The sequence below is a fragment of the Strongylocentrotus purpuratus genome, unplaced genomic scaffold (genome assembly GCF_000002235.5).
Source record: "Strongylocentrotus purpuratus isolate Spur 01 unplaced genomic scaffold, Spur_5.0 spur5_scaffold_6, whole genome shotgun sequence".
NCBI lineage: Eukaryota > Metazoa > Echinodermata > Echinoidea > Camarodonta > Strongylocentrotidae > Strongylocentrotus > Strongylocentrotus purpuratus.
Genome location: NW_022145612.1, coordinates 52,877,385 through 52,949,473, shown reverse-complemented (window position 1 = coordinate 52,949,473; position 72,089 = coordinate 52,877,385). Strand labels below are relative to the sequence as shown.

At 36.9% G+C, this 72,089-nt stretch overlaps 5 protein-coding genes across 8 annotated transcripts in view; 1 reads left to right on the top strand and 4 right to left on the bottom strand.

Annotated features, from left to right (window-relative positions):
* LOC115929925 (homeobox protein HMX1-like) overlaps positions 1 to 17,858 on the bottom strand; it is a 24,015-nt gene extending 6,157 nt beyond the window's left edge. Inside the window, exons 1-2 of the mRNA XM_031000064.1 lie at positions 16,719 to 17,858; positions 5,952 to 6,150 (exon numbers count right to left, since the gene is read on the bottom strand). Of these exons, the coding sequence (XP_030855924.1) occupies positions 5,952 to 6,150; positions 16,719 to 17,505 (986 nt within the window). The 5' untranslated portion in view covers positions 17,506 to 17,858. The remainder of the gene's footprint in view (positions 1 to 5,951; positions 6,151 to 16,718) is intronic.
* A 15,303-nt stretch (positions 17,859 to 33,161) lies between these two features.
* On the bottom strand, positions 33,162 to 45,432 carry LOC588644 (protein canopy homolog 2). 2 transcript variants are annotated; one of them, XM_788318.5, is made up of 6 exons: positions 45,349 to 45,432; positions 41,980 to 42,103; positions 41,408 to 41,523; positions 40,452 to 40,649; positions 36,865 to 36,961; positions 33,162 to 35,601 (listed from the first exon to the last, which is right to left on the bottom strand). In XM_788318.5, the coding sequence occupies exons 2-6, from the start codon at positions 42,086 to 42,088 to the stop codon at positions 35,561 to 35,563; spliced, it is 561 nt and encodes a 186-aa protein (XP_793411.4). In that variant the 5' UTR covers positions 42,089 to 42,103; positions 45,349 to 45,432; the 3' UTR covers positions 33,162 to 35,560. The 2 variants fall into 2 exon arrangements, with proteins under 2 accessions (XP_793411.4, XP_011676536.2); XM_011678234.2 differs by having other exon boundaries at positions 45,353 to 45,416.
* Positions 45,433 to 46,755: 1,323 nt separating this feature from the next.
* On the bottom strand, positions 46,756 to 56,523 carry LOC588664 (thiosulfate sulfurtransferase/rhodanese-like domain-containing protein 2). Its single transcript, XM_788337.5, has 8 exons — positions 56,417 to 56,523; positions 54,874 to 55,395; positions 54,317 to 54,439; positions 53,446 to 53,554; positions 52,320 to 52,441; positions 49,516 to 49,674; positions 48,969 to 49,107; positions 46,756 to 48,488 (listed from the first exon to the last, which is right to left on the bottom strand). Exons 1-8 carry the CDS (start codon positions 56,474 to 56,476, stop codon positions 48,163 to 48,165), a joined length of 1,560 nt encoding a protein of 519 aa, XP_793430.2. The 5' UTR covers positions 56,477 to 56,523; the 3' UTR covers positions 46,756 to 48,162.
* Positions 56,524 to 56,784: 261 nt separating this feature from the next.
* Positions 56,785 to 60,936, top strand: LOC115919468 (uncharacterized protein C12orf45 homolog). The gene is made up of 4 exons (XM_030973357.1): positions 56,785 to 56,946; positions 58,387 to 58,437; positions 59,067 to 59,203; positions 60,250 to 60,936. Exons 1-4 carry the CDS (start codon positions 56,898 to 56,900, stop codon positions 60,502 to 60,504), a joined length of 492 nt encoding a protein of 163 aa, XP_030829217.1. The 5' UTR covers positions 56,785 to 56,897; the 3' UTR covers positions 60,505 to 60,936.
* Positions 60,937 to 63,142: 2,206 nt separating this feature from the next.
* On the bottom strand, positions 63,143 to 70,899 carry LOC754211 (mitochondrial tRNA-specific 2-thiouridylase 1-like). 3 transcript variants are annotated; one of them, XM_030973126.1, is made up of 11 exons: positions 70,856 to 70,899; positions 70,501 to 70,649; positions 69,232 to 69,397; positions 68,109 to 68,299; positions 67,413 to 67,585; positions 66,892 to 66,945; positions 65,827 to 65,893; positions 65,413 to 65,513; positions 64,587 to 64,728; positions 64,149 to 64,231; positions 63,143 to 63,821 (listed from the first exon to the last, which is right to left on the bottom strand). In XM_030973126.1, the coding sequence occupies exons 2-11, from the start codon at positions 70,580 to 70,582 to the stop codon at positions 63,690 to 63,692; spliced, it is 1,191 nt and encodes a 396-aa protein (XP_030828986.1). In that variant the 5' UTR covers positions 70,583 to 70,649; positions 70,856 to 70,899; the 3' UTR covers positions 63,143 to 63,689. The 3 variants fall into 3 exon arrangements, with proteins under 3 accessions (XP_030828986.1, XP_030828987.1, XP_030828988.1); XM_030973127.1 differs by having other exon boundaries at positions 70,501 to 70,687; positions 70,856 to 70,874; XM_030973128.1 differs by having other exon boundaries at positions 69,232 to 69,390; positions 70,501 to 70,888.
* Positions 70,900 to 72,089: the final 1,190 nt, after the last annotated feature.

The following is a 72,089-nucleotide window of genomic DNA, read 5'->3' as shown; positions in this document are numbered from 1 at the left end:
AAAACGTTTGTTTGATAAAACCTAAGCATTCATAGTAACAATTCTTGTTTTTGTCTCGTCCTATCACCAAGAAGAACCCTTGATGTGTCAGCACTGTAGCGCTTCTCCATCTCGACCACGGCCTTACGCCTTAAAGTATACCCAAACGAGCCGATAAAATCCGCGCGAGGTAGGTTAAAAGCCACGATCGATGTCAAACCATTTCATAAAGATGTTTGCAAGATGGAGAATATTTTGGAAAGGAATGGGGATGGGGTGTGCTGAATTACCCCAGGCACAGCATCGAATGGAAGACAACTACGAAGAAGAAGCCATGCTTGCATTGTTCCATCTCTCGTCTTAGCCCTAGGGCTTTTATTTGCATTTCAATTTTTAGCGGATGGATAATGGCGCTAAACGAGGCATCTTCAGGCGGATGTTTTAAAGAGGAAGTTCGTGAAATCAATGTATCTGCGGCGGCACGCGTTCCATCGCAAAACATTCACAGCCGGAGTGCAAAATTATTCGAGCGCCTTTAATCATAACCAATGGTTGTGAATATTGATATTCATTCAAGATTAAAGAATTGAATCTAGAGAATTTTTATTAGAGCTAAACGAGTAATCAAAGAAACAAATGTAAAACTGTTTTCTTATATTTCTTTATGAACGCAAACTCAGGCGTATACAAACTTATCTGTATATTAATGTAATTGGTAGAAACTATATGCTAAAAACTTAAACTGAGATGCAAGATACTCAGAAGAAATCAACACTGGTATAAGATGTGTTTTTTTCTCATAATGATTACATTGAATAAAATGGCTAATCGGTTTCGGTAAGAGAATTGACCAGCAAAATGATTCATTAAGTTCATTCATATATCTTAAGCTGGGTATATAATTATTTATATTTTCTAGCTTAAAAAGTTAAGAATATAGAAAGTGTTATCATAAGACTTCAAATAGTGATTCAAAATTCTAATTCGTTTTCTGACACAAGTATAATTATGTGACTTTTAAAAGTAAGACACCTTGTTTTAACTAAAGGTCTATCTTCAGTAGATGACGACGTATTAGACCAATGTTCTAATCATGACGATATAAACATCAGTTCAGGTAAAAACCGGCAAACAGAAAAGCGTCTCAAGGACATTATCACGTGTTATTATTTTCATTGCTTTCTGAAAATATGAGAGCTGGGAGATGTGTCAGTTGTTATTGCTGGGGCTAGAATGTTGACGAGGTATAACATGTCAAGTCAAAATGTTCGCCCCGTATCGCTGTTAGTTCTCGGGCTATGCGATAGGAAATTGATGAGGTGTTGGGTGAAAGGCCACCATTTAGAGAGGCTATGAGAATTCAATAACGGCTGTATGCATGTATAATGTGTCTGAGACGGCCTTTTGCGGGATCGTATCACCCAATCGGCTATGAAGAGTCCCCCAAAACACTGCATCAATCCAGGAAGGGAAAAACATGCCCCGTTTTCCTTCGTCATCCAATTTCTTTTCAATTTCGCTGCGCCCAGAGGGAATATCGCCCTGCGTCAAATCAATGCAATCACCGATATTTTCCTCGTCAGTATCGGTCGAGCGAAACCAGGCTGAAACCCGCGGCGCTTTTCGCTTGTCCGACAGAGCGCGGGCAAAGTTTGTTTAGTGGTAATGACTTGATTAATAAGGCATTAGTTTCATTGTAAGCTGGTTTGATGGAGCACTGAATATTGAAAGTTCAAAGCGAAACAACCCACCCTCAAGCCAACGATTAAACCTCCACTTGGCGCTTAACGGGTTTACCAAAACACCATCTACACAGACAGGTAAAAATAGCCTTTCTCTATCAACAGCATCTCCGGCTGTATGCGGTCAATAATTCGCCAATCGAAATAGTAATAGCAGAGTGAAAAATTACCATTTGCGAGCAAATAGTGACTATTAAGCCCTGGAGATATTTGAAATAATTGCAATAATTATCTTGTAAAATGCATTAAGTATTGATTTTCATGGGGAAGTGCGGACGGGTATGCATTGATTCTTGAAAATGCGTTCCATACAAGCTTGCCGCCAAAATTGGTGTCTCATAAAACAATTTGCGCCAGGAACAAGAGAGACATGAGGAAACCACTTGTAGGATTTTTAAAGCTACTGAGATTATCGAATGAGGTGGGGAGGGGGGGGGGGTATGGGAAATGAAAACTTATATAGAAGATTCTTAAAAGGAAGAATATTAGGCTGTCGGGCATACAAGACATGCAAGATTATATTCACTCTCTGAACGCCAATTTTGAGTGAGACATTATTTTGAAGAGAGAACCTCTGTCAGTCTGTCTGATCAAATAATGCTAAAAACAAGATGAAGGTTCAAGGTGGGATGGTTGAATGAGGGTCACTCATGCAAACCAAGGAGTGCCATCCCCCAAAGAACCAAATTCACCGCAGACGACTACTTAATGATTCCCACTGAAACTCATTTCGTCCAATTTGTCGAATAAGTCTTCCAAAAATAAGGTTTTAAGATGGATCTAATCGGTTACACCGTTCTTTCGCGGTTACCTAGGTGCACAGTAATTGATTTAATTTGCCAATTCAACATTCACTAGTGCAGAAAGATTGTCATGCGGTTATGTGTCATAAAGTCAGTCAGATTTTGGAGGACGAATAATCAGTTTATTGTTAGTCTTAGTTGAAACTCTCTGACACGAATTTTACTGATTCGAATTTTGCGTTCATCCATACTTACAACAAAAGTGCCCGAATTGATATTTAATGAAGTAGTCAAACAAATCAGAATTCTAAATCACCAAAAATATAATCATATTTGATAAAAATATACATGATCATGATTGTATTTTCAATAATATTGATGTATGTTGTGCCTTAAACTATGATGATATTCTACCGGGAGAGAGACTAATTGCCAATTTGACGGATTTTGTGCGCGCGAATAACGTTTTAGTGGTGCACGGAGGCGCGTGACAGCTGCGCAGTGCATTCACGCTGGTCTTATCGCTCCAGAATCGATCGCAGTACAAAGTTTGGTTTTCGTGTCAGATGCACGTAGCTACGGTTTAGTCTCAAAACATCGGATCAAAACTAATGAAAAACGTTGAACTAAATGCCAATTTCCTCAACTGATGTAAATTCAAAGACGACAGAATTAGTACTTCTGAACTATGACGAAAAAGAAAAACTAATTCCGCATACGAGGGCCCTAGCAAGCTTGTTTATTTAACCGTGTTTATGTAGACTTTGCCAGAGGAAAGCATAACCCAATTTCACTTTCTCCTTTTCGCACTCTAATTGTGATTAACGAATCGATTGTACCGAGGGCTTAGTTTGAACTATTAATAATAATTGCTCTATGTGCTTTAAAGAAGAAATAGTTTAGCTTTGAACTAGACCTATTTTGTTTTAAACGACTGGAAAGAAAATAGCGTGTTGCCACAATCTAAACATAGAATTAAATCCTAAAGCTGATTACTGACACATTCAATGGAAATAAAAAATTCTACGAAATAAATATAATACAAATTTGGCAAATTTTAGTATAAAGCAGAGATAAGAAATAATAGAGGTTAGGGAGGTCTGAAAGTGTACCTACCACAGCTTGTCACTTTTACTTTACTGTGGCACATTTAGGCCAAACAGATCACAGAATACACCTACCACATACTGTGGTGATATACTGTGGGTAATTAGATGCTGTGTGTATCTACAATATTTTGACGGTCACAGAGTATACCTACCACATTGTGATACACTGTAGTCGCAGATTGTGTACAAAAGATTTCCACACTGTGGTACAGAAATCACGTACGACAGTGTTACACGCAATGGCCAAACAACAGTCTCAGATTGCATCTACTAGAAAGTGTGGCAACGCAGAGGTTCGATGGCAAGAACCTACCACAGTGTCACTCATCTGGACCAGAAGAAGTCACAGAGTATCATCTACCGTAGAATGACTACGGAATGGATTTGGAGCATTTTCACAGTATTGGCAACGCAGACACGCCGTTTTTTTTAATTGTGGGTTATTATTTGCTAAGGCAGGGAATACTAAATAAGCTATGTTCTTTTAGGACTTAGACAAAGTGCATCAATAGTACCAAAAAAGTGAAAAGGAAAAGAGAGAGAGAGAGAAAGAAAGAGAAAGAAAGAGGAGGGTAAAGAGAGAGAGAGAGGGGGGGGGGAGTCTGATGGGAACTGAGACTGACGTGGGTTACGAAAGGAGTGTAACCAAAGAAAGTCTCATCTCTCGTATTTTTAGCCATTGGGCTTTCATGATCACATAACAGCTGAAAACACGCACATCTGCGGGTCAAGTGCGCATTTTCGATACGAAAACATCTCTGAAAATAACGAAACTTCCTAATAAAGTGCTGCCAGCGCGTGGTCTCACTGCCTCGAGTGACCAGGTATGGAGATGGTTCCCCGAAAATTGTCAAGAAAACATTTAAACAAAAGTACTAAAGCCACAAGGAATGAGAGGAGGCTGCTGAAGTTTGGAGTTAGATCACAGGAACCGACACGAGACACGTGATCGTGTCATTATGCTGGCCTAGGCGTAGGCTCTACATTGGCCAGTGGTTATGTAAGGTAAAACAATACAAAACTGAGCGGGGCAAAAAGGAGGGAAATGAGGAAAAAGACGCTTTAGAGATACCTTCGCGGCGATTCTAAACTAGATAGTTTTTGGCGAGCGGATGTTCCGTCCGTAGGCTGTAGAGTATGGAGCAATTCGATAGTTTTCTGCGTCATTTGAAACCATTCTCGCTCTTGTTTTGTTTTCTTGAAGGAAGACAGATTTATCTATATTGCTCCTTTCTCCCGAGAAAGAAATTTCGATTGCAAAGGAAGGGGTTTTTACTTGCGGGTCATCTCATTTTGAAGAGAAAATTGAGGAGGAGGGAAAAGAAATCCTTGAAATTGGCACTCTCACGTGACATGTGCTTGTCATGTTTGTTTTGGAAGACATTTGAAACCCTTCTTGTGTTTGTTTCTCTCTTTCTATCTTTTCTTTATTGTGTATTTTCCTCTCGTCATTGATTGATGAAACTCAATCGTTTATTCCCCTTGCTTCGTAAATGAAATAATTTCTTCAAAACAAATCCTATTCATTTAATGTAGCAATAATTGACAAAAAAAAGACCGACAACAAAAAAACCTTTATAGCCATTACCAGAGGACGTTTAGGAACCACACTATCCTTGGAATTTTTAATTTAATGACAAGAATTTAAAAATATCAGATTCAGAATTTACAAATTTGCTCACCAGAATAATGGATTCAATAATTGTGTTGCTAAAGGGGTTTCAGTAACCCCTACGTCCATAACGTCCATCTTCGTTTTCTTCTTTCTTTAATATTGCATTTTTTGTTAAGTCTTGGAATAACATATTTCTGCCAGGACTGCTTTTTTTTACATATATTATTTTATGCATGGACAAATTGTTGTATGCATAAGAAATATAATGCATATTCAGATCTTAATAGCTTTGAATATTTTTTTTTGCCCCGTTCTATAAATAAGGTACAGCTTAAGTTAGTTGTTTACCATCTACGTTAGATTTGATGCAGTATTTTCCTTAGCCGATCTCCGTATAAAATGCTTCTAAATAATTGCGACAAAAGCTATTAATTATTTATTTAATAGGTCATGAAAAGAATATTTTATTGTAAATTACTAAATTCAAATAAGTTAGTGAATTATCACTCTTAAATTATTTGGGACACATTTTGCTCAATTTTATAAATGATGACGTGCATCGCGCTTCTGAGTAATCTTATACGTGATGTTCTTCTACATTATTTCGGATAAAATGTATTGGTAGGTCTATCTAGTCTACATGTATATACTGATAACAGTTAAGCGAAAAATTTGTTCCCAGGGATCGATATTAAAACCTGTTATGTTTTGTATTTAGATCAAGTTTCTATTTCAACACGCTTTAACTTAAGTTGGATCTTACCGTCTGTTCTGAAACCATGTCTTGATCTGTGTCTCGGTAAGATTGAGTGACATGCTCAATTCCAGCCTCTTGCTCACACTCAGATATTTGTCTGCTTTGAATTCTTCTTCCAGCCGTTCTAGTTGCTTGGACGAGTAGGCCTGTCTTGGCTTCCGATCAACACCTGGCTTCCTCGGTCTTCGTCCGACGGGTTTAGGGCCTAAGATGAAAATTCGGTACAATAATTATTCAAGGCGTTGAATTTATGACGTTAGTCCTTTTGTTGTTGGTGGTGTTCTGAACAATTGCGCGTGTATCAAATTTACCCGCCCCTCCACAAAATAATAAAGAACACAATTCATGACAGAAGTTTGTTAATACAGTGTGTTTTATGTATAATTCTTAGGATACAGTCCAACCTCACATCGTTTCTTTTTGCAAATATACCTTTTCAAAACATGCGAGTCGAAAATGAAGTTTATCCACGTAATCCTTCTCATTTTACGAAATAAAAGAATAGACCTTATTGAATGTCAGACATTTTTAAAAAGAAATCGAAGTAGACATCAATAGCTATTAACTTGGGTAGCATAATTTACAGCAGAGGTATGGACATGAATAACTCATTATTTGCATTGTTGTGTCTGTTGCGCCAATGACTCGGTTTCCTTTATCGAGTTGAGTTAGTCCGAAGAACTAATCTAAAATGGTATTCGGTATTTTGGGACCAAATTATTGATAATTAAAAAAAAAAGCTCTGATGATCATTGGCTATCCAAATTGATTAGTGGTATCCTCTGATCATTTAATGATTTGTGATATAGATTAAGATCTTTTCATGTAAGGATGGTCGAAGAGATACGGGTTGAGGAGAGGAATAGTACGATATCAACTCATATTCTTATTAAACTTACTTTTTATAAAAGATGTTTAAAATTAGAATATTAAAAAGAATTATGCATAAAAGGTGGTTCTTTTTTTATTGGAAGTAAAATTCTTATTCCAAAAGCATCGAATCAAACAGTAAATCAAGTAATTTAACTTCTGATTCGATCGTATTCTCGAACTCATACACTTTTTTTTTCTTGAAATCACAAATTTTGTGGGCATCTCAGAAAAAAGAAACCGAAATATGTTTTGTAAATGGTATGCTTTCGTTTGAAAAATTCCTTGCGAATGTGACTTAAGGAAACAAATCTCACGCATCATGGCAGCGATTTCTGTTCTTTGAAGTGAGAAAAAAGCAACAAGTCTCGAGCATGACTGACTAAAGAATAGGAAACCCATCTATCATACGTCAACTGTGAGTAGACCAGTAAGTGCTACAAAATCTATCCATCTCGCTTGGCTGACCATCTCTCCTTCAAAATACAAGATCTAAAACACCATTATTGTTCGGCGCTTTGTACGCGCTATTTGCCAATACGATTAGTGTGAATTGAACACGTTTAAACGCGGTAAGTGACTTCTTTTCAAACGATTGAAGAGGAGGTCCTCCTCTTATCAACCAATATGCTCGATTGCGTTCGATTAACTCTTTAAGACTTACGTTTAGCTGGAGAGCTATTTATAAAGTCGATGGGGCGTGCAAAATGCGTTGCGACATAATGGCCCCCAAGGTCGATCAAATACATTTATATCGCTTTTCTTTATCGGTAACTTTATTTGGGGCCACACAATAATGTTAAATAGACATGGAAAGCACTTTGTCTACCCAAGAAATGTGGCTCTGCTGGGGCTTATCCCATGGATCAATAGTTAAATCTGCATTATCTGACGAATGTTTTACAAAATGGATACAACTATCGTTGTTTAATGTTTTCACTTCGGATTATACCAGTGATGACTTTATATCTAAAAGCAGAATTTGACCTATTGTTGGTATTCTTTGTGATTCCAGTACAAACCCAATTCAGATTATCATTCTGGAGTAATGGAGTCTTGTTAGAATATAATTGTTTGGTAAATGAATGGAAGCCAGTCATTTGGGATGTATAGTCTCTCGAATGTTGAAAATGACAAAAGCTGACACGCCATGTTGAAATTGAACAAAAGATATTTAAGTCGATTTTATGTCATAGAGGCGCCAGGTAATTATACACAGTTCACACGTGGAGACAGATTTATATTAAAGACATTTTTAATCTGTCATTTAGATTCCATTTGTACTTTTTCTACTCCATAATCTGCCCTGTTATGTTATGTGTTTTCTTTTCTTGCTATTTATAGCGACCGTAGCTTAACATGCTTCAACCAAGGTCCACTTCGAGAAAGTAATCAAGACCTCTCTTGAACAAACTTTGTTTTAAAAAGCATTTTAAATAAATCTATCATGACACATCATTCTTAGGCTTTCATTTTGTCCTTCTTTAATGATCTCATTTTTCGTGGCTATTGTATCCTTCTTCATTTTGTTCTTTATTTCGTGTTCCCTTCCTTTTATCTGATACACATCTATACGCTTCTTTCCCATCTCACTGCCCCTCAGATCTCTTGCTCACCCCCTCTCTCTTTCTCTCTCTCTCTCTCTCTCTTTCTCTCTCCCTCTCTATACAATGAGGGTTAATCAATAATACGTGCTTGATGACAATTATGAAATATTCATACTTAGCCTTAGGAGGATCAAATTGACATTATTTCGTTCTGTTACGTTCTTTTTATCAGCATAATATTAGTAATTCCCTTTTTTGTTTATTGAGATGGGATCGGAAAACCATAAACTATGTATTATTGTCTTTCTCGCAAATTGTTGAATAAGTGTAAAAGTGGGAGAGGAATTCACCCGTTAAAGTGATTTTGTAATATCTTTTCAGCCGCCTTTTTTTAAACTTCATTTTTTGTAACATTTTCTGTCATGCATAAGTCAGTGGCAATAGAAAACATATATCATTCATTTCAAAATGTTTCAATTTACAGTTTTTATTTTTTCTTAATCTACCTTTTCTATTTCTCATTAAATGAGGGTCTTTATCTCTCTCCTAATCATGATCACTGATTGGCTTTCCACAATCATTGCCATTAGTCTCACGTAAAGACGTTTTCTACCTGTAGGGTATCTTGACACGGAGCCGTATCAAAAGCTTGGTGTAATTGTAAGTAATAGCGTTGTAAGCCAACCGTACGATATCGGAGCTGTATAGCAACACGATTCATTGATCGGAACCAAAATGTCGTCTGCAATACGCAGACGATGGCGCGAGGCCGGTAGAAAGATGCCGATTCCGTCTTAGCGGGAAGTTTTACACAGCAATAAGTTCTCAGAGATAAGTTCTCAGAGAAAGGTTTCAATAACGTGTCTTGAGAAATACATCTCACTCTAAATTATTGGCATGATGATCGTAAGATTGTTAGAGAAAGTGCAATGTATCTTCATATTCGTTGTAGCTATTCTACCGTCAAAGGCATCCTTCAGAAATTGTAATCCATGTCATTCATTTGGTCAGAAAATGGTGCATATTTATTTATATACGATAAGGTCTATGGAAATGACTAATGGATGTGATGTCATTATTAAGATATAGGCCTACATCTATTTCTATATTAAAGACATGACAGTTTTTCGAGAAAACATTTCAAGGAGCTGTCCACAGATAATCATTTCCAGACATTTGTCTACTTTCTTTTGCATGGTTAGCCGTTTAATAAACTTGAATAATTGTTAAACTTCCAAACCTAACATTTATTCACTAAATAAACCAAGTGTATATATATAAATAATAAATATATATACATGTATATAAACACACATAATGTATATATATATATATATATATATATATATGTATACATAATTATGTTGTCACAGCAATCGTATCGTTATCATCCGTGTCCTCCGCATTTTTAAAAAAAAAGTTTACAACTATAATGTTTTAAAAGACATCATATACGATTACATACGACGAGATACATGTTAATGTTATTACATCCTCTGTCACAAACATGCAGATTTTTTTAATTTAAGATTTTTTAAATGTACCGTTTGAAACAAATTTTTAAACTTTCATTTTGTATATATACAGACAATACTAAACATTGTCCTGTTGTTATTCTCTTTTTCCATTTTTACGGGATTGCATCTGTATTATCTAAACTGATAATGCGATCCAAACAAAAAATGTCTACATATTCAAGTTTTAAAATGTACATGCAATACATGTAGGAGAAGAATAAATGTACATTTTTTTCTTAAACATTTTCTTTTTCTTTTTCAAGATTTTGTTATTTCTCAACTCAAATATTACATAGTAGCACATGCATAAACAATACATAAAATCAAAATGCATTCAAAACAGTTTTAAAACACTCTATAAAATACATGTATATCAATCTCCTTATAGTTCTTGACACAAAACGTTCCATTTTGTCCTATGTAATTTTTATCAAATTACGTTTAAAAGCAATTATTCTCTCAGTTTTTTTCAATTTGTTTTAAAACAAGTTTGAAATGGGCAAATAGGTCTTATATTTTTATATGTAGAAAAACAGATTGTTTTCGAAAGCTCTACAAGTGTAAAGAAGATTTTGATTGATAGATATTTACAAGAAAGTCACGTCAGATTCCTTAATATAAAACCATCAATGAGAGCAAGTAGATATTAGTAGTTTATTTGTATTCCTTTATAATAATCTTTTAAACAGTTGATGAAAAAAATTGCTTAATTTTGTTTTTGGGGTGAAGTTTGCAAACATTAAAGAGTTGATTTGAACACGTATTTAGAGTATGAAACCCTGTTTAAGAGATGCAATTTACCTTGAATTCTTTGGAGTGTATACACACACACACACACACACACACACATATATATATATTATTATTATTATTATTATTTATTCGGCAAAGGAAAACATTACATATCAGTGTACACAATACAAAATAAGACATAATTATCAACCATTGGAACGCCAGGGACAGAAAAAGTTAACTAAATTACTGTGGCATAAAGCCTCCTGTCCCAATTCCAATGGATGATTTACATAAAACAGAAATAAGAAGTTTAGCCTTGGGTTACCTTTAAAGTTGAAAAGTAATTAGGGCCTATTAAACAATTATAAGTGATGTAATTAAATGCAAGATGCGGTATCATTATTTCAGATACCGCATAATTATATATCATTAATCAATTACAAACAAATGTATAGGCTAATTAACATTTGACACATTGAATAAGTGTAGGAGATGTTGCTGTATAGGGCAACATATTAAAATATAAAATAGCATATTAAATAGCATATTATAACCGTATCTCCCCTGACAGCAAGGAATAGAAGATACTATAGAAAATGAAAGGAAACTAAAAGAGACAAAGGGGGAGAGAGAGAGAGAGAGAGAGAGAGAGCAAAGAGAGAGGGAAAAGTAAAGCAAACAGAGAGGAGAGAAGTACATATTTATCAGTGATACATTTTCTTGAAATCAAAATTACAGTGTATATTTAGGCCTGTACCATAACAGGATTCGACATGACCACACAATCCCAATATATATATATATATCCCATTCAAGGTTACAAATATTCATATATATATATATATATATTGATATATTTTAATAAATATTTGTAATCTAATTTTCATCTATTTCATTGTACTTTTAATTTTGCAAAATTATGAATTGACAAACTACTCGATTATGGCCACCATTGTTAAGATTCAGGAAGACGTAATTACAGCAACATAATTGACATCTTTGTAAAACTATATACATGTAGATGCTTGTAAAAAGTGTTGGTATTTACAAAGAATTCGCATGCCCCCCCCCCTCTCTCTCTCTCTCTCTCTCTCTCTCTCTCTCTCTCGCTTTGCCTTTGTGTCTCTTTGATAGAATATTTGCAAGAATCTATATTATTACGATCATCATTACAGTTATTGCAAATAAAAGTGAGTACGATCTGAAACATTTCAGGATTGTATTAAAAGCTGATCAATATATTTTCTTTTTAATGTGAAAGAAAAAAACAAAATAAGTATCGAAAAGGATATGAAAAAATGAATAAATAAATAAATAAACATAAAAATGAAAATGCGATAATGAAAAGCAAAACAATAAAAAGAAACACAAGTCATGCACAAACAAATATACATGTACTTATAACAAGCAATCAAATCATGTGCAAAGTAACAAAGCAGCGGTCATATTACAGCAATAACAACAAAAAAGAAAAAAAAGGGAAATTAAATTTAAAATGATACACGGATGAATGAAAATAGTCAAACTTGAAAACTGATAAAAGGGTTAAGAAGATAAACGGTTTCGTGAAAAGTGTTACATTGACACCTTTGATAAGCAGTCGGACCACACTGCGGTTATCAGAAAGCAAACTTGACGCCTGCACTTCAGAAGGCAATGACCGACTACAATAAACCAAAGACACTGGCAAGGTTGCTAAGGGCTACCCGTAACCCCGCCTTCTTTTTTAAACATTGAATCTGTCAGTGGTTGGGGGTCTTGACCTGACTGGCCGGGGTTATTAGCAGACATAAGGAAGGTCATAGTAAGAGAGGACAAAAGAATGAAAAAGCATCCAAGTCTTTATCGACCCATCATGTTTAATCACAAACATCCTTCTCATGACCCATGTCGACATTGTATTATTATCGACAATGTCCGAAAGTTGAACTTTTGGATGATCTATATATTTGTTTGTCTTCAGTGACATAATATGGGCTTTTTGTCGTTGATTTAATTACTTGTTTCTTTAATGGATTATCAGTAAATAAGATTTTCCGTTTTCCTATCCGCCACCAATAACAGCTATAAATCATCACCATTTCTTAACACCACCACCACTACCACCACCATTACCACCACCGCCGCCACCATTGTCATCATCAACATCACCATCATCACGCGCATCATTTTCACATTACTTGTATAAACCTGTTTTGACACATATACAAAGAAGTATATAATATGTTAAATAAGAAACCCTATGGGCGAAATTGTGAAAAAAGTTTTTGCGTATTTCTGATCTCCGAGCAGAACCTAATGCTCTCTTAAATGTATGTTTCTATTGACATTGTGTTTATTTCTAGTGTAGACAACATCCATTGCATAGGATGGTCTTGATCTACGCTGAATAAAAACAAAATTGATTTATATTGAAAAATCGATACTATCAAAGTTGTTTGTGCAGTTTGTTTTTGTTAGTGTTGAAATATTTAGTTTGATCAAAACATAAACATGAAGAATACGTAACGAAATCAACTGGTTTTTAACCTGCTAGACATAGAGTACATAAATGTATTTCTTGTTTATTATTTCTTTGATTTAACTAATATGTAATTCACATTTAGGATACAGACTTTGAAGACTAATTATTGTTTAATGACCGAGATCTGACATCGATCACATGTCATGTCAAAGACGACTTAAAGAGACATTGAAACAAAGCAACAATCACTTGGAGTAAAGCTATGGCCTTGGTTTTAAGCCACCTACCGACATGGCTCGATCGACCAGCGTCGCATGCCTGTTGTCCACGGTGGAGCTTTCTATTAGTTTAGTACCAGCTCCGCAAGCAAAACACTCTTAAAAACCTTCAGCACAAACAAAACCCCCTTTCTTCGGCTATTCAACGGCGAACAGATTAACTGTCTGGAGAAATATCAATAATATTACAAGTAATCGGTATAACTTCTTATTGTAGATGAATAGGAGCGCACTCGCCAGTCTTTGCGGGTTTTAAGACGTTAGAAAGGGTTGACTGAGCAGGCAAAGAAATTGAACAAGGCCAACGTTTTGAATTATTAATCATTGGTGGAAAACTAGTCACCGAGACGAAATGCATGAATATAAAATAACTGCACCATTAGCTCGGTTAATTGCACAAGAGCGCAAAGAAAACGCTATTATCTATAGTCTACTCCATTTATCCACAAGATTTGATCGATTTATTTTCTTTCCCTATTTTTTTATTGTCTTCTCGTAATAAAAATTGGCTACTAATTTTGATAGGCTAAAAAGTTTAAAATGTTGACTTATCATCTGTAGACGGAAAGAGTTTCTCCGCACCGCATCCTCTCTTCAAAATGTGACATCTGAGTGACCGGGTGTATTATGTTTCCTGATCAATACATATCTATTGTGTAGATCACTATTGATTTAGCAAGACTTAAAAGCTTTAAAAACAAACTGAAGGTCATCCTCTTGCAAAATTAAAAAGGAGTCGCATTTCACACAGACAGCACATGCGCGTAATTCTATAGTAACTATTGTTAATGATGCGGTCGGGATGATGTTATAAAGCGGAAAAACATGGGATTAAAAATGCTGGGTCAGGAAAAAAGCGTGGAAAGTTTTAAAGAGAGTGATTATGAGCGTCTGGGTGCTAAGGTTCTATTGGATGATGATGTGAAAGTATTCTGAGAGCCAATTGTCAGTAATCGATGAGTCTAATCGATGTGAAACGTAGCGTGTAACACATGTTTGTTGAATAACGAGTTTGGAATACGAAGAGGGAGGGGGAGATGTCATGAAACATTAATTGTGACGGATGAGGGCTTGTTGGCCTAATGCATAATAGAGAGGGGTTTACCGGTTCCCTAATTTTTATATTCACATTACATAGTCTGTATAGCAAGTCGATTTTTACCTTCATCCAGGTAATGATATCGTCCGGGGATATCGTACAACCAAATCATTAATTTGATATCAACAATGTTTCTAAAAGTTATAATCTTCCCATTGAGTATCAAGACAGCGGGTTGGAATGTAATTTAATCTATTTAAAAAGTGTTAAATTTCCTTCGCAATTTGAAATTTTAAACACTGAACAGTCTGCAGAAAATTTAGCATGAGAGTTTCAATTTTAATTGCATAGGCTGTGAAGAATATGATATGGTTGAATAAATTTATTATTAATCATTTGGTTGGTGATCTTAAACCATTTTGAGTAATCTGCTAACTTTATTTTCTATTCCCATTCTAGCATTTGAATAAAGGGATGACAATTATGGTTACATTAAAATGAAAACTATACATAGGTGACTGTTTATAGAAATCTGGCAACTGGATTAAGCACTTATTATTAAAAAATTATATAATATTAAGAGCGATATGGCAAGTGCAACTGTGATTTTGTAGACCCCCTGCTCTACAAAAAAAGACAAATCCCCTCGACAAAAGTAAAATATGACAGCAGATTATTTCCTCTTCATGCATACTATGGAGTGGTTTTATATTTTTGTTTTGGAACAAAAAAGAACTTTGTTATAAGTCGTTTATTGCATTTGTGCAATTGTGTTTATAGGTTTGAGGAAATGTGTATTTACTATACTTATATGAAAATGCTACAAACATGTCTACACACATTATTAGTAGTCAAAAACAGCTGAATAGCTACATACCTTATTCAATATCTAAATAGAAAGGTTAATTTTGACAGAGTCAGTGCATGAAATATAGAAATACCGCATTTATGATTCCTGTTCTTTGCAAAACGTGCTTTTGCATTTAATCTCTTCTGTAAAATGAAAACTTTCATTTTTTTTGCGAATGTTACAAACATTTAAGAAAAAGATTATATTAAGAAACACACAATATAATTATGTTTTATTTGCAAAATAATGATACGTTTTTGGCAAAAGAAATTCAACTATGTATAACGCAAAATTGATGTTTTTCATTATTTCAAGAAAAATTACGAATAAAAAAAAATGTATTAAAAACGAAATGGACAGAAAAAAAGAAACCATGAGAAGCGCTAGGGAAGAGTTTTGGAATTTCAAATGGAACAAATGATGAGATAAAGTGAACGAAAAAGTTTTACTACATTTTGATTATTTACGCACAAAAAAATTAAGAAAAACGCATTTTATTAAATATTTAAAATGTCTAAGTGACTAAAAATCTTTTTTGAAAGATAAACAGTCAAACAATGCTATCCAGTATTTTTTTTATAGTTTGAAGCAACATTTAAAAAATAACAATACATTTTATATCATCGGCTTTTGAGAAGAGGTAGGGGTATTTGTTTCCCAGTTTGTCCCTTTTCAACGCTAAATTTAGTATAATCTTTCAGAATTCTACAACTTTACAAGGTTATTCATTTGAAATCCACTGCGTAAAGATTTGAAAGGAAGACATAAAGACAAAGGAAAACAAATGTCCTTTACATATTTACCAGTCATCGAAATTATATCGGTCCTATTAAAACGATTTATATTACAATAACAAAGATTAAAGTCCCTGTCCGTTTTGTGGGCATATCTTTTTTACATGAAACCAAAAACATAAATCTTTCTTGCAAGGGGCCTATTAACTAAATATTACCTTTATCTCGTCAATTGTAATCTCAATTGTAATTCATAAAGCCTTTGCATGCTTTGATGTGGGAACATGCGCCAAAGAAAAAACAGTATTCAAAGTTAAAATTGAAAATAAGGGTTAAAAGTTTTAAAAGAAATATCGAAAATAAAGTATGTCACCTGTTTTTTTATTTTTTTTATAGGGCATTAATTAGTTACTTTTTATTACTTTTTATTTTATTTTAAAGAAATGAACAATTTTGGATTATCTGTTCTCGGTTATAAGTTACCTCCATACTAGTTCTTCATGATTTATTTTCTTACATCTTTAGTTATTTTCATATCTTCCAAATGCCTGAACGGAATGTCTTAGACACTTTGCACCGTGGCACAGTGATATTTATAACTGATAAATTAATAGGGAAAAGTCAAGAAGGGAAGATTATCAGTAATTAAACATTGTTTTGAAAAAAGATCATGTTATATTTTATTCTAAAACTGAAACAATAGCTTCTCCATCATCACAGAAGAGGCATATAAACTGACCTGAAATGGGAGGCCTCCCGAAGCCAGCGGGCTGGCACCAAGGTGACCATGGTGTAGCAGCCGCCGCCGTCAACGAGTGAGGTACACCAAACTGGTAGTGGTATTCAGCCAGCGGAGACGCCAGCGGCGATGCGTTCAAACCATTCGGCATCATCGGGCCGACGGGTGGTACGGGTCCAAGTTCGCGCACCGCTGTCGGTCTCACCAAACCCACACCGACTCCACCTTCTCTTTCTGGCCTGACCACGCCACGAGTCGGTGTCGACGACGATTTCAGCTTCGACAAGTCCTCATTTTCTGATTTTCCATGCGATCGCTCTAACCTCGCCTCATGATTATTGTTGTTCTTGTCTATGATATCGTTGTCGAGTTTTGACTCGGTTTTCGAGTTCGATGTCGAGGTATGATCACCACTGAGGATGTTTGCTATTGAGAACGAAGCCCTGGTTGTGCTCGACGTTGATGACAGGTGACTTTCGTTCCGGTGATCGATGAGGTTGTGATGTGGTGTGGGTATCAAGACGGGTGCGTGGCCCACAGGGAATTTGTGCTCGAAGTGGTGATTGTTGTGATGAAGATGATGATGATGATGAAGATGATGGTAGTTTTCGTTGTGATGATGAGGGTGAAGCGGCGACGAACCGGACAAGGGTGACTGTTGGTCATCACGGAAAGAGTCCAGCGACGCTCTTTCGTCCATATCGTCTCCGGACATGTTATCGCCGCTAAAATCCGCTGATTCATTGTCCGATCTCGGGTCCGACATCCCGTCCGTCGTCGTCATCATTTTCAAAACGTCGAAAAACAATTCTTCAAAATTCGGTTATGTATAGGAGAAAAGGACTTCTGAATTTTACTTCTTAAAAACGATCCTGCCCACAACAGACACCGGTGAGATAAAAGAAGTTCCACAAACTGAGCGATGTGATACCGACTTCGAATATGAAAAGTCTTTGCTAAATATCACCAAGCCATATTTGACATCTTGCAAGTGAGCAACTGTATCATTTGATAATGATGGCGAGGAGGAAGCAAACGCGTCTTTAAATGACACAACTTTTGCTGCTTCATTAAGAGATCGAGCACGAGCTTTTAAGAGATGGAGAGGAAGGGGCAATGAAAAGAAAGAAAGGAGAAGAAAAAAACCCAAGTGGTGTTTTACAATTTCACGTCATGCGCAGAAGCGACAAAAACGGCGTGACAGTCAGTGAAGCATGCATGCTTTAGAGCGCTACTAGAATAAGTTAGACACGACAGAGGGAGCTCGAAAAAGTGGGGGTGAGAGAGAGAGAGAGAGACGGAGGGAGAGAGACAGAGAGAGAAGAGGACCTGATCACAAATCGATATTTGCGAGCAGGTCTTAGCGGGGACGATGATGATGAGAGAGGGATTACAATGTAGCGAAGCTTCATCATCAACTCAATGGCAATGCCAACATCTCTCCTTGATCCGCAGAGCTCGCGGAAAACCGTGTTTGGATGATGAAGAAAAAAAACACAAGTTGCGTGTTAATTTGGTCAATAATTGAAGGTGTTTCGCGGCGCACCTCTCGTGTTTGTAAGTGACAGCCGTGTAAAAGAAAATCGATGGTTTTTAATGTTTTCGCACTTTCTTTACTTAACACTTCAAAAGCTCAATAGAAAATGGCAATTTATGGGGTCGTTGTGATCTTTTTCTGTTCTTTTTGTATTTTATTCAGTGTCTCTTTTTTCCAGTTCTGTATTTATGTCTGGTTTATTTTTTACTTTCACTGCATGGAAAATCGTGGGCTACGCCGAAAGATCAACATATTTATATAGATTAGCTTTGATTCATTTTAAACAATCCTAGGTGTTTTTCAAACACTGGTGAAGAAGGATTGGGAGGAGGGGGAAACCCCAGTAATGCCTTTCTTCAATACGTTTGGTGGTGTACTTAAGAGTTTATCATGACATATTAAAGAATTGTGACAGTCGTAGAATGTCAATGTTGAAATCATTTTAAAATGTGTATGAGTAATTAAACAAAAACTTATAAATCAAAATATGCCTTTGTAATATAGCTCATGAGGTAGAATGTCGCCACTTTCTCTTTTACACTATCTCATGAAAACAAAATTGTTATAAATTAGTACGATAATTATCACGATTCTTACAATATCAATCATAAGCTGTGCACTTTGTATTATTACTCGTTCCGTTTAGATTTTGGTTAGTTTGCTTGTGTTACCTGACTGGTATAAGAAAGCATGTGTATGCTTGTAAGTATGCAACCAAGGGACCGACGGCTTTGGGTCCTCCCCGAAGGACTTGAAAATGAGGATTAATGCCTTACAAAAGGGCACTAGCGCTTTTACCTGGTGGCGTTTCATGAAGCAATAATTAGTCGGTGGTTTTCACCGACTAATATCATGTTCACCGACAATTCTTTTGTCACCGACTATTTTCCAGGCCTGTGATTGGTCACATTTAGTCAGCGCTGACTAAATAGTCGGTGAACATGATATTAGTCGGTAAAAACCACCGACTAATTATTTCATGAAACGCCCCCTGGATTCGAACCCGCCACTTTCTGTGTTACAATAATATTGCTCTACCACTGAGCCATTGCGCCTCCTAGAAGAGGTTTTGAAGAGAAGGTTTGAAATCCAAATCAATGTTGGGATGTTCTTTTACTTCTTATCACATAGATAATTATGAACGGATTTATATAAAGCAGGACATACACATTAAAGACGGGAGTATGACCAATCATTTTTTTTGACAGGTCTTTAACTCAATAATGTACACTTTTGGTTTAATTTCTTGCAAATATATTTGTATAAAAACTGTTTTGCAATTAAAGAAAATAAAATTTGTATATTTGCATATAGAATAAGCTAATATATTTATCTAACAGGTGGCTTAAAACAAGAACTTGGAGAAGAGGTATAGACTTTCTATGATGAGTACTACATGACCCCCCCCCCCCTCACGCGTTCATACACATACACGCACAACCCACAAAAGGCACATGATTATAGTGGCATTGTTTCATTCTAAAACCGCGTTAATATCTTCGTATATTGTGGGAGCTTGTGTCTTTTATGTACGTTCAACACTGTTCGACTGTTCTCTTTTGATATGTCTAAATGGTTGATTAAATTATAATATTTATCTATAATTGTTCAATGAATTAGAGTTTTAACTATAATTAGATGAACACAAATAGCCTGATTTAACAGAAGATTAGTGCTTGCAGTTAAATGAAACGTTTAGCCTTTATGTTTGCATTACACGTCCACGTCAATTAGTATAACTCGTTTAATTAAAAAAGCCCCAAAGGGAGTTTAAGAGTAACAAGTCTGATGGCAAGGCTAGAGCAACATGATCGTTGGCCTGTGATCGCCCCTGGAGTGTAAGTCGAGCTGGATGTCGGATGAAGAACGTATCGACATCGTCCTGACCAGCTAACCACCATCGTCATCCCGGGGCACTGCCGGGTCACAAACTCATCGACGATACGTCACATTGACAAACTGCCCACTCGATATCGCGCTCATAAAGATGAATGATAATATAAAAGGCTCTTTTAATGGTGTGTGGTTTGGTTTTTTCGGGGATTTTGTTTTCTTGGTTTAACACATCTGACCCATCGATCACGATATGTCTATAAAAACCGAAGAGACTGGGAAGTGGGGACTTAAAAGGTTATTTAGTGGTGTGTCGGTCGCCCTCAATCGTCTGCCTTTAATTCTCGTTTAAGAATACATTTTCGATTTTATGTCCATCTTGTAGGCAAAGAGGAGCACTGAAAATGTATTTTTACTGTCACTCCTCTGTCTCAACTTGATACTTAAAATACAATGAAGCCATTGAATGTAAATTTTAGCAAATAAAATGTCTTAATAGTTCACTTATACAACCTATGTTGTGTACGATAAAAAGAGGATCAAATTAATACCCTTACTGTTTATATTATGGACATTGAGATGTTGATTACCTTTCCCTTAAAATTTGATTGAGGTCGTTTTAAATATGACTTATTATGTACCTCCCTATAACTATTTCATTCATTATACTGTTCACCACGATAGTAAACACTCTTGATTTACATTTCTAAGGAACTAATCACGAAATTTGAAATTGAATTCGCATTTGAACCTTTATATTTGTGCCCTGCCAAAACAGCTTCATTACTTTCTCATCACCACTGATGCTCCACTTTTTGTTATAATTTATACCTGGAAAGCGCGGGAAAGGATATCACTATCTAATACAGATATAGAAGAACCCCTCCGAATCAGATATCGAATCGCCCTTCCCGCTATTTTGAGAAACTCCAAATGGCACTGATTGATACCATACCCCTAAATGATTTTGACCATATTATGTCTACATGATATTCGATTGAGTCCATGGGCCACTCCCTGTAGCCACGACCCGGGGGTCTAGGCCCTCCTTAAGTTCGTATGGGGGAAACAGTAGTCGGCGCTTTAGAGCTTTCCCGTGAAATTGATACGCGTCGATACGAACTGTGATACGTTACTTATGATTTTGTGTAGCGTATGAAACATGAAATATATATTTATTAAAGAGGAGGGGAGGATAGATAGAGAGGCAGTGAGACAAAAAGGGATAATATAAGGAAGGAGGTAGTGAATTAAGAGACCGTGAATGAATAATCTAGAATGAAATAAAGACTAGAAACGTTCTTGCATCAAGAAATAATTAACTCTGACAATGATAATGTTGAAATATGTAAATTTGAAAAATAATAATATTTAAAAAAAGATTCTTTGTGAAATGACTAACAGAGAAAATCCACATCAAAGACATCAGTTCTGTTATGTTAAGTAATGACTTTTAGAACAATTATGCCTGGAACCTCTTAATATGAAAACGGCCTAATTATAAATTAAAATTGATCACTGTCGGTTTGTTCTGAATGTTCTGAAGGTTAATCAGGTTAATGGAAAAAAAGATATTTTTCAAATTGTATTTCAGTGATTTAACCGTAAGTTGATAATTTTATTAGTGCAGTCGATTTAAAAGTAATCGATAAAGCAGTTCTAGTTCGATGACAATAATCTTATAGGTGGTAAATTGTACTGCACTGAAATATGCTGTATTTTCAAGCAACCTTATTTGGGTAACACTCTAACTTAGTAAGCACCTTAGATTCTTTGAGCGTAAAACTGTTAGGGTAAAGTCAGAGAAAGAGGAACAAACGAGCGACAGAGACAAAAACAGACAGAAACTTAAGGGAATTGACAGATAAAAACTGATGGACAAAGGTGATTTAAACAGAGACGGATATAGATAATGAACTTGGGATAGAAAAACGGTGTGTATTATTGTTTTAGTTTTGTCTGTTTTGTGGGGAGAAGGGGTGGGTGTGTTTGTATAGGTGTACTTGTGTTTTTTCTTTATAGAAAAAAATAGAAAATTATTGTGTGTGTTTTAGAAGAAAAAATGGATATAAGAAAGAAATTGGGACAGTAGGAGATATAGAAAGAGGTAAAGAGAGAGAGAGAGAGAGAGAGAGAGATTAGTTAAAGAAAAGGGGAAGGAGAGAGAGAGAGAGAGAGGAGAAAACACCAACACAGCTCGGATTTGAGTTAGAAAGAATGTATGGCGCCGAAAAGTCGGAAATCTTCTGCTTAGAATCTATTACATGTCGATAACCAATATGTTTAGGAGTGTATGATGCATTGTAAATTGTTCGATCGACCCGTAGAGGAGACAGAGAGCAGACGGTCGACCGGTATGTAGGACTTGCGATCATATTAACGTCGCTTCCCGCCAAGTTTGTTGACTTCTGACATTTTGTGTTATAATTCCGAAGGTATATCGAAGATGAAAGTGATACAAGTTTGAGGGTTCACATCTCTCCCTCTTACTTTTTCTCTCTCTTTCTCTTTCTCTCTATTTTTCTTTCCCTCTCTCTCTCTCTTTCTTCCTCCACCTCTCGCTCTCTTGCTTTCCCACATTTTGACTTTTGCAGTCATTTCGCTTACGATGTAACAATCGCTTTATGATGACCATGCATAGCATAATGATGCATTGCAAAATGACGCTAATCTTAAGCAGTATAACATCCTCTTCTCACAGAAAATATGATTTTCCGCCAATATTGTGACATTACAAATCAGAAATATGTTCTTTTTTTGGTTATAGTCTGATTAAAAAATGGAATGAAATTCGAATTTTAGCGAACGAACTTAACATCTACTGAAGACAGAAACTAAACATTAGATGAAACATTTCACAGTATACTTTAACCCCTAAACTGAAGTTATCACATTATAGATACTTACGCGGAAAGAACTAACTATTAATAATTTACTTAGATTCCACAAATTTACTTAGATTACACAAATCACCATTCTCAAAGAACGACTCGAGGCAAACCTGAAATTTCAATTTCAATATCTTTTACAGCAAAAAAATTTTTTTTTTACTGAGAAACCTAAAAATAGAAAACGAAAAAAAGAGAAAAAGATTAAAATTAGAATGAACACAAAACATTGCAAATTGACATAAGATAGGGATATCAAATTGATAATTGTCTTTGACCTGTTAGGTAATAACCATACAAATATTAATATTACAACAAAAAAAGACATTACCAATGCATTGCGATTTAAAAAACTACATTATAAGTTCGTTCGCCAAAAAATATAATGTCGGCATATTAGTTTGTTGTCATCTTTGCCTTATGATTAATTTTTTAATTTTTATATAAAACGTTATGATTTTTCATTAGACGAAGATTTGACAGGAGATTGTTTGCACCAACATGTCAGTGACCTTCACTATCACATTAATGGTCGGGGAGGGGTAAATCAATGATTCCAGATCCATCCCTAGTAATTGGCAATCAATTCATTTGAATAGATTAAACTTCTACTCGCTACAAGAAGTCTGTCTTTAGGAGGATAAATGTCTCCTATTAGCCGACCAAACATACCTCAAGCAAATGTGCTGTGGTGTTTCAGTTTCTACACTTTAATTTGTGTATTGAATCATCTTATTCCAGATTTGTCATTTCTATACTAATATATTTTCTCCCTTCTGATGGTTGTGTAACGTTGTGAAGTAATTACGTTTACAGAGCACGTAGACTGAATAATCACAGTCTGATATGTGCGAACGAAAATCGAACAACTGGCGTCGAGACCCGTTTTTTAGTTATATCTCTGAACAAAATTGACTGAGAGATGAAAAACAATGTTCAGCTATGAATATCGTTTGCCTTCATTTTCTCTCCGCAACTTCTCCCCCTCTCGTTTAAATATTGTTTTCAGAGAAGTCGCAGTTTAATCAAAGAAGAGGTTCGCAATACTGCCGCAGAGTTAATCACGAGTTTTGATTATTGCATGCTGTATATCGAGTAAGGAGCGAGGGCGAAGAAGTTTGGCGATACCGTGACTGGGAAATTTACATGTTCATACGCTGGAAATGAAAGGAAAAATACCAAGCAGATACGAGCTTGTGTATCTTTCCATTAAACAAAATCCGAAAGATCATCAACCCTTGATATTTCTTGAAACCTGGGACCAGCCATCGAGTATAAACCAAAACAATACCCAAAGTTCAAATTTGTTTTGAGTTGCGAAAATGATTGTCTTTCGATTTCTGTCCATGAATTTAGATCATGGGGCCTGCTGAAAATTGTATCATTTTTTCTTAAGGGGGGAATATTAAACTCCATCATCTTTATATTTCTCCTTGAATTTTCAAGTATACAAGCTGAATTATCATTCTGCATTTACATACAAGACAAAGTATCTATCCAATTGTTATTTATTTGAATTTCTAAAGAAATTAATCAAATAGTAAGAACAATATTATTGCCGCCAATTTCATGCCTGTTTAACCCTTTCTGCAAATAAGTTGATCCTATAAAGAAAAAAGGTTTATATAGAACTTTGACTTTTTTCTCAATGAAAAATAAATACATGTACGAAACTATTTTTCATTATGTGTTATAAACATTTTGTCTGTTAAATAAGATTATAAAGATTTTCTAAATGTACCGATAAAACTAAATGCGGGTTGACAAAACGTTTCTCAGGCTTTGGAAAAGTCTAGTCTTTTCAATTAATATGTCACTAATTTCATCAATTTTCTGATATAAGTAACATACGACAGAATATTGCAATTACAAAGCTCTAAACATGATTGTGAAAATTTTAACTCGCACTGATCATACTAGTTATCTTCCATTCTTTTCTTCGTCACAGATTCTTCTTCCTTCTTTTTAAAAGAGAAGCAAAGCTCTAAATCTCTCTAGAATGACATACACATGCATTGATACCCCATAATAATCACAAATATTTTGCGATTAGATCCAAGTATATCCTACATAGTCGAAGGCGATATAAAACTTTCACATCACGTCGGCACAAACAGTATCGCTGCAGATATCAATACAGAACATGTCACTTATTAAATTGCCTTAATGTTGGCATTCTACTGTAACATCTTCGCTGTCATACAATCTTTACACGCTGACACGGAGGCGAGATTAGCTTTCTGTTTTCCCTCGAAATAGGCGCCTAAAACCATCGATTTCTCATGCACTTAATACCGATGACCCATCAAAAATATTCAGAAACAAAAATTTACGATGATGCAAAATCAATTTCATCCTGCAAGGGTCTCTTTTCCGTGGGGTGGACAAATTCTATGAATTCACAAGTAATAATCTTTGTGTTGACCTAAATCGGCTACAAAATCTTGCATTGTATCCTTTTTTAATCGTTGGGCGAGAAAGAAAGAAAGAATAAAATCGACATTATGTAAAAAAAATTGAGACTTTGACACTTTGCATCCATAATCTTTCCAGCTGCAAAGTTTCCTATATTAATTCATTATAAATCGAATAAGATAAACACAGGCACGGAAAGAATGTTTAGCTAACATCTAAATAAATTATAGCTTCTGGGAATATGGCAAATAGCAAATTATGTGAACTTATTAATCTCCATCTCATTTACTTAAAAAAAAAGAAAGGATAGATTTTGATGTACTAGTTCGTTTAAATAAGTCAGAGAATAGTGTATCACCAAGTTGAAAGTTACGTATATTCCTAATGATGCAACAAGCTTAGCAATTAAGTGACGGGATATGCTCCCATTAAATCCTTTTACTCCCATATTATTCTCGCTTTAAACCAATATCTTTTACGACTTATACATACGTCATCGTGGAGCTGTCAATGGTTTCCTACTACTTAGTTAACACATCCCATTCCCACATCGAGGTTTTTCTTCTTTCTTCTCCAGATTTGTTGGTACACGAAGTTAAGAAGCTAAGAAGTTTGCTGTCAAAATGTAAGACAACGTATATTAAATGTATCTTGAGGATACGGTGAGCGTATACATTATAAGTATATACGCGTGGCGCCGGGATCGCTTGTCACGTGACTTTATGCAATTGTCCAATGCGCAGTGGTATTGTTACTTTGGTCGAGAAAGCGACTTAAAAGTACAAGTACTGTATTTGGATTTGAGTCAAAGCCTTGAGGAGGGGTGGGGGGGGGGGGGTCATGAATAGATCTTTGGTGATGGTGTAAAGGAAGTTTTCTCTCTTTCTTTAGTATTCGGATAAAGAGATGAAAATACTGAATAGAAAAAGCAAAGTATGCTATGTTTTTCTCTTACAACTACTATTGGAACAAATTTTCTTTTTCGATTCTTTACAAACTACCTTGATCTCGAGGGTATTGTTTTGATCAAACAAACCGCATTCCTCTGAGTTTTCTACATTTTTGTTCCCAAATCAAACAGGAGCACTTAAAACGATCCATTGCTAGCGGCCACCTTTACACCTGGAGCCGCAAAAAGCCTTTATCGCGACACAAATGAGCGACAAGTGGCCGTATTCTCTCCATTTACTGCCTTAATACCATGCTGTCATACTGGCCCAGAGCGCTCTCTCAAAATGGCGACCAATGTGGCCAGGGCAGCAGCTAGCATGACACAAAAACCCCATCCAGGATGCATCAGTGGATTAAAAGCATTTCATCGATTTCTTTCATTTTGGAATTGACTTTGACAAAATGACGAAACCACTGGCTGTCTCCACTGTTCTTTGCCCCTGCGCGTAGTCAGTGTCAACCCTTGAGTTGGAGTGCTTTACATTAGCTAGTGATACGTGGTTGGAGAGCGGCTCGAGAGAGTCTGTCGGGATTTGCACATCGTCTGTTTCCCGCGCTTTTCTGTATACACGGCTGCGCACGGTGCGCGGGTGTCATGTCGCGTGCAGCCCTATTCCCCTTTCAAGACATCGCGCTTTAAACAATGCCGACTCGTCAAAATGGCATTGCAAATACAGGTGCAAGAGGACAGTCGATTTGGAATAATTCGAAGATCCATCATGCCAATTTCTCACCATTTAGAGACAAAATACTTCCTCTTCACTTTTTGGTCAGGTAGTTCGGCGCCATTCTATTCAGTGCAGGAAAATGGAAGTGTAATCTTTCAAACTCTAAAAGAACAGTAATAATTTATAACATGTTTTTATACATTCTCATATTTTGATTGTGACAGTTTGTATGATATTGCTCTCAGAATTATAAACTATTTCAAGAGAAATTGTAGTAGTAAATAAACTATTATCAATGCAGTATATACTATTTAGAGCCTGAATATCATTCTCCTGGTTGTAGTTAAGTTTCCATCAAACATTGAATGAATTTCTTCTTGCTGTGTTCACATGGGTGAAGAGTGGCAAATGTAGTTGAATGACTTTCCAAGGATGCTGCGGCAGGGATTCAAACCCATTGCCAAGTGATTCAAAGTCCATTGACTTCTATACTTTAGACTCGTGACTCATACATGAAATAAAAATGATTCAATATTCAAAGAACATTTAAAAAAAGAAAGAGTACCTAGAAAATGATAAGGGGGAGCATGGAGACAACAAAATCGAAGAGAGAGAGAGAGAGAGAGAGAGAGAGAGGGGAGATGGAGAAGGGGAGCTGGCGAGAGTGAGAGAGGATATCAAACGTATTATAAAGCCAGTACATACTTATGCAAGATTGAGGATCTTGAAATGAAGAAACTAGAATAGAAATTTACACCATGAAAACTGATCGAGTCAAATCTAAAAAGAGTTACACGATTATTAAACTAAGAGGTTTCTGGCTCTGCGCTGGTATTCACTAATGGGCACTCGTGCACGAATCTTTGAGGGTTTAGGAAGACTTTAACAAACCGGCGAGCAAAACGGTGCTGCATCACCGACCCGCTGACGATTAAGAGCTAAAAAGACAGTTACAAAATTGGCTCTGATCGATCGACTTGTTGGTACAGCTTGCAGCCAAGGATTATTGGTAATTGAATAGCAATAACCCAGTACCATCTCCCTCTCTCTCTCCTCTCATCAACGGAGACACTAACCACTCTCTAGCCAGGGCTTGCCCGTGGTGTGGCGAGAGGCGATCCGCCGAGGGCTGACCACTCAGAATCACTCACTCATCAATTAATACAAAACATTTCCATGTCTTTTCTAACTCGAATAGTCTTTATTTGAGTTGGCTTTCACCTAAGTTGTAATCTATCTTGGCTATACTTGATCAATTAACGGGGCAGTCTTTATTCAGCGGGCAGCATGGTTTATCCTGCCCGTTTACTCGTTTCTTGAAGAACCCATTTGACATCGATTTCGGGGCTCGAACTCCAGTCATGACGGTAAACATTAACATCCAATTCCATCAAAGCTTTTTTTAAAGCAGAAACAATCAAATCGAGTGAGATGGAGATAGATAATGATGGATCTGACAAAAATTCTTGAAATTGAATCATCAGTTCACCATTCGTTTATTCGACATCCGTTGATTCAGCTGCACACAGCAAAACTTTGCAGATGATGTAATCCTATAGTGGTATCTTCATAATTGACAAGGTGTTATAGTCGCGTGCCACTTTATCAGTATTCGTTGTTGCAATTAAGCGAAATCATACTTTAATGTTTTCTTTAATAATCATGATTTTACTTTCAAAGTTCACCCATTCCATTAAAAAAAAACAACACTTACATCTTACAAGTAAGACAGACTAACAAGTATTTTACCCCCATATAAGTCTTTTTTCAGTTCAAAAGATTTAGAATAATTTTTAACAGATGAAAAAAAAACCTATCATAAAACCTAGATCTGTAGACTAAGAGTCTGACATAATATTATAGAGTAATGATAGTTGAAACAAAGGAGTAAAATAAACAGCAATAATACGTTATAAAATGTAACTGAAATGAAGGCAATGTGTTTGATAGATTTTACTTGACACCTCTATTGATTGAAATGATAATTGTGGAAAGTTATTTGTGGGCTATAGTTTCAGTTTTTAACGATTAAGAAATGGAAATTAATGATAGAACGATCTATGGAAAAGGCAACCAAATTGCCTCCACATTCGTCGAATTATTAAAAAGAACATTAGAATTTTAAAGATTGTTAAGATTTTAAGAATGAAAAAAAAGTGAAGTGCAAAGAAAAAATAGTTTAATGAAAGATAGAGAAAAAATAAAAAGGGAGAAAGAAGGAGAAAGATGAGAGAAAGAAATATAGAAAACAATGTGTGCATGACTGTGTGCGTGTGAGTGTGAGCAAGAGAAAGAGAAAGAGGGAGAGAGAGAGAGAGAGGGAGAGAGAGAAAGGGGATGGAGAAGGGCGGGGTTGGGTCGGGTGGAGAAAGGGAAACCTTACAATTTTACAGAGAAACACAATCACAGAAATTAACACACAACTATATAGCCTATAATATAATCAGATTAACGAAATTCTTTAAAGTGGGCGGCATAGCAATTTAATTGTGCATTTTGTGATAAAAGTACCAAATTTGGCACACAGGTAGAGTGACAATTTTAGAGTAAAATTGGGTCTTGAGCCATCTCAAATTCGATGGGTCTAAAATGAGAGGTAGAATTCGGTAGCTTTCGACATGGTATGGCTCAACCTCCACCTTTTCTACTAAAAACCACGTCAAACAACCTGTGCGCCAAATTTGGTGTTTTTATCACAAAATGCACAATATTGGGCTCATATTGACGCTCTGCCGCGCCCTACTACTATTATAGAAGAGTGTTTGCGCACGCGACACCGATTATTCTCTTTACTCATCTCCGCATCACTATTGCCCCCCGGCCCGTGCTGTATTAATTGGAGGTAATTGGGTAATGGTGGGAGCACGCGTGTTCTGAAGAGGCTGAGCAAAGGAACGAACGGACGTGTTAATATAGATGACGTTGCGGTGGCAAACGAGAGAAGATGGCTGAGTAAACATAAAGTTGTTTGCGCGCGCGACTGATAGCACTATTAACCGGTCTTCTTTTTCCGCTATCAACGGATTCGCCCCCGTTTGATAGATTCATTTTGCTTCTATTAGAGGGGTAGGATAGAAAGGGTGTGCGTTTGGAGGGTTAGGTGCATATGTATTGTGTCCGATACGGAAAGAGAGAGAGAGACAGAGAGAGAGAGAGAGAGATGGAGAGAGAGAAAGAGAGAATGGGAGGGGTGCTGGTGTGGCATAGGCACAAGAATATACATAAAGTATAAAGAATCAAATATGTCAATCTATATTTCATCAGAAAAAATGAATGTTAACAGAAAATCTTTAGGCATGCCTTTTTAACTCCGTAAATATGAAAGAAAAGACGACGGGCGAAAAAAAAAGAAGTAGAATAGGTTTCCTGCTTTCCAAAGTGCTCACTACCCCCCCCCCCCCCACTGAGCGAATTATCGGCCGGTGCGATTTTCAAATTTTCGGGAGCAAAAAAAAAAAAATTAGTACTCAATACCCCCCCCCCCCCCCCCCCCCCCCCCCCTCCACCTCCTCCACTGAGCGAAATATTGGCCGGCACGATTTTCAAATTTCAGCACACTAAATTTCAAATTGATTTCAAATTTGGGCCCCCCTAAGAAATCCTGTATCCGCGCCTGCCCTATCACCCCCCCCCCCCCCTGTGATCGCCCCACCACCACTACCAAACGATCCATGCTATGTCACTCACTGAGATACTGGGAAATCTCCATTATAATATGGATGATGGAGGAGGCCCCCCTCCAGACTTCAATCACCAAACTCTCCTTATCATCTCTCTTGGAGACACAACACGAACTTCCAAAAGTTGTTGTGGTTTTAATAGATATATTTCTTACCATCAAACTTGCCCTGCTAGCTCAAACTCCTGGTGAAACTTTGTGCTGCTCATGCAGTGCGTTGGCATTTTAGTGATCAATATGACAAAGTACACGTAAAATTCTGACATAAAAAACCTGGCGTATAGTCACCCTCTCACCAACGTTCAACTGGGGTTTGTCTTACCAAAAGAACTTATTATGCCCTTTGGGCGAAACACAAGTCAGTATCCAAATCATATTAACAATCAATAAATAATATTAACTGTGTTTGGGGACAACTCGTCAGTCCAGCTCCGGTTTCTTGTACAATATTGATTCTTCAGTTAATAACGATTTTGGTAAACCCCACAGCTACATCTTATATTAAATGAGAAATTTGTTATTACGATAAACATGTGTGATTTGGATTTAATAAGACGGTGTAGGCAAAATTTCATGGGTTCCTTTCATATACCAAGTCGATTTTCTTGGGGGTATTATCTTTCACATCATGGCTCAATTTACATCATTTTCCTCTGCAATGCGCCTTTGTAAGGTTTAGCGGTCATTCAGATTTGTTTAGGTGGGGGGGGGGGGGGGGGGAGCTTAAAATGCTTATGAACTAACTCACAGAACATAACAAAGGAAAACGTAGAAAACAAAACACAAACAAACTTTGCTTTATCGGACTAATAATTATGTCTAGTAAAAAAAATTTGATTGCATAACTTAGAGGGAGCATCAACCTCCACACAACTAAATTCTTTGACACTTTCGATACTCTCAATCTCCAATTTACCTTTATCGTGAGCAGATTCACATAGAGAAAAGAACAAGTCTGCGTCATCAAAGGTTTGTTTTAAACTTTCGCGTTTTTTCAAACATCATACCGCCCATTTTCTGACAATTTTGTCGTAGTTTCAACTATTAGAAATTCTTGTTTTAAAAAACAATCACGTTCATTCCATGGATGCATGCCATGGCCATGAGCGGTTATTGTTGTTTCGCACACTAATACAAACTGTTTTCTTGACGGATTTGTTTCTTCGAAAGGCATTAGTGCCTCTCTTCGACTCTTCGCGCTATTGATATTGATAAACAAAGCTGCCACCCAAACCATATTTTCTGTCATCGTTAATAATTATGGCTAATTGAATTTTGAATGTCAACTTACTGTCATCAACCATAAGGCCTGTGTCAAATACTGTATCAAATCATAATCAAAACGGACAGCTAGCGACAGTGTCCTGCCAACGTTTTTGAGAGAAGTAGTTTTTTCAAGAGTTCGCTTGATTGATCGTCGAACCGTCATTAAATTACCGGGGTAAGAGATAATGCATATTTATCGAGATGTATGTTCGGCGGAGAAAAAACCTCAATTCTAGTTATTCTAATTGTCTTAAGTCCATGCTTGGGTGACTCGAGATTGACTAAACGAATTTGAAGAAATCTTCTCAAGGCAGAAATTCGAAGGTTATGTCTACATAGCGCCGCCACCTGTTTCAATATTTTCAAGCTTTTTTTTTTCTTTCTCCCTTCAACGTAAAATGAAGGAAGAGATCTTCCGTGCCTAGTGCTGCGCTATTGATCGGCTGTCCAAAGCGTAAACTTGTGTATTCATTTTTCGTTGACATTTGCTTGAGTCGCGCTGATGTTGGGCCAAGCGACTAACCGCCTCATTCTAAACCGCTTTAGTCAATCAAACTCAGGCAGTCGGTGTTGGAGCAAACCATTAGGGTCTGTTAGCTCAGGAGTATCGTGCCACAAACAAGGGACTCTAAAAACTTTTGGCTACGCCAAGACTGGCAGGCGAGGCAGCTAGGCAGGAAAGAAGATAAGCTCAAGTTAGACACTCCGTTATTCTATTCCTCTTAAGATGTTATTCCCCTTGTTTTATCGGTAATGCAAACATTTCAAAAAATAAAATTGATTCAGGGCTCTAATTCATGGTTTCGTTAAGTGGATGGAAAAAAGGGTAAGTAAAAAGATGAATAAAGCTATGATGAATAAAGAGAAACCCATCACAAATCTAATTCATCAGTGCAAGGTAGGTTGTATCTACATTTAAAGTTACTACCCTTGAAGCAGACATTAATATCTTCTTTTTCTGTTCCCAAACTCTTCGACTGCATAATATTCACATCACCATTTGCAATCAGATCATTTTTACCATCACCAAAACCACCACTACCCTCTTTACCGTCACCCTCCTCATGCATTATCCTCAATATGATCATATCTCATCAATGTAGTCATCATCTCATTCACTTGATTTCTCTAGGCTCTCACTCTCTTATTTCTCTTCTACACAGTTGAAGACACAACTACACGAAAAAAGGGAAAAAATAAACAGAGTTGCTTTCCGACTGACGATTTCACATTTATAAAGTATAGTAAATCCACCAAAACAATATTTATATTTCACTTTAACACGATACTGTGTTCCACTTTACATATCCTACTCAACTTCAAATCAAACATAACTTTTGGTATAAACATGGAAAAGGCAATTGTGGTTTAATTTGGACTTGTTTGGTGCATAATAATATAATGTGATATTGATATACAAAATCATATATAATCGCAATAATCTTAATAGGCACAATCACATTATTTAAAGGAACAAACAATGCTTTATGAAATATTTCCAATAACTTTTCAAATTCACACCTAATGAAAGAAAAGGATAAGTTATATATCACGTCTTGAAACATATAAGGTGATGATATATACATATAAATATTGAAGTCGGCACCTATTATAAATCCTTACAAATGATATTCAAACTTTCAACTAGGGTACAATACAGGAATTACTTTTTTTGAAAGTTAATATGGCAACTTTTACTTATCTTGGAAAAGACTCCTTCGTACAAACAGTTAAAAAGTTGAAAACAAGTCTGAAATATTTTATCTTGAAAAAAGATTGAATCTGGAGTGTCTCTTCTGTGACGTTAAAAAGACTTGAGAAGAACACTTGTCTTCTTCAATTGCGTCAAGCACTTAGAATATGACCCCAAATAAAAAAATCACAAGCAATAACTACAATTACAAAAACACCAACTAGGGCTGATAATTACTCCCCTAAACAGCCAAGAAACGTTGCCACGATGATGACACATCATGCCACAAGGCAAATCACTCAACGAATATATGAAAAGTGCAGTGCATACACGATCAATTGATTTCAATTTATTTTGGGGGTCTCTCCAGTGACAACTTCCATCTAACTCTCTACCGATGTGCCATTACATTACCCAATGATATTGATCCCCATAACACTGACTTAATGGAATAAAGAGAGGCACCTTAAAACAGGGGTAAAATACTTCTCCCTTTCTGATAAAACATGAAAATAACAAAATGCCCAGCGGCATCGGGAGGCACTTGTTGGAGAATGAAAGAATGAATTAGTGGTGTGAATGTTTTGGTTGTTGTTGGATGGAATGACATTACAATATTTAGTTGATGTGACAGTGTTGATGCTTTGGGACAGGTTTACTGATAGATCACTACAAATACTAAGAAAAATTATGAATTTGTTTGATGCTCTGAGGCAAGGAAACATATCAGCCGGGCAAATGTTTGAAAGAATGTACAATGAACTTGCCCTGAGACGGTCAGCAAAGCCCTGGCTGAAAATTTGCCAAAGAGGCTGTTCTCTGGCTAATAACTAATATAAAATAAGATTTGCCATAAGATTTGTGAATCTTAAGAATATAGAATAAGATTTGTGCAATTCATAAATTTCACACCTAGGTATCTCGAGCAAGAATAAGGGTAACATTTACATAATACCTGAAATTATGTTGTTAGGTCTTGCAAAAGGCATGATCAGGTTCATAAAGACTCAATCTACCTGTAAGCAAGTCAAAACCAGCCCAATCTCTAGAGCTATGACAAAGGCTAGGAAAGATAGTTAAAAAGAAGTGAAACCAATTTTGAAAGAGAATTTCCACATGTGGAAGAGTAAGGAACATGATGATTCTCATGAGGGTGAACTTAGGCACATTGATCTTTATAATCTGGACTTAAATGTACACATTGTCTGTCCGAAGCAGAAGGGTGTTGCCTATGTGTTAAGGTATATGAGCTAACTCCCTTCTGGCGCTCAACAGATGCCATATAAGTGCTGTATCCACAGGTGCACCACAATCAGTAACATCACATGTTTACAACATACTTGTATTATATCTCACTCTTTTAAAACATATGGTGCTATTTCACGCAAAAGAATTTAGTAGAGTAGTTTTGCCAACAGTCAGCTCTAATTCATCTTGATTGAGCTGTGATGTTTGCAATTATAGTTTATATCAACTTCTTGATTTATGAAGGACATGTAATAGCAATTGACATTGCCAGTTTCTTTATGAAACTTTAAATAAACAGTTAAATGCATATGTACATATTCATGTAGCACATTTTGTTTCTTATGCATTTCATAATATTTGTATTTCATTATAGCAGCTTGGTGCACCCCCTTTAATTTCTGCATTGAATATTTTGTAAACCTACACAAATATTTGCTGCTTCCTGAAAAAATACTATCAATACCCTTTGCGCTCTCTTATGAAAGTTCTCACACACATTAACGGAATGCTCTTGGCAAATACAATCAATTTTATTCATAAGGTTTACTTTGTGCCTCAAATAAAAGGGATATCTGTATATTCTGATGAACCACTATCAAAACTACTTAAAATCATTGATCAATAGTTTCCGTTACTTAGCGTACTAATGAAATAAGCCTGGGGGTCATAACTCGGTGTGCGCTGACGATGAACCCTCACAAAGTTCTGAGGAGAAAGAGAAATACATTAAAATACAAGTGAGAATAAGAATACTATCCATTCACATGGCAAAATTTGTAAATATTTTCTATTCTTAGACATAAAAAAGCTATATTCAAAATTCAGTCATTACTATGCCAACCTTAGCTTATAAGTCTTGTAAAGCTCTGATTCCTGATTTGAAATGGATCAAAGGAGCTCACAAGATACATCAAAGTGTTGCCAATTCATGTTTGGTCGCAACCTCGAAAATTCATAACTTTCTTATTTTTCATCAGAATTTACTCAACGTCAACTGACCTGTTCCTCTAATTTTTCTGCTTATATTAAAACCAACTTAATATCACAATGGACTTGACCTTTAAAGTCATCATCATCCTAATTGGTCCATCTTCTAAATAAACATTTTAAAATTTAACAGCTAACTACACTCCTTTTGATGAGATTGGAAAACAATTTGATATTACTACTCAGTAGAGACAGACAGTTACCATTTGAAAGACAATAACAAGTTATTATTAATCCCGCTGGTTCCAAGATTTTTTCTGACTTGTGTTTTTCAATACAGGTCGATCAATCGACCTTATTGATACAGATCGATCAATCGATCTTATTTACTGGGTGGAAGCCACAAATATATTTAATAATTGAAATTTCTCCCAGGAAGCATTACATTTATAAAAAAAAAATAACAAGTTAAGAAATCTTTGTCAACTTATATAAAGTAAAAGGGCAGGGTTTAAAGAATGCACCCAGTTTGTGGTTTTGATATTTACTTTTGCACATTTTACTGAGTGTTACCTAAAAAGCCACAAATAAACACCTAATTTCTTGCTATTCTACATCAGTTAATGTTCTGGTTTTGGGACAAATAGCCCAATGTCTCATTTTAGAATATATATTTTCGCCATGGTTCCTTCTTTATTTTCTAAATCTAAAACTCTCATTCATTGTTCATATCAAAAGTTATGCAATAAAAACAGAGATAAATTATTCCTACGTTGCAAGCTCTTCTGAGAAAGCAATGAATACATCCGTAACATCACATACATATTCTACAAATCTTCACAAGTTGACATCACTTGTTAAACAATAAACGATGCGTGGGATAACATCTTTATCTCTTCCCATCGACTTTATCTGAAAAGCATGCAACTAATCCTTAATAAACACCAATTACCGTTCCTCAATATGAAATGGAACCTTAAATGTCACTTTCAACCCGATTCGTCAGACTAACGCAATGATCTTGGCACACGCTTTACTTACTTGTAAGACTGGAGCACAGGCTGGTTTCAATGTCCGTTGACTTTTCCCTGTACAATCTCAGCACTTCATCTTCGTAATCTTCAATAATATTTTCGCACTGGGAGGAAAGGGAGAGAGAAAACATTTAAAAAAACAGTTCCTTACTCAACAATGGTGATGATTTTAAAGAACAACTCCACCTGGATTCATATTGAAAACAACAAAAATGGAAAAAAGAATGAAGTTATTGCGGGACTAGCCTGCAAATGAAAGCAACTGAGAGAAATGGAAAGTGACAGGTGGGAGGAACCACTCTACTCCCGGGGGAGGAAGAACAAGGGGGAAGGGGAGGGTCACAGGAGTGGTACATATTAGCACCAAGTCCTTGAGTATGAACTCACAACAGGAACAAACCCGTCAAGGGCATACGCTGAGCTGTAGACATGATATCTTTCACCTCTCTCTAGGACGGCAGGTAGGTGATCCAGGTTAGTCCACATAGAGTCCATGTTTGCCAATAAATTAGGACAATGACACTCTTAGGGGATAAGTAAATTGCACTTCCTAGAAAAGCACACACAGCATATGGTTTCCATTTCTTACACAACATTAAAGATGACATTGCTGTTTTGCACATATATATATATATATATATATATATATTTGCCCATAAATTTCATTCACATATCAAAGTATATAAAAAAAACTATATTTAACCTACAAACTTTTTGTGAGATCATATGAGATTGACCCACGACGACTAATTTCCTACCAATGTACTAAAATTAATTATAAGGATAATTACTATTAATTTCAGACATTTTTTACAGCCCCCCCCCCCACCCATCCATCCTGATCACAGAACAAAACATGAACATGTAACCAGGGAACCTTTCCTGTATTAAAAGCATTTTCCCAGGAATCGGGCAACACTGTTTTATGCCTTGGCTAATTGAATAAGCATATTAACCCTGGGTTTTCAAACATAGGACCAACTAATTTAAAAACCACGCTACGCTCACTGAGCTTTTGCGTTCCCATTTTGAATGAATGGAGGATATGTCTACTTAGAGCCAGAAGGACATTAACTCATATTATTCAACACAGAGTTAAAAATATGTTTTCTTAATAAACACACCAGCCTACAACAAATTTGGTAAAACCTTCAATAATTTGTCCCTTTACGCATCTGAAGACAGCTTTATGATGCACAATCTTAGCAGTTATAATGTTACTTGAAAAAGCAACATAGTAGCTTTAACATCACATTTTTAAAAGGATATGAAGGGATATATTATAATGCTGACTCTCTATTTATTCCTGATAAATTTGAAGGGGAATGACCACACTAGAAACATTTTGGAACTGTGTGGGTGGTTGATGTCTGCGTTGTTGGATAAAGTAAATTTCCTTTTCGAAATTAAACGCTCGGCATTTGATACGGCAGCATAATGCTCTCCATGTGCCCTGTAGCAGACTACAAAGAAAGACACTTTCTGGGCAATTACTTCTCTCAAAATGATCAATTTCCTTTTGTGATAAGATGAATTTGTTCGAGAAACGTCAACCAGCCCTTTTCCTCTCCTGTGCTTTTCACAGTGTGGGAGGTGGGCATTTTCAAAGGAACTGCAGATTCAGGTTTCAAATTTTGGACAGATGTTTTAGAACATGATCGACACTAAATGAGAAGGTCATGATTTTATAATAACTGTGTAGAAAAGTTTCTTTCAAGTTCACACCAATGAATATAAAAAAATAGATAAAATAAACATTAGAGTCCTGTTAAATTAATTGTTTGTCTCATTCTAGTACACTTCTCTTTTGGACAACTACCCCACCCCTTCAAAGTATCCCAAGAACACAAACCCAAAACAACAATCCCTCCCCCTTAAGGAAATTAACCCCCCCCCCCCCTGCCACTCTCGAAAACTACCCTTTAGGACAATTGCCTCGTAGGAAAAGTCCCCCTGGCCCCCTGGCCAACTAAGAGCGACAGACCTGAATGAGTAATTGTCTTTGGGAATAACTGTCCAGGTGTATGTTGTCCAGGAGAGGGATGGGGAGTGTTATTACCCAATGAAGGGGAGGGGGGGGGGTACTTGTCCTGGGGTAATTCTTTGACAGGTAGTTGTCCAGGGGTCCGTAATGTCAGGACAAGTAGTCCTGGTCCCCATCTTATTTTGACATCAATCCTAATAGGGGACTATAACACGAACCCAAAACAACAATCCCTCCGCCTTAAGGGAATTACTCCCCCCCCCCCCCCCCCCCGCCACTCTCGAAAACTACCCTTTAGGACAATTGCCTCGTAGGAAAAGTCCCCCTGGCCCCCTGGCCAACTAAGAGCGACAGACCTGAATGAGTAATTGTCTTTGGGGATAACTGTCCAGGTGTATGTTGTCCAGGAGAGGGATGGGGAGTGTTATTACCCAATGAAGGGGAGGGGGGGGGGGTACTTGTCCTGGGGTAATTCTTTGACAGGTAGTTGTCCAGGGGTCCGTAATGTCAGGACAAGTAGTCCTGGTCCCCATCTTATTTTGACATCAATCCCAATAGGGGACTGCAAACTTGAAATTAGTTAGAGGTCTTGCGATTGATTCAGATCAAACTCAACTCTATATAAGACGGGGATGTGATGTACTTTTCTCCTTTTCAAATAGATGGTAGTAAAAAAAGTGTCTTCTCTCCAGCATTTAAGCCTTTTCCTTTTCAGACATTCATTGTTTTGCACTTAAAGCACAAGTAGTTCTATTTGAAAGTAAATATATAGATCTTTATGTTTAATAAAAACCAAAACATTTTAACCAATCCAGTGTCATGTTCTGGGGGGGGGGGGGGGCTCTGCACAATACATCAAGGCATAACTAAATGTAACTAACACATATCATTTTACAAAAAATTTCGATTTTATGAAAAATTGAAAGTGACAAACAGGATGTGCAGGAAGTCATAGCCACTAGAGTACTGACAATTGCAGTAATATAGCATTAATCCAGTAACAGGGAGGACGGGGAGTGAGGGCACACGTTTTACAAGTTGGATAAAATGTGAAGGAGATCATATTTCTACAAGTGGGGGCCAAACATCCTTAAGCTTCCAAAAGGTGATGTTTAGTAGTACATGTATCTCATTAAAAGTAACTTAAATAAGACTGTATTATGCAAGAAATATGTTTAACTTTTTCTACACAGTTCAAAATAAAGCTAATGTACTTTTTTTTATCATGGGGGATGCAAAACCACTGACAAAATAATGTTAAACAAAAAGAGAAGATAAGGAAAACCTGCCAATAATCAACAAATAAAAAGCACAACATCACAGAAATGCACATGTGGTACAATATATCTTTAAAGTAGTGAAAAAAAACTAAACATTTTCCTTCATTTTTTTTTCGGGGGGGGGGGGGTATTTTTTGAATTTCTCAGCTGTAGGCCTAATAAAGATTGGGGATTATTCTTCATTTAAAAACAAGGTTCATTTCTTTGTAATTTCTAAAAAAAATCAGTTTAAAGTGATGATTTTGTTTGTATGCACCAGTCAGACACTTTGCTACTACCAGAATTCAAGATTGTCATTGATGTATTGAATAAATTAGGTAGAAAACTTACTGCAACTTTCAGAACTTTCCCTGTGGTGAGGTTGATAGATACATTTATAAGTTCCATGTCTTCTCCATTCCGTGCCTGATACCTCACATAGGTTTTCTCATTGGTCTCTGGGTCTGTCTTTTCTGCGTAGTCGGTCATTTTATCACAGACGGTCTCCATCACCTCAGTCAAGTGCAACTCAGATCCAGCATATGGTATCTACCAAGAGATAATAAGAATTAATTTTTTACATTTTTTGTCCAAAATCTTTTGAATGCATGTAAGTTTTGAATTATGTTTGAAGTATTGACTACTAGTCAGTTGCTCTTTAAAGAAAGGAAGTCTAAAACTGAACAAGTATTGAAAGTGTTGAACTGACTGAAAGCATTAATCACTATTTTTCCTTTAAAAAAAGACCACATAACTTATCTTGTATCTGCAGAGACAATATTTTTCAAAGATCTTCATGAACTTGTTTTGACTGTACAACTCTAAAATGCGTTGTTGGTTGTATTTATGGCGTTCAGTCAAATTTGACTATATACGCCTAGTCTAGTTCTTTAAGTCGTGTCGAGGTAGTTAAGTCATAATATAATATGCTGTTAAGATTGAAACTTATTAGGGGCATGAATACATCCCAGGTGGATGACTGCAGCCTATGTTATGTGTTAATGTGCACATTTCCTGGTCAATAGAGGCAGACTTGATTACTGTGGAGAAAAATCCATCACTCGGATAGGACGTTAAATGGAGGTCCCTTAGAATGAAGAGTCACCACTAAACCCATGCACATTTAGGAACTTACTGCATTCTAAGGGGAAACAGTGGTATAGAAATATACCTGTACATCCCATATAAGTTGTAACAGAAGAAGAGACCAAAGGAGAACCGTATAGTGATTGTGATCATTTTCCCCTATAAGGCATGGGTGATTGAATTCATAGTGATAAAACAATAAACATAACTCATGAACTGACCTTTTTTTGTTTTTGTTCCCCTTTGGGGTCAATCCTGAAACTCCCAACAGTAATAGTCTGACGAGGGTCTTCCTGAGTTATGGCATACTCAACCTCACTGATCAATGCTCGACATGCTAGAGTTCAAACAGAGAATTTCATGACATGTCAGTGCATAACAAGAAAATAAAAAACAAAAGTAACAAACGAAATACATTCAAATATTGATAAAATCAATACAATGGGCTGAACAAAATCAAATCTACATAGTAAAATTTGAAGTATCTATTCTTGCTTTAAAACAACAAACAGTGATTTGGGATGGCTCTGGTGACATCACAAAAGTACAGACACAAATCATTTTCTTTTTCATCATAGAATATAAACATTTTTTTCAAAGCTGTAACCTACATAGTACAGGCTTTTCTAGAAGTGAAACACTGCCTCGTGGCGTCATGACAAAAGCAAGCTACTTTGAACATCAACAAGCAGCAACAGATAATATTCTCCTTTCAACCTGCTTTATCGAATCACGTTAATGTTTCATTCCCTTTCTGAAATTTGCCTTGAAGGTAGTTGACTTGCTTGCTTACCTCCACAATACACATCCGAATCTATCTCTCTCCCTGCTTGAACATTGGAGTACAATCCCAGTATACACAGGACCAAGATGGAAGCTCTCAGAGGACGAATCCAATACATCTTGTTTTCTTACATCTGAAATAAAATATGTTGAATTAGATCTATAGTACTACACGTCTGTAACTACCTTTAATTATTAAAATGCCTAATGGTACTAGTGTGACCATATTTCGCTTATGATCATATTTTGATGGGATATACAAAAAAAAATCTATAACATTTTGAAAATCTAATACCTTCATCTATGGAAAGAGGAACTAACAATAAAAGGTCTTCCAAAAGATGAAAGTATCTTTGGAATAGAGCGTCAAATATTCCAATTATGAAAATATTGAGAAAAGATCTGCAAATTTTTCTATTTCCTGCGTCTATCGTTATCATGTTCATTTTGAAAGCAGATGTCCAATAGTGATTTTTTCATAGCTTGACTTTCAATAGTCCATTTTCGTAATGTAATTAAAATTGTTACAAATGATTTCATTCACCCGTTACGAATAATTGTATTTTGATACTAATATTAATAATAGTCAGAATATGAATGGCATACAATTTATTCTATGTTGTTAGGTATAAAGACAAGCCATAATGTTGCCCTTTGTATGCAATTCGCATTTTGCCTATTGAAATACAATTATTTGGAACAAAACTAACAACAATTACATGGCATGTAACAAAGGTTTATACATAACTTTAATTTTGATTACATTGCGAAAATGGTTTATTAATGGAGGTCTTACTCTCACCTTTGCCTTTAATAGATAGACTATGGCCTATGGGGACTGCATTTATTTTGAATAAATCAACTGTAAATTCTTGTGCTTGAAATATGGAAGCACTAGAAAAAGAAGAACGAGGAGGCAGGGGCGTCGCTAAACCTTTTTCAGTGAGGGGGGGGGGTGTAGAGGTCACCAAACTAGCCACCAATTACCAACGAATATACTAATGCTAATGTCTCAATTTTTAAGAATTTACCAAATAAACCTGGGGCCAGGAGCTAAATTATTTTTCCCCCCTCCCACGCTTTGACATTTTATTAAATTATTAGAGAAAGAAGATGATTCGTTGTACCGTTCTCTACTTTAAATCCTTGTCTGAATTCAGTTTTCCCCCTCTCGTGCGAAGCATGGAAGCTTTGACATTTCATTAAATTATTAGAGAAAGAAGACGATTCGTTATACTGTTTTTGAGTCTGAATTCAGTTCCCCCCTCCTCCCGCACGAAGCGCGGAAGCTTTGAGGTTTCATTCAATTATTAGAGAAAGAAGATGATTCGTTGTACTGTTCTCTACTTTAAATCCTTGTCTGAATTCAGTTTTTCCCCTCTCATCCGAGGCATGGAAGCTTTGACGTTTCATTAGATTATTAGAGAAAGAAGACAATTCGTTGTACTGTTTTCGACTTGTAATCCTTGTCTGAATTTTCAAAAAATGTTTTTATTTGTCCGATAAAAAGACACAGTTTGTAGGGGAAAAAAAATTGCTGGCCAACCGACATATTACATCTTATCGACTTCAAACTTCTGCATGGGTATAGTACATAAGGATTGAGCAAGAATACAGACACAGCAACATATTACATAATTATCTTTGCATATCTTTCTTCCTCCCTCAACGTGGCTACTCCACCCAATATACCCCTCTCTTTCTTACTCCCACCCCTCTTCTCTCAGGCTCTAACTACCCCCTCCCTCTCTCTCTCCTCTCTTTCATCCCCATTTTTTTTTTTTCCTTTTTCTCTTCTCCTTTTCCTTTCTTTTCCTTTCATTCCTCTTTTTTCCCTTTATTCTTCTCTTCTTTCCTTTCTTTTCCTTTTCTCCTGACAGCAGCGCAATTTCACCGACAATATCCCAACAGGTGGGGGTGTGGCACCCCCCCCCCCCCCCATGAGGAGGAGGAGGAGGAGGAGGAGGAGGAGGAGGAGAAGGAGGAGGAGGAGGAGGAGGAGGAGGAGGAGGAGGAGCTAGGAGGAGAAGAAGAAGAAGGAGAAGGCGAAAAGAAGAAGTAGATCTAGACTTAGACCGAAAGCTTCAGTCTCTATAATCGTCGGTTGTTCCACTGAGACTACGTCTGGCTCCACTAGACCTCCGGTTATAGAGACTGAACGACTGCCTATGCCAGCCTGTGTTGAACTTATTCCGCTAGATTTTAGCCGCTAGGCCCCTCCCACAAACTTGCCACGGCCGTATTGTTATGCCCCCAAAATCCCCCAAAATGTCATTTTACCTCGTTCATTTCCAATTTTAAATTAGGCCTAGGCTATAATACATCGGTTCCACTTACTAACTTGATTGATATAATCCGTTTAATGGTCCCTTTTAAGGAAATTATCGGTCAAAATCGACATCCATGTTGAAAATCTTGCAAGCCGTGTTAAACTCTCGCTGCCGTCAATCTCATCCCTTCTAGTCTACGCCGAAGGCAAAATGATTATGAAGGAAAAACTGTGCGCCATCTACACGTTCGTAATGGCGTTATCACAGTTTTTCCTTCATAATCATTTTGCCTTCGGCGTAGACTAGAAGGGATGAGATTGACGGCAGCGAGAGTTTAACACGGCTTGCAAGATTTTCAACATGGATGTCGATTTTGACCGATAATTTCCTTAAAAGGGACCATTAAACGGATTATATCAATCAAGTTAGTAAGTGGAACCGATGTATTATAGCCTAGGCCTAATTTAAAATTGGAAATGAACGAGGTAAAATGACATTTTGGGGGATTTTGGGGGCATAACAATACGGCCGTGGCAAGTTTGTGGGAGGGGCCTAGCGGCTAAAATCTAGCCGAATAAGTTCAACACAGGCTGGCATAGGCAGTCGTTCAGTCTCTATAACCGGAGGTCTAGTGGAGCCAGACGTAGTCTCAGTGGAACAACCGACGATTATAGAGACTGAAGCTTTCGGTCTAATCTAGACTAGGAGAAGAAGAAGAAGAAGATGAAGAAGGAGAAGTAGAAGTAGAAGAAGAAGAAGAAAAGGAAAACAAGAAGAAGAAAAAGAAGTAGAAGTAGAAGAAAAAAGAAAAGAAGAAACTTATCTTTGCTTCAAAGTTCAAGTGGGCGGCGCTTGCGACCTTCCCTGGATGCGGTCCCCATACATTCTAAACGGTACACCAAGACTAATCGTTCACGTTGCATATATACGCGAAGAACTTTTGCCCGAAAAATGATAACTTGATCCCTTGCTCCGTTACAAACACATAGATGTAAGTGGTAATACATCATATACAATGAAAAAGTGGTGTAATTTTAATGAAAACGTAAAAAACTACCCATTACTTATATAAAAATAACACTGCCTGCAATGAAATATTCTCCACTTACCTACCGAACTGTCGTATTTTCTGTTACCTTCGCTGCTGCTATAACTATCACGTTTTTGTACTATGCTTCCATTCTCATGACACGCAGTGAGTCACGAGAAGAGATATTTACCAGTCTAATCGCACTTTCCACCAATGATGTACGTCCACGCTGATTAGTTTCCTTCTAAACAGCGCAGCACGAAAGATGATGCTTTCATTTGTCCACGTATCATTTCATATATGGCATATTTTTCTATCATTGAAATTAAATTATATATTTTTTGCATACAATACATTTTTACATTCAATCTCCAGAGAAATATAATCGAAGGAAGGATAGAAGGAAAAAGGCCGAGGGGAAGGAAAAGAATTATGATGTTGGCGGATGTTGGATGGTATATCAAAGCAATTAAAATGATACATACCAAAAAATGAAGGAAAGAGCTTAAGACAGAAAAGGATGGAGGGTTTTTCATGTTTAAAACCTGCTGTACAGCGCAGAGTAGCAGAGAGAGAAAGAGAGAGAGAGAGAGAGAGAGTGACAAAAAAAACAACTTTCACTCCACTAGTCTGAAACTCCTAAATCGGAAGACTTTACCATGTCATATTCATTTGTTCACAATCACCAATATATTACTTTATTCTTAATATCTTAAATTTACTGACATTAAACAAATTTATCGCCTCTCTCATAGTACGTACATCACCAATTTTCTTCAATGCTTCCCCTTCTGTCACTTATCCATTCTGTCTCACTGTCTCTGGCAATATCACTTTCTATCTCATGGTATTGATTGGATATAGACAGTGCTCTAAATATGGGGCAGATCCAGATCTTGAAAGGGGAAGGGGGGGGGGGGGAGGCAATTATCTAAACCCTCTGAAAATCACAAAAGTGAGTATCGCATTTCCAGGTGTCCTTTTGGTCTAGATGTGCAAAGCATACAAGAACACAATTACCCCACCTTCCCCCCTTTTTTTTAGTGTTTTTTTTTTAAATGCAGGCCACATTGGGCATGAGCTGGTTGTGCCCTCCTCCAAATTTCTCCACAACTCTATATCTCATTCATCTGAATTGTTTACTTTTGCCACCTATTATTTCCCTTACCTCCCTTGATCTGCTCCCCCATTTTTGTTTTGCCCCCTCTCTACTCTACTCTCCCACAGCCTTTTCCCCCTCTCCTCCTCTCTCAGATACACACATACAACACTCACCCACACATCTTCTTCTATTTCTTTTTCTTTCTTTCATTCTCCCTCCCTCCTTTATCTCTCTCTATCTTCTTTCCATTTTTCTTTCATCATTAAAAAAAACTGCTTCAAAGAAACATGAACACCATCAGAATCTGAACCAATCAACAAACACAGCAATGGTGCAGGCTAGTGCAGCAGACAATGAGTAAGGCAGTCTGAACACAAAGCTCTCTGTCCACACAGTAAAGTGATTGTGTGAAAAATGACTGTCATGAACATTTTTAATTCAATTTGAATATATTTGAAATTTAAATGTCAATTTGATATAAAACATTAATAATGCACATGCCATAATGATACATGATTAGTTGCAACAATATATACCTGCTCATTACAATAACTTTCATTCATCCCTCAGCATTCAATAATGGATGTGCCCCATAAACTCATTGGCAGATTATACTATGACATGCATATCAATTGTAATTTGTTGCTTTGGAATTCGGATAAGTGACTTCATGTCAAAAAGGCTGAGAAAGAAAGAAAGATTCTACACACAGGGACACCAGAAGGATGTATCCTCTCACTGACATTATTTACTTTATTCAATATTTATATATTTCAATGTTTGTGGGTTTTATTTTCAATTGGAGAATGAATAAATATTGTGAAATAATTGAATCACAGATAAGCAGAAAAACATGTATAGAACCAAGGCAGCTGACTTTGTCATATGGTATACACACTTGTCACTGATTCTTAATACAAAGACAAAACAAAAGAAAAGAAACGGTATGGATTTTAGGGGAAAAAACTCTAAAAAGTTATCATGCCATTGATACTTAATCAAGATGAAAGATGGGTGGTTTCAGAATACAAATATCTAGGCACTCATATTGACAAGGACTTCAACTGGATTGCTAAGATTCAACTTCTAGTATCTAACTATTCTAAAAAAACTGCAACAAATATACAATTTGAAAATCAGAGGAGATATTACTTGTTTTCTATATTTCTTATTCTTAATATCTTTGTTTATCAAATATCATACATGATATTTCAGTCAGATACTGCAAATAATAAAATGGTGTTAAACACGCAATAATACATTAATGCATTTATCAGCATGATGTTAAAAGATGTGGCAAGTATTATAAAATTGTAAAATTTCTGGGTAATTGCAATTTCAAAACCAAATTAAAAGAGTAAAGCCACTTAAACGATTTACTTAAACACATAAACAAAACAAAAATATGTTAAGTCAAGTCAATAATGTCAAAATTATAACACAGAAAGGGTGGTTTGCCCTCCAAATCGTCTTCCAAAAGTTTTCACAACAGCTACAGTTGACAATATTGATCATAATACAAGTTGAACTACTGCAAGGGATTCCTTCCACCGCAATAGGGTTTTGTTATTTCATGTACCATTAATTTTCTAGAATTTGTGTACTGATTCCATGATATATCCTTGAAGGGTGGACAAAGGGACTGGACAAGAATCCACGTCTGGATGCTACACAGGAAGAGTATCCAAAGACAGGTTGAGGCTTGTCAATTCATAAAATAACATAAATGGGATTCAAAAACTACTTTCTCTACCTCCACTATCTACTATCTACTAGCTTCACTATCCATCATCAACTCTGCACATCTCTTGTACTTCCAGTGCCTCGACAGGGTTTAACACCATCAACTTTGATTGCGCTACATGCAGAACTACTGTCCAATTTCTCCACAGGGATCCTCTCTCGGTTCTTGGTGCAGGTGCACCCCTCCTTCCTTTTCTTGGTCTTGGTCTTGCCGTCCTCCCCGGAGGCATAGTCCAGGGCTAGCTCTGCACACCTCCTGCAGCAGGTGGTCAAGCCAGAGGTCCTGCAGGAAGGACAGGACAGGACTAGCTGGTGGCAGTGCTTACTGCTGCATGGCTCGTACTCATCCCAAGGCTTTGAGCAGTGGAAGCACTCTGAGGAGAAATGATACAATGTAATCATTTCTTGATCTACGAACAAAATGCACTTTGGACTGCTCTCACATTATAGAAATAAAACTTCAGTCAGTACCTGAAATCAATGTTAATAGTAGGTTTATATAAAGTTTGCATGGACAACAGGGTGTTGTGGCGAGTGCCTGTAATCCAGCTAAATGGAAGTTACAAACTGATTCAGCCGAGAACGCAGATTTGAAACTGAGTCACGTCTTTCGGATGGTGACGTTAAAGGTCGGTACCCAGACGTAAATAATCATCTGATTGATACACGTCTGTAAAAAGCCAATTACACACACATGATTCTTCTTCTTAATATTATTATTCATCATTATTATTACTATTATCATCATCATTATCATTATATTATCATTATCATCATTATGACCATCATTATTTATTATTATTATAATTGCTATAATAATTAATTACTATCAAATGAATGGTACATAGTCTTACCTGCTATGACATCCTGGTTTGTTTGAATAGCATAGCGGTTGTCAAAGACAAACAGCTTGCCTCTAAAGAAGCCATCTGGGTACTGGTCTAGATACCTGTGGATACCCCCCTTTAGCTGTAGCACCTCTTTGCAAATTCCCTGTGTACGGAAGCACAATTCATACTCAATAAGTTAAAATATTAAAGTTTCACCTTAGGAGGTTAGATCAGGACGACTCAATGAGAGATCAAAATGGTCATTTCCGTGAGATCAACTAAAGACTGTATCTCAAAAATAAAACAAGTCCAAATATTGACAATGAAGCTTTAGATATCATTTACATCATAGACACTGAAGTTTCATACTCATATGTCATACTCAAATAATTTTTATGAAGGTAAAAAATTCTTTTTCACCTTTTACTCTTTTGTTCTCACGATCAAATCTGAGAAGCTCTTCACATCGCTTACAATGAAAATCTTTCAGCGATCAAGGTTTGGCAATTTCAAATCAGCAGAGGAGTAAATGGATTATAAATACATTAGTACACAATAGAGAGATACTGACCTTTGACCTGAGGTATGCTGAGCCCCTTTCACATCTGATACCTCCCGTGCAGTACATAAGGACCTTCTTGTCGGCAAACACTGCTTCATTCTTATCTACATACTCAGGCCAGTAGCTGAATTTACGTATGTCTGGTGTGATGGCATCAGGGAAAATACCCTATGGGTAAAGAAATGGAATATTTGAGTTATTTCCTTTCTTCTTTAGGATAAACTGCGACTGTTGTTTAGTTCTTAATATCATTTTAATCGGGAGCGCCAGGAGGGTCAAATCTGACTGACATAAGCGGTATACAAGAATCCACTATTATTATTTATTACTTTACTAAGCCACAAAATTTACTAGACATTCTCAAAATGTTTTTTTTTTTCCACAACCACCCCCACCTTGAGTAAAAAAAAAACTAGATGGAATTTTGACTGCGCGCAGTCGAAAATGATGCCTCCGCAATAGAGCAATTTAAACAAGTTTGGAGTTTAAATCTCCAGTGGTTCTTGAGATATCATGATAACAATCTCAATGTATGGAATTTCATAAGTTGACCTCTGTGACCCTTGACCTTTGACCTACGTGCTCCAAAATCTAATCAGATTGTCTTCCTATGGTGATACACACTATCATTAAGTTTGAAGTTTAAATCTCCAGTGGTTCTTGAGATATTATGATAACAATCTCAATGTATGGAATTTCATAAGTTGACCTCTGTGACCCTTGACCTTTGACCTACGTGCTCCAAAATCTAATCAGATCGTCTTCCTATGGTGATACATACTATCCTTAAGTTTGAAGTTTAAATCTCCAGTGGTTCTTGAGATATCATGATAACAATCTCAATGTATGGAATTTCATAAGTTGACCTCTGTGACCCTTGACCTTTGACATACGTGCTCCAAAATCTAATCAGATCGTCTTCCTATGGTGATACATACTATCCTTAAGTTTGAAGTTTAAATCTCAAATGGTTCTTGAGATATCGCGCTAACAAACTCAATACAAGGAATTTCATAAGTTGACCTCTGTGACCTGTGACCTTTGACCTACGTACTCCAAAATCTAATCAGATCGTCTTCCTATGGTGATAAATACTATTCCCAAGTCTTAAGTTTAAATCTTAAATGGTTCTTGAGATATTGTGATAATGGACGGACGTACGGACGGACAACCCGAAAACATGATGCCTCCGGCACCACCTTCGGTGGCGGAGGCATAAAAAAGGGATTCGGGGGGGGGGGGGGGAATGGCATCTAACAACATTCCCTGCCTTTTGAGTAAGAAGATTGGGAAATTAGGGGCAAAATCGGGTAAAAAAAAAAATTGGTAAAAAAAATCAGGAAACCGATTTAAATCGGGTAATTATCAGGCCTGAATATTCTCAAGTTCATGTCAAGTACTCTTTTTTCGGTCTATGTGAAATATTATACATTTAGCCATTATTAGTATACCACTGAAATTGTGAGGCAGTTTTTGTCACCCATTGCAATGAAGAGGTTAATTTACTGTACATGAAAATGATGGTATGGTAAGGAGAAAAAGATGAAAGAATACACTATTGGGTGGTAAAAGAAATCTTGATTTATCAACATTGCCATCATGCTAACCATATATGTATATATCTTATTGACTTCCTACAATATTTGGCCTCTACGCCCTATCCCCTTCTACACCTTTTTATGCCTCCGCCACCGAAGGTGGTGCCGGAGGCATCATGTTTTCGGGTTGTCCGTCCGTACGTCCGTACGTCCGTACGTCCGTCCGTACGTCCGTCCGTACGTCCGTCCGTACGTCCGTACGTCCGTCCCGTTTGACCGTTATCACAATATCTCAAGAACCATTTAAGATTTAAACTTAAGACTCGGGAATAGTATTTATCACCATAGGAAGACGATCTGATTAGATTTTGGAGTACGTAGGTCAAAGGTCACAGGTCACAGAGGTCAACTTATGAAATTCCTTGTATTGAGTTTGTTAGCGCGATATCTCAAGAACCATTTGAGATTTAAACTTCAAACTTAAGGATAGTATGTATCACCATAGGAAGACGATCTGATTAGATTTTGGTGCACGTAGGTCAAAGGTCAAGGGTCATAGAGGTCAACTTATGAAATTCCATACATTGAGATTGTTATCATGATATCTCAAGAACCACTGGAGATGTAAAAACTTCAAACTTAAGGATAGTATATATTACCATAGGAAGACGATCTGAATAGATTTTGGAGCACGTAGGTCAAAGGTCAAGGGTCACAGAGGTCAACTTATGAAATTCCATACATTGAGATTGTTATCATAATATCTCAAGAACCACTGGAGATTTAAACTTCAAACTTAATGATAGTGTGTATCACCATAGGAAGACAATCTGATTAGATTTTGGAGCACGTAGGTCAAAGGTCAAGGGTCACAGAGGTCAACTTATGAAATTCCATACATTGAGATCGTTATCGCGATATCTCAAGAACCACTGGAGAATTTTCACTTCAAACTTAATGATAGTATGTATCACCATATCATAATATCTCAAGAACCACTGGAGATTTAAACTTCAAACTTAATGATAGTGTGTATCACCATAGGAAGACAATCTGATTAGATTTTGGAGCACGTAGGTCAAAGGTCAAGGGTCACAGAGGTCAACTTATGAAATTCCATACATTGAGATTGTTATCATGATATCTCAAGAACCACTGGAGATTTAAACTCCAAACTTGTTTAAATTGCTCTATGGCGGAGGCATCATTTTCGACTGCGCGCAGTCAAAATTCCATCTAGTTTTCACTGATATTACACTTGATTTTTATACTCACAATCCTGCTTTCATAGAAGTTCCTGCAGTCAATGAAGACTGTATTTGTTTTCTCTTCTCTTTCCTTGGCATTTCTGTGCCTCTGAACTTCTTCATGGAACTGGGCTGGTGTAAGGTGACAACCTACAAAGAGAGGACATTAAACCATTCATGAATTACTCCACACATTAAAAGCTCACATATTCACACATATATTTAAGCCCCTATCAGGGATATGCAAGCCCTGAAAAAGTTATCTCCAGCAGCGAGATGAGTTTATGAAAGTATGTGCAAAATTTCAGATAAAAAGACTTTAAATGTTTTTCTCTCTACGAGTGAAAAATTGAAGCCCTCATTTTGTACACAACAAATGAGGTGAATAAAACAATGCCAGTCACAGAGTTCAAATTTGAAGAAGAAAAAAATGACTGTAATTTTGCTCATAATTAATATTTTTCCACCAGGAAAGTTTTCACTTATGATTTTTAAAACATTTTGGCCTTTTACAAGTTTTGAGATTTAAAGCTGACAACATGATTTAATATTTTATTTGACTCAGATATTCCTGGTTGTTTCATTGGATAAATAAAAAGTGAGATTTCATATGATAATTGATATGAACCATCAATTTAAAAAAGTTCAGAAAATCATTATTCCTAAATTGTGGGAACAGATCAATTATTCTAATGATTTCTGATATATCCCACAGTTCAATACTTTTGCCCTCTGGGCAATTCCATGAAATATTAACCTAAAATGAAACATTCTCTTGATTGTCTAATTATTCTTCCTCGTATCACTCATGATTGTCAATGGTCAAATCATCATAATTTTTTATCCTTGGATGAAAAAGATACATATAATTGGGTGGTTGCTTGTTTTACCGGACTGCTAAGAAAGCATGTGTAGGCTTGTAAGTAAGCAACCAGGGGACCGACGGCTTTAATTCCTCTACGATTGACTTTGTTTCGAACCTGGGATTTCCCAGTTACCAGACCACTGCTTTACCACTGAGCTATTGCGCCATAAACGGAGCACATATCTCAAGAAATTGCCCCTTTGCTTCGTCTTCCTCCTAAATTTGAAATCTTATACAATTACACAGTGAGAGCTATTTCAGTCTAAGTTTAGAATGGACTATATCCCACCTGCATCTTTGAAGCTGACCAGCATAGGATCCATACCCATAGGAACAATTTCCTGATGAATTGAGACAACAAGACCATCAGGAAAACTGTCATGGCCTCCTTGACTTGTCTGGAAAAAAAGAGAAGGTAACAAAATGAAATACAGACTATTGTGATTTAGTACATGCATAACAACATCATTGTAGTGGACTTTGTAATCTGAATTGCAATTCATTAGTCCATGGTATCCAAATTAAATTTCTGATCATACATATATATATTTCTTGTAGACATTCTACTATACTGATCAGTGTTAGAGAAAAGGGAGATTTATGGTATGTGGATATTGTTGCTGTGATACTTTTCTGAAAGAAGTGTGTTCTGATGTAAAATGAAATACTTTCATGAGTGCTAGATTTCATTCTTTTAAATTACAATGATTAATGGAGCATCCACAAGCAATAATTGAAAGCAAAAAGCAGAAAATATGGGGGGATTTTTTTTCTCCTAAAGAAAATTTCTGAAGATTAAAAAGAATAAAGACATAAACACTCAATTGTACATAAATGTCTTTTTAGTGAAAAATTACAAATATGTATTGTTTTCAGCCAGGCTGGTTTAACTGATTGCAGTTTCCTCAGATGCACTACATATCTGTTTGACCTTTAATTGCAATCTTGAGGACCATTCATCAATCATATTTATAAGCCACATAGTTTCAAGTTCCAGCACTTCCTTGGTGTCAATTTAAAACAGATCTTGTAAGAAATATGTGTCAATACTACCAGCAAGAACAAAGAATAAATATGGACAAATTTCAATTTAGCACATACTTTCATTATTTATTTATAGCAATCATTGGTTGATTTTATGCAGAATTAAAATCTATCACCTTAAAATCCTCAATGTTCATGTCTGTGAAGTATGGGTGTGTCATCACTGCTTCCATGTACTGCTGAGTGCTGATCAATGCACCACCTACTGTACCATTCAAGCCTTCTCTAGCTATCCTGATCTGAAATATCCAATAGCAACATTGGCAATATAGAAGGAATGATTAGGTCAGTTTTCACAAACAAAAGGTATCTGTTTCACAATCTCACACACAGAGTCACTTCATTTGTATTTTACCCACCCATATTGAAACCTACATAAAGAAAACTAGAGAGACAAAATATATTGTTGTTATACACAGCAGATGGTCTGAATGAATAAGTTAGACAACTTTTGTAAGGTTTCCATGGGAACCAGTTTTCAAGAGAAACAACAAATAAGGCCTTCAGAGATGGGATGTTTTTTCTATACAGGTAGTCACTAAAGCAGGTTTTTACTACATAACAAATAAATATCATCAGTTCAATTATATGAGAAGGTAATACACGAAATAATCTTCACAATCTTGGATATATTTTTGATTAAATTTGATATTTTCAATATGAAATAGTATACCTTTCCATGTAAATGAAGTCTCCTGCACAACTCTCTCTGCCATTCACAAATGTCGGCCGGATCTGCCAAATCAACATATTTGTAGAACAGAAGGACTTGACCCTCTTTTGTTCTGCTTTTCTTGTCACATCTGCTTTCCTCATCCTCAGCATCACACTGGGTTACCATGGGTAACCAGGGTCGCACATCATCCTCAGAATAGGAACAGTGTCTTCTTTTGCTAGTGCTTTCACCTGCACAAACACCTGCTGGATTGACACAACCGTTTGGAGTTTCTCTTGACCCTTGATGCTTATTCTTCTGTCCCTCTCCTGGCTCTGCATTTTCAAGAATATGTTTAGAGGTGCTGCAAGCAGTCCTGGCTTTCTTCAGAGCATCCATCGTTTTGCTGTCAATCTCTTCACTATGTTCCAGGGATGTGTGCTTGTGGATATCGATGGCACTCCTGAAACAGTGATTGCAGCATTTCCATTCTGGTGGGTTGCTTGTCAATTGCTTGGCTGCCACAGTCTCAGCAAATACCTTGACGCAATATGAAAGATAAAAACAAGAGGATTGATCATTGAAGTTTTTATAACATTTAAACAGATATAGATCTACAAAGTGAATAATGAATTATATATGACTTTATCAATTCAAGGGCTTTTCAAATGTATCCTGTTACAAATTTTGGGTTCCTAAGAAGAAAATGAAATATTCAAAATTTCAAATGCTTTTGCAATATTTCAAAATTATTGCTGAATCGTTCATTTCTGCACTCAAGCTTATACTTAGTAATCAGTAGGGGCGCTGGTCTGAGAATAAGGGTTATCCTCATAAACCAGGATCGTCTCCGTAAACGCAGACAAATGGTCCTTAAAAATAAGGATCGTCCACATTTTTGCGGACGATTCTTATTTCCAATCCGTGTGTTGGAGATGTGAAAAATGGATTCCGCAATGATGCTCTTTGATACATTTTACATTCACTTTGCGCAGAGACTCTCACGTTACCAACAATAAATCCTCGGGAAGACGGACAACCCATAAAAGTAGACGGTGAACTGGTGGTATTTTATTAAGCGGAATATGTTTTTCCTGTGCACCCGCAGAGCACCAAGGAAAAAAAACGTCCATGGACGATCCTTATTTTATTTTTTAGGAAGCAATTTATCCGCGTTCATGAGGTTATCCTCGTTTATGCGGACGCCCCTATACATGTAGACTAGTTAGACTATAGACTAGACTATTATATAATTATAAGAATATAAAATTAGTCAAAAGAAACAGCGTAAGTACAACATTAATTATCAGAAGGCAATTAAAGCTTCAAAATATAAGGAGCAAAACACTAATAGATCTAAATCTAGTTGTTCAACTTCATAGTTCACTCATCAACTCCAGCTCCAGCTCCATCCACTCACATTCACAATATCATCACAATTAACACATGCAAACTGGTAAGATCATCATCATATCACAAATGCAGAGCTAGAGTAACAAAATTAAACGGTTTTAACATTTAAAAATCCATTTACTCAAAGAATCTTCAAAATGAGGCCAACCTTCTTTCTCGCTATTTTCCTCATACGAATCGTAACTTTCATGTCCTGGTCCACGTCCATTTCCCTTGTATCTAGTTTTTAACTCTTACTACAAATACTAGACTAGATCTTCCATCCATTCATTTGAGGTAGACGTTTTTGAACTATGGAACACTGCACGAGGGAGTACAATTGTGTACTAATTAGAGTCTAAAGTAAGATTTAATTAATGATACAAATCAATTAAAGTCTTTCATAGCCGGTATGAAATATATAAAATATTTTTTATTATCCATCGTTAGCAACAACAAGATTCAAAACGGTATTTTTTATTTAAAGTATATTTGTTCATTTTAATGTTTACATGAAATGTTAGGTTTTCCATACATGATCACATGTACACAATATCGCGTGGTACCGTACCGTACGTGATCCTGAAAGCTGTAAAAAATTGTCTTCAAACGACTGTGAATCATCCATACAGGGTCAATTTATTTAGAAGATGAATCCTTCACAAGAACTACTCAATATTGGGGAGAAAAATATTCAGGGTAAGTGCTTGAGCTTGAGTGGTTAACTCAAGATTTAAAAATTATAATACTGGGAGGAAATTTTTTGCCGGTCTCACTTTAACACCAGGCCAGCGCCAGGGACCCGCCGGTGTTCGCTATGCGCTGACCGCTACTAATCTCGGGCTGTAGCTCGATCCAACGTGATGTGATGTGATGTGATCCTAGTGTACTTTCGTGTCCATTTTTGATCCGTAACTCAGGCGTGGAGATATTCCACTAAAACATACCCAAAATGAAGTAAATATTCATCGAATGTTTAAATAAAGAACATGAGTTAAAATTTGTTATGTTTATTACCTGTTTCATGTAAATTTTTCTTGTTATTTTTGGAGTATTTTTTGGAAAAATGTTGATATTAGTATACACTTTTTCACAGGTTTCATGGCAAACCGTAGACCGAAAGCTTCAGTCTCTATAATCGTCGGTTGTTCCACTGAGACTACGTCTGGCTCCACTAGACCTCCGGTTATAGAGACAGAACGACTGCCTATGCCAGCCTGTGTTGAACTTATTCCGCTAGATTTTAGCCGCTAGGCCCCTCCCACAAACTTGCCACGGCCGTATTGTTATGCCCCCAAAATCCCCCAAAATGTCATTTTACCTCGTTCATTTCCAATTTTAAATTAGGCCTAGGCTATAATACATCGGTTCCACTCGGTTCCACCGAAGGCAAAATGATTATGAAGGAAAAACTGTGCGCCATCTACACGTTCGTAATGGCGTTATCACAGTTTTTCCTTCATAATCATTTTGCCTTCGGCGTAGACTAGAAGGGAATGAGATTGACGGCAGCGAGAGTTTAACACGGCTTGCAAGATTTTCAACATGGATGTCGATTTTGACCGATAATTTCCTTAAAAGGGACCATTAAACGGATTATATCAATCAAGTTAGTAAGTGGAACCGATGTATTATAGCCTAGGCCTAATTTAAAATTGGAAATGAACGAGGTAAAATGACATTTTGGGGGATTTTGGGGGCATAACAATACGGCCGTGGCAAGTTTGTGGGAGGGGCCTAGCGGCTAAAATCTAGCCGTGATATCTTCAACATACGATGGTATAGGCGATCGTTCAGTCTCTATAACCGGAGGTCTAGTGGAGCCAGACGTAGTCTCAGTGGAACAACCGACGATTATAGAGACTGAAGCTTTCGGTCTAGGCAAACCGTTGCACAATACAAGTGCATGCTGATGGTGGGTTGCAGACGAGCGCGCCTGTGTGAAGTTATCTACCGTAATGATCATGAGGATCTGATACATGAAAATGCGGACGATCCTGATTTTTCAGGACGTGTCTGTCCGCGTTTACGAAGACGATCAACGTTTGTGAGGACGATCTTTATTCTCGGACCAGCGCCACTACTGGTTCGAGCTTCTAATATCATGATTTTTACATTTTTGTGGTTCATATCCTACAGATTCCTTACTGATCAAGAAAAGTAAACCATTCAAGATGGGGCCTTCATCAGGTAGGTTTTTTTTAAATTTACAGTGTGATTTTAAATTTCATTTTTGGTGACACTTTCGCACAATCTTGTTTTTAATCACAAAATTGTTAATTTTATGTGGGATGTTCACCATACACTTCTAATGCAAGACACTCTAGAAATTTGATTTAGCCAGCTCATATACAGAACATCTTAGGACTTTTAATTTTGAAAGGAAATCATGGCTATGGTGGCTTAATACTACTACTAGACATAGCCAAAATAATAACATTCCCATTAAGCCAAAGTCTATCATTAATTTTAGAAACCACTTGGGATTTTCATCTCACTCTCCACTCTACTCTACTCTAGTCATGATCACCTGTCATAATTTACTGAAACATTACACAACAATTGAACCATGGCAAGCTAATATTTAATTAAATTGTCTTCTCCTTCCTCTTCTACTTTGTCTTTTCTCCTTCTCCATCTCCCTTTTCTATCTCCTTTTTCTATTACATTATGCTCTCTCTCTCCTGTTGTATTTGCATGACAATTGAGTTTAAAATATAAACTCATTGCACCAGCCACCAAAGCTATCCAAGTATAATTATACAATTTGTTATAACTAATGAAGACCTTGTATTTGTTGTAATCTATTGGTATTACAGTACTGGGCAGAGTGAAGTCTTTTTTACCACAAATGGAGGTGGCCAACAAGCAGCTTGAAGAGAAGATAGCGGATGGTGCCATGGAGGACCTAGACATTGAAAATGTTGATGATTGTGAAGGACCCATTATTGAAATGGTACATATTCTGAATAACTGCAGTATTGCACTATAACTGTATTCAGGGCTTTGATGTATTTTAAAAGAAAAACATACTTTACATAGACAAAATGTTATTATTCATCATTATACATGCAGTTAAAGGTGAAGACCAGTTCTGGAAACGCCCCCCTCTCAAGAAATGAAATGGAAGCTGTTATTACCAATCATGTGAAAGACTATGTTTTTACCAATACGTGATGATAAAAATTTGCTAGGAAACCGCCTACTAATTGATATTTATTTGGTAAATTATTATATCTATCCGGAGTGGATAGATATAGGGTAGTCCCATATACATCTTTCTGTGTACAGTGCTCGAAACTTTACCAAGACTGGGCCAAATTTCTTATCATTTTGATGATTCCAAAAACTTGCAGTACACACCAATACTTATATGCTAGATGGTCAACCTTTTCTGATCGATTCCACAACGTTTCTTTCACAATGCAATCGCATGACCAGAACTGGTCTATACCATTAAGTTCATTTTAAGACAGTCACTGACAATCTAAAAGCAACCAGTAAATTAAATGTTATAATTTAAATGTGATGAATTAAATTTCAATCAGATATTTGTGAATAATCAATATAAATTTCAAAAAATAGGGAGAAGAGATGTTAGAGAGAGGGTGACGATTGAAAAGAATACTCCCCTCTCCGAAGACATGTTAATGTTTGACCAATTGTTCACAAAATATTGTTGATTTATTGTTTAATTAATGTGTATTTCTCCTAGAGTTTGAGAGAACCAAGAAAACTAGCTTTGAAGTGTATCTCTTATTTAAAGATAACTGCTCTAAGTGTTCAGCTGTCTTGTACACTTATACCTATGTATTTCATCACTAAGCATATAATTTTTTTGGGGTATCAAGTTGGAATTTGTTCATTACGATGTAGTTGGTGCAGACTTGTGAATTACATCCTTGGTAGACTATTGGAAGTGGCCCATGAATTATTTTGGTAGTACAGGTAGATAGTAGATCCAATCTAATGCTTGTTATTTTCTGTCTTTTACTTATCCAGAACCTTGCCTTGTGTGCACATGATGAAAATTCAGATGACGAGGAGGAGGAGGAAAGTGAAGAAGATGAGAGTGACAGTGACGAGGACAACCGTGTAGGACTGCAATGTGACAAGTCAGATTTAGGAGATGCTACCCTCTCAGAACTCAAGCTACCTGGTAAAGGAAAGAAGCCTAAAGATGGAAGGACATTGATTGAAGTAATGCCGGGAGAGTTGTCGGATGATGTAGGATGTAATGAAGGTGATAAGACATAGCTTTATGGAAATAGAATATTGATGCACAAACTTTCATGCAGAGGAGAGAGTGCTCGTTGAAGAAATTCCAAAGACGCTCTTCAATCCAAAGCCAACCGGTTTCTAAAGTTATATCTGAAATGAATATCATTATATCACTAGGTAACATTATGGTTCCCTGTTGTAGTGTTTTAGATTTCATCTTGATACAACCAGTGGTATAGGATCAATCTCTATGATTCTGAATTTCAAAGAAGAGGACAATGTCTTCGTCCAAACATTCAATACAAGTTTGAAATTCAGAAAGGATTTGATGCCGACAGCACTTAAAAGGGTTGAACTTCTGGATAGATTCCTCAAATACTATCCTGTGAGGAAAAGAACTCTATGAGGCAACTGTATAACAAAACAAGACAAAAAAATGATTTAGACTGAATTACATAATCACATGAAGACACATGTATTTAAATTTGGGCAGAAAAGGTATTATGTCCTGTGAGTTACCAAAATCATTTCTTTCTTTAATACAAGAAATGATTCCATTAAGTTGACATTAATATGACTAGAGCTTGTATCATACAAAATGAGAAAAAAATAGCATTTACACTTTACAGTGGATTCTCGTTATAACAATTGGGACCAAAGAAATTACCTTGTTATATTAAGAATCTTGTTATATCAGGGTAAAAAATAATAATATAAAGAGTTGGAACCAGCCTTGTTATAACAGATACCTCCTATATCAGAGCTCCTCATAATTTGGTTCAACTGAACAATTTTATTTCCTGTTACTATTCATCTTGGACTTCATTTTTGTCTCGACTGCGTAGCAAAAAGCGAGACATAGGCGCCGCTTTTCCGGTGGCGGCGTCAACATCAAAAACTTAACCTAAGGTTAAGTTTTTGAATTTGTAGTATAATTTTGATAGTATAAGTTCTCATTCAATGAAACTTGGACCTAGGGTTATCAAGTATTCCCAATTATGTGGGTAGAATTTCAGGTCACAAAATCAAGGTCAAAGGTCATTTCAGGTCAACAGACTTAGACTATGTTGTGGCATCATCATCAAAAACTTAACCTCAGGTTAAGTTTTTGAATTTGTAATATAATTTAAAAAAGTATAAGTTCTTATTCAATGAAACTTACACTAAAGGGTTATCAAGTATCCCCAATCATGTGAGTAGAATTTCAGGTCACTAAGTTAAGGTCAAAGGTCATTTCAGGTCAAAAAACTTAGACTCTTTTGTGGCATCAACATCAAACAAAATTTTGAATTTTTAGCATAATTTCAATAGTGTTTGTTCAAATTCCATGAAACTTGTACACAAGGGTTATCAAGTATCACAAATCTTATGGCACAAATTCCAGGTCTCAAAGTCAAGGTCAAAGGTCATTTTAGGTCAGTATGTGAGGATTAATAAATCAATTGTTGTTAATTTTTCATATTCCATTAAAGTTATTAATCTTGGTACAAATTATAGTAAATAATTCTTCCGATGACTCTTGGTCAATATTCACTTCAAAATGCTGAAAATATTCAGAGGATTTAATTGGGGGGAGGGGGGGGGGGGGCTGCTAATGGACCACTCTGTCTATGAATAATGTCCCAACCTCAATTTTTCATAATATTGAATTGCGTAATGCAGGTGAGACCGCCGAGAGCGTTTCCCTTGTTCTTATTTGTATTAACATATGGAACAGCAAATAATCAATTACCAAGGATTTGCCCATCCTCCTTACCAGTGTAGAAGTTGATACTTACCGGTAGTTTGAAACATCAGTACCCGTATGTCAAAACTAGTCAAAATTTTCAAAAATAATTTATTTTGGTGCCAAGTATATTTGTTTTATAAAGTGTACACTTTATGTATCATCGCTAATTAAATATTGCTATCTAATGTGTATTTTTAAACCACATAGTTTGGAGTATGCTCAACATGTTTTCAAATTGTGTTTGATTGACAGGATAAGTACTATATGAAATGATATGGAATTGACGGTAAAGGAGACATCATTAGAGAGAGTGAAAGAGTCGGCCGTGTAGGAAAAAAACAGAGTGGGAGAGAAAGAGGGTTCAACTAATTAGTAAGTTAAAGGTTGAGAGGTATGGAAGAGCATCAAAAGAGCATCAGAAGATAGAGAAGTGTTGATAATAATGCACTTTATATCACCGAAGAAGTTAAACAAATAACTATGTTTGAAATTTTGTCAATATCAGATCCTCCAGAAGACTGGGAAGAATGGTGAGAGATTATCCAAAGTCGAACAATAAATTTGACAAAGAATCAGAGAGAAAGGGAGAGCAAGATAAGATTACTGAATGGTAGTTCAAGAAGAGTCGAGGATGAGAGATATAGTAAAAGTATCAGTGAGATGAACTAAAGATAAGATGTATACCGATAATCGGCAAAGAGCGAGAAAGAGAGAGTGGCAGGGGCCAGCAAAGCATAGTATCAGGAATGAAACATGAAAGATATCATAAGATTTGAGGAACTTAAAGACAGACATAGAGAAAGAGGAAATTACTAGTGGTTGTGTTTTCCGAATTGGCGAGTTTATCTCTGTCTCACACTGCCTCTTCAACTTTTGTTCACACATTTCTCTCATTCATACTTCATAGACAGCGGACACAAATAATTCTGAGGTTTGAACTCCATATTTTGCATAAATAAACTCTTTATAGTGAAGACAGTTTTGGATTTTGTTCAAGACCTCTCACATCGTTTGGATAGAAGTTAGTTTATAAATACACGTACATGTACAATCAAATTTTACAGGACCTTATAAAGCACTGTGAAATGCAGAGTATCATGTAATACATAGATACATGTACATGTACTAAATGAAATTCCTATCAATTCTGTCTCCCATTCTCCGCTGGTATTTCTTACAGTTAATCTCATAGAGAGAAGTTCTCTCTTTCATGATGTCATCATTCCAAACACTCTGACTTTCATTCTCCACTCTGCTGTTTCTTCCAGTTCATCTTGTAGAGTGATGATCCTCATTCATGATGTCATCAAGTCTCGAGCCTTTCTGTTTTCAACTGTCTACTTTAGTATTTCTCCTATGTAAGTCATCTTGTTAGGAGATGATCTTTGTTTCATGATATCCACATCTTCCAAATCATCCCGTCTTCCACTCTCCACTCTGGTATTTCATCCAGTTCATCTATGAGTGTGACATTCCTAGTTTGATCATGTCATCAACTGCTGAGCCATTCTGTTTTCCATTCTCCACTCTGGTATTTCTTCCAGTTCATCTCGTAGAGCGACGGACCTCGTTTCATGATGACGGCACTGCCTAGGCATTCATCGCCCAGGTAAAACACAGCATACTGAAACAAAGATGAAAGTACATGTATGATTAAAAGTCATGTGTATTGTCAAAACATGTTATGTATCACACATCAAACATCCTTTTCATCAAATTCCATTCTCTTGAAAAGCAACTGAATAATGGCAATCACAAAATGTATACACCCACCTGTGAGTTGTGACAACCAAATGTATATCTTTTTAGGATTGATTTAAATCATGCAAAGAACTATTTTAAAAAGAAGTTTTAAACTAGTGAATATCAGGAACTAAAATGGAAAAAACTGAATGCATTAGTTTGCGATACACCACTTCAATATGGGAAGATTTCCTTGTATTATACATACCTGGCCTGGTGTTAGCGCCCTCATTGGTTTACTGAGAGAAACAATAACAGAGCCCATGGAACTCGAGGTCAAGGTACATTTTGCTGAAAGAAAGAGAATGTAGAATATTAGTCCTATCTATTTCATGAAAATACTACAAATGTTGAGAATAGGCTCAGTAGACAAATTCAGCAGACGATCATGAGCAATAAAACTAGACCATAACTTTAAATTTTAAAAATTAAAAAAACAGGACTCTTTCCAGTTTCTGAAGGAAAATAGCCAATAGGGATATGTAATTTAAAACAAATTATACTGCACACACATCCACTACAGAAGTTGCTCAAAGTGCAGCCCTCAATCATGAAAGTACATAACCAGTAACTTCCTACCGGATCAATATTCATTAAACCTGGGTTAAGAGTGGCAAATGTAAATGAATGCCTCCATTCTACTTACTGAGACCATGAACATGTTGGAATCTGAAATAACAATCCATCATCTGATCCTCCAGGAGTTGTCTAGGTGGCTGATGGATCCAGTGGACTGGTCCAGTCATCAAGGTTTCATGGAACAGGGCTGGGTGATGGGTAGTAGGTGCCTGAACAACCAAAGAAGATAGGGTCTTAAAGATATAGCTTTCACTATAATTTGGGGTTCTAGAGCTTTTCAATGGTCAATTTCCTACACTATCTGAATTCCAAACTACAACCCTGAACTAAACATAGCGACCTCTGACTCAAACTCTTAACCAAAATGCTAAAAACCCACTTACTTACTCATTTCCTTATCTGTAATGAAATAAAGTCTGAAGCAAATGTCACCATTAGTAATGTCGGGTCATCTAATTTCGATGTCATACCTTTAAATGTATATCGTGAAGCTCAGTTTGGAATTACATACAAGAATCAATCAGCAATATATCACGATAAAAGATCAAGCTGTTTTATTCAACGAGACCCAATCATCAAAAAATAATAGTAACACCATACCAGTCGAAAAACTGGAACCAACTGGTCGCAAATTTGAGTTTTTCTTGTAACTGGAAGAACATTACAATATCACATAAATGTCACTATTGTTACTCATTTACCCATTCTAAACCTCAGAAACATTAAATCTACAGGTTTGAAACTCCATACGTAATCTCACTCCAGTTGCTTTTAAAATGCAGTCATTGACAGATCATAAGATTGCGTTGGCCTTCATAGACTCCCGTATATTTTCCATGCAATGGTTTCATGTTTCCATATTTTTCATGATTTATTGTAGAGGCAAATCTTACCACAAAGACGGTATTATTCTCAGCATCCTTGTCCACCACAAACCACCTTTCCTTCATTCCACCGATGTTGGCTCCTTGACCAAGAGTGAATAAGAAATGACCTGTCAATAGAGGGGGAAATATTATCAAGATTCATACGTTTTATGGAGAAAATATGAATTAAATTGTCTCGTGCCATGAAGAAGGAATTCCCAATGGGAATTAAACTCAATGTCTGCAAAATCCTCTCTCTCTCTCTCTCTCTCTCTCTCTCTCATGAGATGCATGTCATAAATGTATTCAATTATTCATACATTTAAATTCAAATGAAAGGGATATCCACAGACAATAACTCTCCAACATTTATCTTTACTTAAGAGAAACAAACCTTTAATTATTCACAAAGTTGTTGAGAGATAGAGAATGTTGATTTACCTTGATGTTCACCTACTGTTTTATTATCCTCTACAGAAATGAAAGATCCTTGTTTGGGCTCAAGATACTGTCAATAATGGAAACAGATAACAATAATTGGTGAACAAAACATAAGAACTTTGCTCATTTCTGTTATTTTTAAACAATGCTACGTACATACCAGTACACACAAAGCATATGAAGTGGTTTGAATGTAGACTGCTTACAGGTAATATTAAGTATTGGTAATGAGGGATAATACAGAAATAAAATTGCATTTAATTTTTACAACTACAAATATATTAGGTTTAGACAAAAATAAATACCAAGCTAATGATCATAAAAGAGTGTCAAACACTACTTTTAATGACTGTGTATTCTAAAAAGTCTTGGTAAATTGAAAATGTTGCTGGTCCAATCATCTGACCTGTATTATAAGCAATTAAGAATTTATTTCAACACGGTGCTCGATGTTAACATCTTTGATTGTTTGATTTTAGACCCCGTTCTCACTCACTTTGAAAGTGGTCTTAGTTAGACCGCTCCAGACCGCTCCAGAGGAACGGGTCTTGAGGAACGGTTTGCGAGTGTTCACACTCCGAGCAGTTTTTATGCCTCAAACCGCTCCACGAGTCAAAGTGGTTTTGTTGCTATGGCAGCTCAGGTAGGCGGGTCAATTTTTTCGCGCGCGGAATCCAAACCCTATGTCACCTGATGTCCCGTTCGCGACGCGCCCCGTATACATGTATATGTGTAGTGCCTGCCCGATCGCTTATTGCGCGGAACGTGACTTCCGTTCAAAGTACGCTTTCCGTTCACATTGCACGTTAGAGCGCTCTGGAGCGCTCTTAATAAGACCCGCTCCTCAAGACCACCTCGGAAGGTGGACTTCTGGAGCGGTCCAGAAGTCCGCTTCCTGGACCACTTTGAGCGTTCTCACTCACCTAAGAACCGCTCCTGAGGAGCGGGTCTTAGTTAGAGCGCTCCAGAGCGCTCCAACGAAGTGAGTGAGAACGGGGTCTAATACTAAAGGGACTTAATATACCTCTTATTGGTAAATGAATAAATTTAAAGTGAAATACCTACCTCCTTGATAAAAGTTGGAAAATGTCTTCTTCCGATAAAACATATTCCCATACTCTGTAATGAAAGAACATAAGTATATAGTTAAAATATAATAGCTATATAAAGTGCAATCTAACATTCTACAGTTGAATATCAATTAATTCCTCTTTAACTTCACCTACAATATCTAGTTGCCCTCTTTGAAGTATTGGATGCTTCAGAATGTAAACATGAATAAAGGCCAATGATTTATGTACAAATGTAAGAAGTATAAAGTCCATTGCTGAGAGCCAGAAGATCTGATGTGATGTCATGACCTCCCTCCTGGCTCTCAACAGACAAATTCTATTTCTCATCTTCCCTAGCCATCTACGAAAGATTTACATGAATCAAATTTCTAGAGAGAAAATGGAAAGTTCCTACATGGGACCATCTTGAACACGATTGACTCCGTAAATTATTTTCTCCATTAATTTATAATTGTGCAAGTACACAAACATAAATTTCCTTTTTCTTTTGATATTTCAAGTTTTAATGATTACCTCTTTCCTTTGTGCAGCCCTCTTTAGTCCAACCTCATGAGCGATACGCTTCACTACGTCCTTGGTCAGATGACCCACTGGGAAGAGCGTCTTCCCTAATGCATTCTGGGTGATTTGTGAGAGGAAGAATGTCTGGTCTTTCCAGCTATCAGCTGCTTTCAAAAGTTTCACTCCTGAAGGGAAACACAGATGCTATTATATTCTATATAGTTGTAATAGGATATCATATCAGTCCTAGTGTCCTACAGTCAATTATTTTCAAATTTTGTTTTAAATTATTCATTTTCTTGGCACCTTCTTCTTACACCTTCAGAATACTAAAGCTGCTGAATGAACATACATTTATAAACAAAATAAAGATAAAATTAGCAATTTTTCCATCTATGACAAAAGCCGAGTATGGATCAATTTTTAATTTTTTTTTCATTCAATCCATGAATTTGAGCATATAATGGTAAAAACTTGGTATAATCAATCAAGCCAATAACTTTTAATTACTTTTCTGTCCAAAATAGTTTAACAATATTAGACAAAATTCAAGAGAAAAGGTATCTCTGTGTCAAGCCTAAATGATGATGGAGCTCATATGACAAGACATCTGAAGATTGACCACATTATTTTCAAGATTTTAAACTGATTTGACAGTAGAATAAACAGATGTAAGTACACCAAGGAAGCAGTTAATCTCATGTATACCTTTAGAAGCAGAATCCTTGTCATAAAGAAACTGTTCTCCTATACTTGTCTGAGCATAATGTCCTGTAGCTAATCCATCTGCATCAAACTTTGTCATTGCATGGTCCAGGAATTTGTCAAACTTGATGTATTTATTGCACAAAATATCTGGATTCGGTGTGAAGCCTTGTTGGTATTGCCTAAGAAATTTGCTGCATTGGGAGAAAGGAAGATGAATATTTTGAAATAACTGACCACTAATCTGCTAATGGATTGCTAAGATTATAGCAAACAAATTCATAGAAATGAATTACAGATCTAAAAAATGAAATGTTGTCATTCCAATCATATCTTGAGTTCTGTAAATGGAGTGGCATCTTGAGAGAATCGGACCTGATCAAATTCTGAACTGTATTATGCAGTAGATATTTACATAAATATACAGGGCTTATTTTCTCACTATTTAAAATGCAGATAAAAGTAAAATAATACTGGTAGTGATCTCAAACCAATCACAGAGTGTTTGAATTCTGAGCTTAAAACTATTTTTTTATCAAATTCACACTCCAAAAGTTTCTGATGATCTGAGCAAGAAGTACTGACTTGACACTCACAAATATCTGATCATTGATGTGATTATGACGATCATGATATAATCAACTAACTTTTAGACTCAGCTGGATTACTTCTAGGAGGCTGTTCATACCGGCAGAGATAGCGCGCGCTAGACCGCGCTATCTCTGCGGTTTGGAAGGTACAACGTCGTTTCGGTCCGCCCAACAGCGAGCCACAGCGAGCCAAAACGGCGGGCCACTGGAGCACCTCTTGGGGGTGGTCCACGAGAGATAGCGCGGTCTAGCGCGGGCTAGAAAAAAGGGGGTGCTACGATAGACCGCGCTATCTCATTGCGGTGTGAACAGCCTCTATGTTTTTACATTTGGATGCCGTAAAAAAAGGGTTTGCGATCAATTGCAAAGTTGAAAACGCAATTGTGATTGGTTAATGGTCAGCCTGTTGAACAATATGTTTGTATACTTGATCGCATACCTTTGTTGCAGTGGCCCTGCTTGTCACATAAGCTTTCTGGATATCAATTTTTACTGGAGATTCTAAGGTGTATATTAAAGACATTGACCTTTCCTACCTGAACACATCATGCCAGTATTCCTGAACAAAGTTGACTTGATGGAAGGGGATTTTAAGAATCTCACATGCATTCTGGGCATCCTCGCAATCTCTGTCCGCTGTACACACCCCAGTCTCATCCAGCACATCCCAGTTACGCATGAATAGGCCTGTCACTCTGAATCCTTGGCAAAGCAATATATGAGAGAGATTGGGAAAACAAGAGACATAAACAGAAGATAATTAAGTGGACGAGGAGTGGAGTGGAGAGGAGAGGAGTGGAGAGGAGAGGAGAGGAGATCGAGAGGAGATCGAGAAGAGATCGAGAGGAGAGGAGATCGAGAGGAGAGGAGAGAGGAGAGGAGAGGAGAGGAGAGGAGAGGAGATCGTGAGGAGAGGAGAGGAGATCGAGAGGAGATCGAGAGGAGAGGAGAGGAGAGGAGAGGAGAGGAGAGGAGAGGAGAGTCGAGAGGAGAGGAGAGGAGAGGAGAGGAGAGGAGAGGAGAGGAGAGGAGTGGAGTCAAGAGGAGAGGAGAGGAGATCGAGAGGAGAGGAGAGGAGAGGAGAGGAGAGTGGAGAGAGGAGAGGGGAGAGGAGGAGAGGGGAGAGGAGGAGAGAGGAGAGGGGGGAGGAGAACGAGAGGAAAGGAGAACGAGAGGAGAGGAGAGGAGGGGAGAGGAGATCAAGATGAGATCGAGAGGAGAGGAGAGGAGAGGAGTGGAGAGAGGAGAGGAGAGAGGGGAGAGGAGGAGAGAGGAGAGAGGAGAGGGGAGAGGAGAGGAGAACGAGAGGAGACAAGAACGAGAGGAGAGGAGAGGAGGGGAGAGGAGATCAAGAGGAGATCGAGAGGAGAGGAGAGGAGAGGAGAGGAGATCCAGAGGAGAGGAGATCGAGAGGAGAGGAGAGGAGATCAAGGGGAGAGGAGATTGAGGAGAGGAGAGGAGAGGAGAGGAGAGGAGAGGAGAGAGAGGAGAGAGAGGAGAAGGGAGAGGGGAGAGGGGGAGAGGAGGAGAGAGGAGAGAGGAGAGAGGAGAGAGGAGAGAGGAGAGGAGAGAGGAGAGGAGCTAGGAGAGGAGACGGGATGAGGAGTCTCATTGTTAGCAGCATACATCAAAGATACCAGAGCAGATATCATCACAATCTCACTAAGAATAATGACTAGGAATTGACTTGCTTTTAATTTTTATTTATTTTAATAGATTTAAAATTTAAAATCTCCATTTCATTTTGAGAAAAAAATGGTCATGAAACTTTTTAAATAAATGATAAATTTGTTTATAAAACTTACCTTTGCTTTTCAAAATCCATGCTGCAACACTGCTATCCACACCTCCGGACATGGCACACACTATATGCTTGGCCTTGGCCATGATGTTAGTCTTATTATTCCACTCATCGAAGAAGCCCAGAGACAGAGAATATTGCCCAGTCCCGTGTCCTTAATTTTATGTCAGTAGTGAGATGAAACTGGTGATCTATTTGAAGTAACGTAATAAGAAGAAACAAGGCTACACACGGTTTAAACACTAACACCTCCATATTATTAAATTCATTTAATCACAGAAATATGTTTTAGCTAAATGATATGCTACTAAATTGAATAATAATCAAATAACAAAACAAACAAAAAGCAAAATTCGCACCACATCCACGATCCAAGCACGACCATGGCAATGTTGACATTGACATTTTATTCCTAGGATGGTTGTTTTATTAGTCTCGTAAATTAAACTTTTAGTTCAAACAATTTTTTAATTTTTTTAATGGAGCAAGTTTTATCTCCATTTCCATTCTTCTTTCTGACTATAGTCGAACGACAGAAAATAAAGAGATCCATGGGCACGAGAATACCTACCCCCTCTTGTGCCCCTTCTCATATTTGATTTCTGTTTTATTTATATTGTGCATGTACTTTTTATATGTAAATGTATATATTCCGGTTTATATTAAACTGATTCTTGATCATTTCATTGAAATCTTTTGATTTAATCAGTAGAAGATGCAATATTCTCTGAGTACCTGGTAGGCAGTTGTTAATTTGGCCAACAGGCCACAGTAATCAGTATGCACAATTTTTCTGTCGTATTATCTATCATGTATATGAGATAGTTATAGTTTTTTTTTATCACCCCTTTGATCAGCAGTCGTCCCCATATGGCATCCACCATGCAGGCGCGACTCCTGGATTTCTTAGCGGGGGGCAAATTTGAAATCATGCGAGCCAAATATGGGTAAGTAATGGTGACCAGCAGTGGCGTAATGAGCAAAAACATTTTTTTTGACAAAAAATCTGCATCACCCCACTCTTACATGCAGGCCCCGCTGAATGTTTTTCAAAGTGGCTGGAGCCATGGGGGAGGCTAAAGTATTTACGATCAGGTAGAACGTATATAACGTAAATTGGCGTGGGGTCTAGGGACAAAGCCCCGGCGGGGATCAAGGGGCGGATCCCCCGGAAGTGGGGTATGGGCATTTTATAACGGTCAGATATGCATATAGGGGCCCGCCTTAGACCCCCTAGTGGGGTCGAAGCCGGGCAGAACCCCGAAAGCTTAGTGGTTTTATGCATTTAATTAGGGTCAGATGAGCATTTAATATACCTTATTTTTTACACTGGCAGGACACTAATTGGCGTGGGTCCAGGGGGCGGAGCCCCAAGAAGCATAGGGGTTTTAGGCATTTAATCACGGTCAAATGAGCATATTTTGATACCTCGTTATTTTTACACTGGCAGGTCACTATTCTTCTTTTCTTTCTCTCTTCCCCCCCCCCCTCCCCCCCCCCCCCCCCCCCCCCCCCCCCCCCGATCCACGCATTTTTGGCGGGATTAATCGCAACTGATTTCCCCCTTCTTTTCACCTTTTCTTTTCTTCTCAT

Coding starts and splice junctions, on each gene's coding strand:
- LOC588644 (XM_788318.5), bottom strand. CDS start 42,088: ATGTATTGGATTCGTCCTCTGAGAGCTTCCATCTTGGTCCTGTGTATA. Junction 41,524..41,979: donor TTCGGATGTGTATTGTGGAG/GTAAGCAAGCAA, acceptor TTTGAACTCTAG/CATGTCGAGCATTGATCAGT. Junction 36,962..40,451: donor GGAAAGTTCTGAAAGTTGCA/GTAAGTTTTCTA, acceptor CTTTCCTCCCAG/TGCGAAAATATTATTGAAGA.
- LOC588664 (XM_788337.5), bottom strand. CDS start 56,476: ATGGACGTGGACCAGGACATGAAAGTTACGATTCGTATGAGGAAAATA. Junction 53,555..54,316: donor TGAACATTGAGGATTTTAAG/GTGATAGATTTT, acceptor CTTTTTTTCCAG/ACAAGTCAAGGAGGCCATGA. Junction 49,675..52,319: donor ACTTCTATGAAAGCAGGATT/GTGAGTATAAAA, acceptor CTTTACCCATAG/GGTATTTTCCCTGATGCCAT.
- LOC115919468 (XM_030973357.1), top strand. CDS start 56,898: ATGAATCCTTCACAAGAACTACTCAATATTGGGGAGAAAAATATTCAG. Junction 56,947..58,386: donor TGGGGAGAAAAATATTCAGG/GTAAGTGCTTGA, acceptor CATATCCTACAG/ATTCCTTACTGATCAAGAAA. Junction 58,438..59,066: donor CAAGATGGGGCCTTCATCAG/GTAGGTTTTTTT, acceptor TTGGTATTACAG/TACTGGGCAGAGTGAAGTCT.
- LOC754211 (XM_030973126.1), bottom strand. CDS start 70,582: ATGGCCAAGGCCAAGCATATAGTGTGTGCCATGTCCGGAGGTGTGGAT. Junction 66,946..67,412: donor GGGCTGCACAAAGGAAAGAG/GTAATCATTAAA, acceptor CTTTCATTACAG/AGTATGGGAATATGTTTTAT. Junction 65,894..66,891: donor TTCCAACTTTTATCAAGGAG/GTAGGTATTTCA, acceptor CATTATTGACAG/TATCTTGAGCCCAAACAAGG.